This window comes from Cavia porcellus, unplaced genomic scaffold (assembly GCF_034190915.1).
Source record: "Cavia porcellus strain 051 isolate PalLab524CR breed Dunkin Hartley unplaced genomic scaffold, mCavPor4.1 scaffold_31, whole genome shotgun sequence".
In the NCBI taxonomy this organism is placed as follows: Eukaryota; Metazoa; Chordata; class Mammalia; order Rodentia; family Caviidae; genus Cavia; species Cavia porcellus.
In genome coordinates, this window is record NW_026947514.1 from 26,793,294 (window position 1) to 26,864,454 (window position 71,161).

Genomic DNA, 71,161 nt, shown 5'->3' on the forward strand with positions numbered 1-71,161 from the left:
GGCACATGCAGGCTCAAAGAAAACACCCCAAAGCTGCACTCACGGTGCAGACTGGACTGTTGCACCCAGCTGATCCCCAGGAGGGGAGGAGGAAGATGCCATTGCAGGAAGTCAAGAGCCTATCACTGATTCCAGGAGGCAGCCCAGCTGCACAGCCCAAGGAGGGGATGACTCTTGCCAGCCAAGAGGAGCCAGAGCCAGGTGTCAGTGGCAGTGTTGTAGGAGCGTTCCCCCAGCCACCTGAAGGCTCCTGGAGCCCACAGCTTCCTTCTCCCCCTGGGTGAAAATGCAGAAGGTTGGAAGGCAGCAGTGAGCTTACCAGGCCGTGCCCAAGGAAGGGCTCGGGGCAGACACTGCCTCCCACATGGGCAGGAAACTGAGGTGAGGCAGTGTATCAATGTATGCATCAGTGACCTATTTGGGATTTCTGTCTGTCCCAGCAGGCCTCTGTTGTGAGTAGGGAAGCAACTCTCAACACAAAGCCTCGCCACCAACTAGTTACCCAGCTCCAGTGATAAGAGAAAAAACACAGGATTACCAAGGTGTTTGGACTGGTGGCATGCATCCATAATCCCAGCACCCTGAGAGGCTGAGGCAGGAGGATTGCAAGTTCAAGCCCAGCCTGGGCAACTGAATGAGACTCTCTCAAAATAAAAAATGTAAAAAGGGTTAGAGATGTTCAGTGTGAAGGCCTTGGGTTCGATTTCCAGTACCACCAATAAATAAATATAAATAAAATAAAGGAGACAGGTGGGCACGGAGGGGTGTTGAGTTTGCTCTTAGCCCCCCACCCTGCCTTTTGGTACCAGAGATTGAACTCACCCCAGCTCAGCCCTTCTTCTTTTTTAGCCAGGTGACTGCTATAAGCTTCCGTTTGTAAGCCTTGGAGGAGCTAAAAACTCTCCCGCCTGGCTCACGACACTGCAGTGGCAAATCAGGACGCACGCAGCAGAGCCTTGGGAACTGTTGAGCACTGACTAAATGACAGCTGCTGTGCGAGAGGCACTGTGACATTCTTGCTTTATGGGGCAGATGTTTGGCCGTGAGGGTGGAAGTGCTCCTGGGCCAGGTACTGACTTGGTGGGAAACCCTGTTCCCTTATATCAGGGGGCAGAGTGGGACTCTAACCAACCTCCCCAGAAATTAAATCTGTGACCACAGTCTCACCTACCCAGCTTCCTGTTCTGAGCAGGTGAGACGAGCACAGGGATGCTCACAGTCAGCGGGCGACAGGAGGGGTCATAGGCCTCTACAGGCATGGTTCCAGTGCCAGCCTGTCCCTTGCAAACTGGGTGACCTCAGATAAGTCATTCACCCTCTCTGAGCCTCGGCAGTAAAAACTAGAGAAATAATGCCTACTCTGTGCTGTCAGGAGAAGTAAATGAGACTACAAGTACTTGTCACATGGTAAGTCTTCAGAAAATAGTGGCTACAAACTTAATCTCCAAGGCTTGTTCTAATTTTTTGCCTGTGAAATGGGTACCACTGCTCCTCCCTGGCAAGGCTGTCGTGACAATGAAATGAGACACTGCATGGAGAAGCACAAGGCAAAGTCACCATGGCAGCAAAGACCAAGGTCAGTCTCATTCTCCAGTGGACGTTCAGCTGTGCCGCACTCAGCAAACTCCTGGTAGCACTTGGCAAACAGCTTTGGAGCAAATGCATGAAACAAGTATTCTCAAATGGTAACTGCAGATCACTTTGATTTCTCTGGGCCTGTTTCCTCATCTGTGAGACAGGCCTAGCAACACACACCTGAAGGGTGGCTGTGGAATGAAGTGCCCAAAGCCGATGGTCCAAATGCTCTCTGACACTGGGCGTGTCTGTGGGATCCCTCCTCAGGCAGACACCACTCAAGGCAGCTGGGTAATAAGAGCAATGTTTACTGAGCGATACAGGACTGAGTACTAGGAAGGGTTTACAGGGATGGAAATACACCCCACCCGCCCCGGCTATCCCTGACACCCAGAGACTATGGTACTTAGGAGTTAACACAACAGCCGTAACTGGTGAATATCTGTCCGTAACAAACCATAGCATATTTATACTGTATCACATCAAGTGATTATAGAAATCCATATATATATTGCTTGTATAAAATCTTTTTTTTTTTGTAAAAAATATTAAAAAAAAAAAAAAAAGAAAGTATAAAAAACATGTGCAGTTGGAAGCCCTGCCAGGACAGCCAGTCTGTAAACATTCAGTGAGTGTGTGCTTTGGAAGGGCGCCCGCGCCTCAGTGCCCACAGCAACTCCAGCAGGGCTGGCGAGGGTGCACCCAGCTGCCATCTCCTTGGCAGGGGCGTCAGGACCCCACAATGGCCCCGTCCAGCTTTACGTCCGGTCAGGGCAGGGCTGGGGGCAGAAGGATTGCAGTTCACGCTGAGTTCCATCCTCAGCTGTGTTTTGGTTGCAACTCATGGCTTTTCCTGGCTGCTTGGCGGTCCCTTGGGTGAGAGCCCCGGCTGGAGGCTGGAGGTGCACTCCAGGCTGCCTGGCTGGGCATCTCTCTCTGCCCCTGCCTCCTCCAAACTGGGCTCCAGGCAGCACGGCCCCACCCATGGGTCAACTTTGGTCTCAGCACCCGGTCCCTCTGGGTTTCTCCAGCTGCTCTTCTCCTTGGGTGGCTGATCTGAGTTTCACAAAAAAGCCCGCTGGACGCCAGCTGTGCTGAGCCTCATTGTATAGTTTGTCATGTACCAAGGAAGGGCCCTCTGGGAGCCCGTCCTCCTCCCTCTCTGCCTCTCCTCCTCTTCCTTCTCCTCAGACTCCTACCAGCCCAAGTCACTTCTTCTCCAGCTGCTCTAGCAGAGGGTTGCCTTCAGACTCCGGGGTCTTGACGCTGTCGGTGCGGACGATGCAGGTGGGGCGGTGGCGGTTCAGCATGAGGATAAGCTGCTGCCGCTCCTGCTTCAGCTCCTCTATCTGCGTCTTCAGCTCAGCGTTCATGAGCTCCAGCCGCTCAGACTCCTGCACACAAACAGACGCACGCTGTGAGCAGGGGAGAGGATCTGCCAGCAGGATGCTCTGGGCTGGTGGCTGCACTGCTCACCTGTTTCTGGCTTCCAAGTTGCCAGCAGCAGTCAAGCTTCTCAGTTAGCTTTTTTTCTACAGACAGAGCTTATCCCACCTGAAACACCAGCCTTGGTCACAGTGGCCTCTTGGCTGTTGCTCAAATATGCCAAATACTTGCCTGTCTCAGGGATTTGCACAGGAGGGCAAAGAAAAGAGGCTGAGTGGATCTACTGCAGGTCCACAGAGGGTCCATGGAGGGGTCTGAGATGGCTAACAGGGGGCAGCACTTTGATGCAGTATAAGGTGAGGTGGGGGGGATTTTTGGTCTGTGGGATCAAGGAGTCTGGTGTGGTCATGTGGTTCCTTCTAGGATGTGTGTTTTCTGGTTATTGGTCTACAATTATTTAAACAGTGTCTTCTCTATCCCCTGAAAGCCAGAAGCTTAGTTCATAGAAAGGCATTCGACTGACAACCTGCTAATTCCAAAGTAAGGCACTCAGGAGACCTCAAGTGAGATTTCCAGGACGCTGACAACTCGTGAAGTGGCTCTGGGGAAGGGAGGAAGCTTGGTGATTGGATGGGGGTGATGGGAGCAGGTGAGGGCATTGGCAGTGCAAGACCTGAGGTGTCAAATAGTAAAAGAGAAAAGCATCTGAGAGATGTTCCCTGGATTGTGTCTAAAAGCTTTGACTCAAAGCTCTTCAGCCTGAGAGTTGACATTTATTCATGGGCCAGCAGAGTTTTAGGCCAGTGGCTCCCAACTGGGAGTGATTGTGTCACCCAGACTGCAGACATTTCCAGCTGTCAGCACGGGGGGAGGATGCTCCAGGCACAGGGTGGGCTGAAGGCAGGGATGCTGTGAATGTCACCATGCCCCATGTGTCACTCATGAGAACAAATGAGGCCAAAATGCCAGTGGTGCAGGGATTGTGTGACCCAGATCAGCCAAAGGGCGAGCTGTGGTGGCAATATGTGTGTGACAGCTGGACAGCCTAAAAGCCTATGAGCTTGCCCTCCACTCCCCACGGTGCCCTGGGGTTCTGGGAGCTCTGGGTAGAGCCCACACCTCCCTCAACAGCCAGACTGAGCTGGTTTGCGTGCATGTTTGCCTCTGAAGTGGCAGCGTGAGCTCTCGAGCTCAGAACTGCTGAGGGCGGCAGGCCTCGTGACCAGACACCCAGGGAAAACAGTTTGGAAAAAAGAAAACAATGCCCACAGGGGGAAACATTAAAAACCAGCTATGGTGGTTTTCAGTTCAACAGGGGAAGGCTGGCCTGGTACAGTTCTCAGAATTCCCCCAAAAAATCCACCTCAGAAGGCCAGGAGACCCCACAGTCCGCAGCAGTTTGGTGCCAATTCTGGCCACCTGCTCAGCGGGCCTGGCTTGCTAGTGACCTTGGGAATGTCTCACGAACTCTCTGACCATCCGGCTCCCTCCGGCCCACAGGGTTAGCTCCATCTTCAAGGTCACCAGAGCCTTTGTCTGCAGGGGCCATGGGACAATCCAATGACCGAGGAGTGTTTGCTGAGGGCCTGCTTGTACAGTGAGTGCTTGGGGACTCCACAGGCCACAAGGCCCCAGTGTGTCTCTTGTGGATCTTCTACCACCAGAGAAGGAAGAAACCCGTAAACAAGGCAGAGCTTCCTGGAGAACCATCAGCCATCCAGGGCCTGGGAGACCTTCAGAGAGGAGTAGGTGGGGGCTGACCTTGGTCTTCAAGGATGAGTTGATTCTGGTTGGTAGAAAAGGGTGGGGAGGAGCTTCGAGTAGGGAGTCCTGAGTGTGTGAGACCACAGACACAGGGAAGTATAGGGTGTGTGGGGAGGAAGTGTGGCTGAGAGCTGGACTAGAACCGAATTCCAGAATCGAGTTTCTTAACTTCTACGAGCCTCAGTTATCTTGTTTGTGGGGGAAAAAAAGGAGGTAACAATGGTAATTAGTTGAATTCACAGGAGAAAAGCACTTTGCAAACCAAAGAGTTAGAGAGGCATAAGGGAGTTTTACCTTAATCTCATGAGCTGGGGAATAATATGAGAAAGAGAAAAAAAAATGTCTAAAAGGACACTGGGGGCTTGGTGACTGCCTGGACTTGGAAAATGAAGGAGCCGGGGCAGTGGACTGACTGGAGCCTGAAGACAGCCTGAATGTACTGTCCTGCAAAGCAGTGGACAGCACATGGAAAGGGCGGGGGTTTTACGTGTAGCAAGTCTGAAGTTAAAACCAGAAATACAAGGGGAAGCACTAGACATGTAGAATTTGACAGCAGCACACACAGTCAGCTCAGCGGAGCTACCCCGCGGCCAACCAAGCCTGCACAGGGTCCCCAGCGTCACCCAAGACCAGTGAGGTGTGGGGCCACTTGCTTCACACACAGCTGTCATAGGGTCACAGTTGCCTATGCAGAACGTTAGAGAACATCGCGGTTTGCCCTGAATTCTTCCCGGCTGTCACACTGGAACTTCACACTCTTCACCTTTATTCCTTCTGTCTTCTAAGAGTTATTGGTCAGGCTGTGTATGTACTTATTGTGCAGCTATGAGTTAGGTTCAGGAGAATCATTTTCCAACCATGACTGTCGAGGTGGTTTGTGGTTTTCTAACAGTAATTACCTGATTTGTTCCCTGATGATCGAAGGCGGAAACGGGCTAGGATCCCCCACATGTTAGTTATGAAGTAAAGTGATTCTGTTTGCATTTTCTTTTTATTGTTTTGGCTTCTGGTAGATATTTATCGCTCTCAAAAAATCAAAACCATTTGGTGTTTTAGAATACACTTAGAGTAAGTGAAGCTTCTGCTTCGTACAGTGTTCAGCAAAGTCAGCTGACAAACTATCAGGTGAGAGGCTGAGCACCTTGGTTTTCATTCTGGCCATGAGACCTAGACCAAGCCATTCTCTGTCTCTGGGCCTCAGTTTCCTTTCAGAAAATACACTGATTGGTCCAGGATACTTAAGCACTGAGATTCTCTATCCTTATTTTGAAAAGAAGAACAAAAAAATTACACTAAGGCGCAAAAAATCAAGTTCCCCTAACTTTTTATAAGAGTTGGGGTACAGCCTGAGGTGACCTTCTGGGCCCCTGAGATATTTCTAGATGAACATCCTGGCTGTGCTGCCCAGGAGCCAAGTTGCTACTGTGAATAAATTTTCTAACTGCGCTGAGTCTGGCACCTGAATGGAGGGCGTTGGGTTCTCGGCCTGCTGCTTTGGCTGCTGTGTGATCTTGGGTAAATCTTTGATATCTCAGAGTCCTTGTCCATAGAGTGGAGCTCCCTGTCTCATCCCAGAGCCACTGTGACCATCCAGAAGAGCTTAGAATGCGATGGGAGCACGAGGTGACATGATCACTACCAAGCCCCAGAGAATCTATGTCCTGCACAGGGATGTGATGAGGGCCAGTGCTGCGGAAGGGAGAAGGCTTGGCTGGTCAGGCAAGTGTCCTCACTGAGAGGCAGAAAGTTCCTGGGCAGATCTGAGTACCCAGGGGTCACGGGTGGGAGGGCGACTTTCCATCTGTAATGCATACACATGCACATTCTCTTTCACTTGCGCACACACACACACAAACACACACACATATATAAGAGGTGTGACTCAAACACACGGTGAATGTTTACAATTTTAAAAAGTATTTCAGTAAGACACATTGCCACGAATCTCTCTTGCTTCAAACACACCTACGCTGTCATTCCCTCCGCTTTCGGTAGCAAGTCTAGAAATCCCCTTCTGTGTTATGGCTGTGCTATTGTGGCTGCCTGCTGATCTGAACTGATTCGAAATATTTATGTGTCTTGGTCATTTCAGCTCTGGGGAAGAGCTGGATGTTGCAGTGTCAGATGTGGCAGTAAGACCTGAGGACCCACCTCAATGTTTTTATAGTGTGCCTTTCCACTGGATGGCTCTCAGCAGCAAATTTACCATAGTATTTTATTATACTTTGTAAAAACACTCATGGAAGAGGACTTGCAGAACTGCTTCAGAGAGTGGCAAAATTGGCGGGATGAGTGTTCAAAACAAGGGAGAATAATTTGAGGGGTATCGATGGCAATGGGTATTTTACTTTTTTTGGGACCGGGGATTGAACTCACGATTGCACACTTGCAAGGCAGGTGCTTATGCCACTGAGCTAAATCCCCAGCTCCAGGCATTTTACTTTTAATAAACATTTTTAAATTTAAATATTCACCATATATTGTGAGCACTTCTTGCATATAGCCCTTTGTATCCTGAGCTGTGCAAATATTTTGTGTATACTAAAAACTAAATTACACTGGTCATAGTGTCTGTAATCCCAACTACTCAGGAGGCTGAGGCAAGAGGATCACTAGTTCAAGGTTAGTCTGAAACTTAGTAAGACTTTGTTTCAAAAATAAAAAGGGGAGGGGCTGGGGATTTAGCTCAGCAGCATTAGGGCCTGCCTTGCAAGCAGGCAGTTGTGAGTTCGATCCCTGGTACCGATAAAAACGAAAAAGACAAATAAATAAATAAATAAATAAATAAAAAATAAAAAGGGGGGCCGGGGATTTAGCTCAGTAGCATAAGTGCTTGCCTGGCAAGTGCAAGGTCATGAGTTTGATCCCTGGCACCAATAAATAAATAAATAAATAGGGCTGGGATGTAGCTCAGTGGTACAACATTTGCCTAGCATGTGTGAGGCCCTGGGTTCAATCACTAATACTAAAAAGGAAGGGAGGAAAAAGAAAAGGAACCCTGTGACAATGTGGCTCCTTCCTGAGTTCTTCATTGCCGCCCCCCTCGTCTTCCAACCGGCAGCCACACTGCCGTTCTGCACCCCATGTCCTCCATCTCATCACCGGCCGCTCCTCTTATGGCTGAGCTGAAGTGGTCTTTCTCAGCCCAGACTAGCACAGGGCCCCTCTACAGTTTCCATGAGGCACTCAGCACAAATTCCTGCTCCTCATTTGCCATCTGCCAGGCCCTGCCCACGTGGCCCGCCTGTCCACAATGCAGTGAGCACTCGCTGGCCACTCACTGGACGGAAAGATGGACCAGCAAATGGGCGAGTGAGTCTGCCCCTCCACGGGCAAGCAGTGTGACCTTGGGCAAGCACCTTGCGCTCTCTGAGCCACAGGTCAATCTCCAGAATGGGAAAGCTGATCCCTATCTCACTGGAGCATCATAAGGATTCAGTGGGACTTGTGAAAGGCCTGGCACACAGTAGCGCTCAGCAAGAATTGCTGGAATGAAGAACAGCGAGCTCATTCAGCACCAAGCATTTGTCACACTGGTGCGTTACTGGTGTGCAAGCGTCTCGGGCCCTCCTTGCTGCTCCCGGCTGCTGTCCTGGGAGGCAGGGATCCAGTGTGAAGTCTCCTGTGCCTCACTGTGTCCCCCAGGCCCGCCCACCGCAGGGACTTGATGATGGCAGAAATGAGGCATGTGACACTGCCTGTCTTGAAGGCTGTAGCTTAGAAACTTCTTGAAGCCTAGCAGCCCAGAGCTGTACACCATCTCTTCCAGGACTCCCAGCTCCAGGACTGGGAACAACCACTCCCTGCCCCAGATGCTTGCCACCTAGAGGTCCACACAGCCCCATGCTGCCCAGACTAGCACTCTACATGTTGCAAGCAGGAGAGTCTCCCAGACCCACGGTGCCAGAGAGGAGTAAGGAAAACCAGCCTCGTTTCTTCAGTTCCCACAAGCGGGCAAGGGCTACTCCTGCCCGTGCCCCTCCACCCTGCCCAGTGGACCTGGCCCAGCATTAAAATTTAGTACACGCATAAAAACTTACTGAATCAATAAATGAATGAGTGATTGAATCAACCAATGAATGAATGAATTAGAGCCAGCATAGAGGCACTGAGATGAGACTGGCTCTCGGTCTTACCAACTGACAGACCTGACCAAGTCACTTACCCTCACTATACCTTAGATTCTTCATCTCATAGAGCAAGTAACGAAGGTCCCTATCTCATATGGTTATTAAACCAACACAACGAGATCAGATAAACAGCATTTATCATAATGCCTAACTTCACAAATGTTGGCAAGTATGGTCAGTTATGGTGTCCTGGTAGAATAGGACCTGTTGTTATATATGGCTACTATTAGTGTTCAGTGATGAACCAATGATGGGACTCCAGGCTGGAGACCACTGGCCGGGACTCATCAGCTTTCTAGTCATGGTCTCCACTGCCACACACCATTTCTGAGATGCAAGAAAGTTCTAAGAGACAAGACTCAGGGAACAAATGAACAAGTACCCTGCTCAGCACATGCCAAATGGAAAGGGCAAATAGGGCCAGGGGAGAAGGGGCCTCAACCTGTGGCTGACTCCACAGGCAAAGCTGACCTCCAATCCCGGGGGCAACAGCAATGAGCTTATCTTGGGGTGGGGTGGGGCACCAGGGGGGACGCAGGGCCAAGTGAGCCATCTGTATCTAAGGGAGGGAGCTTTTCACTGGACAAAGTAGCAGTGTTATGTCCACTGCTCATTTGCATGTTACCACCTGGATTCATAAGCACTGCCCTGGACGGCTATAGTGACCACAGGGACAATATGGGTGGTGCCCATCCTTGTGCCAGTCCGATCAGCCCCCAGGGGCGCGCACCTGGCTTCTCCCACCTTTCCTTCAGGTGCCCAGTTCACCTGGGTTTAGGGAGGGGCTGCATGGGCACCATTCCAGAGCAGCTGGCAGTGTCTCCTGGTGCAAGGGCACCTGGGCCCACCCCGCCCGGCCCGTGGTCCTGCTCACCCGCTGCAGAAACTCCGTGCGTTCCTTCTTCTTGTTCCGGCACCGGGCCGCAGCCACTTTGTTCTTCTCTCGGCGCCTTTTCCTGCGCTCCTCTTCCTCATCTAGCTGCAAGGGGACAGAGCCAATGATTAGACACTGACGCAAGCACAGAAGGGCACCGGTTCCCCTGCCTCATCCGCATCTCAGCAGCCAGTGATGGCTCACAGTCGTCAGACTGCAGAGACGCTCTTCTGTGAGTGGGTGGGCATCGAGGGCAACAACCAGCATCCCACAAGGGCAGAGCTACCTGGTTCCGCCTCCGTGCAGGGAGCTGGGAACTTCCATTCCCGGGAGGTGGCAGGGACAGGGTGGCCTGTTCTCCTGCTCGGCTCAAGTCCTCTGGGCATGATTTTCTGGGCCAGCAGTTCCTAGGCACTTCCTTTAAAGATGCCTTGGGCACAGCCACAGGTTTCTCATTCTAGCTCCACCCCACACCCTTGGACTACTCCATCCTCTCCTCTTCCTTTCTGCTGGGAATTTAAACCCGCTGCTTGGGATCTACTTCCTCAGGCTGCCAACAATCTCCCGGCTACTCTGCCTGACTGTGATCCTTTTCCCTGTCTCTGCCTGTTCTTCCACCAAGATGCCAATTGTGACAGAGTTGGGAAACCTGGGGACACAGCTCAGGGGCCTCCTGAGTCTCCAGATATGCTCCTCCTGCAGCACATGTAGAACACTCACCATGTATGAATCATGCACAAAAGATGGGGAGGTGGAAATTCAGTGCCCGTCACCAGCCCTGCCTTGGAATCCAAGTGGCAGCTGTTAGTGTTTCATTAGTAGTAATAATAACAGCTGCCATTCACTGCCCACTTTGGCAAATGCATTAAACACATACCATTTAACCCTCACGATCAAGTCTTATGAGGAAGCGGCTATTATTATACATTATTATATATTATCCATTTTACATATAGTGAGTCTAAGGCCCAATAGCTCATTCTGTGTCCAAGGCCACACCACAAGGAAATGGTGAAGCCAGGATTTGAACTCTGGTTTCTCCAGCTTCAACCTCCTTCCCCTTGATCACTGGTTTCCAATGGCCTTAATCCATCAAGGTCACATTATTGTGGTGACACTTGCTGTCCGTTACCTACTAGGAAAATCTGGAGATTACATAGGGCCCACTGGGTTGGGGACAGCTCAGAGTCAGAGGTGACTAGAGAAGCTGGTGGATTGCCCTGGGCTTGCCAACTCTCACTTCAAGAGTGGAGCAGGGATGGGGGATGACTCTGGCAGCAAGGTCTCAACTCACAGGGCTTCAGGCCAGGAAAATAAGCAACCTCTCTCCATGTATTCCCAGCATGCTCTAGGAGCTCAGGACAGAGGCCTGGGCCGGAAAGCAGCACAGGGCAATGACACAAGCCTGACAGAGCAGCTTCTTCCTTCTCCACCACCTCTGGGCTCCTCCTGACCCCCAGAGGCTGCCACAGAGGCACCTCATCAACCCAGCCACACCCAAGCACCTCCCAGCTCCTTGGCCTCTTTTGGAACGGAACCAGAAGTGACAGCTCCTTTGGCTGACCCTCATCTGGGAAAATAGAAACCTGGCTGAAACTGATTCCGCCCAACCTCAGCCTCACCCCTCCTCGGGCCGAGGTCACGGTGACGCCAGGCAGGGGGAAGGAATGGAGGAAGTGGCTGGCAGCGCAATCTCCCCTTGGCCAAGAGGGTTTGCCCACAAACTGTCAAGTGATGGGTGCAGCCAGGCCCTGCTGGGCTCACAGGGTCTCAAGCCTCCCTCAGAGCAACCCCTGAGTCCCTCTGTCCCCTACCCCTGGCTCCACCCCAGCTCTGCACATGACCTGATTCTAGAGTCAAGAGCAAGTGGAAGTGGCTTTGGCAGCAGATGCAGAGATCAGTGCTGGAAGGAAGTCCACCAGGTCAATTGGGCCAGCTGGACACCCAGGCCAGGGGATGGGGCTGCTCCACCTGCCCCCTGCAGTCTGTCAGTTCCCTCCGAAGCCCTGGCCCCTCCCCAGCCAGCCCAGCGCTCTCAGACCCAGCTGAGAGGACCCTCCTGTCCCACTTGGTAAACTACTCCACCTTCAAGAGGAAACATCACCTCTTCTGGTAAGGCTCCTTTGACTCCCCAGATGAACCAGATGCTTTTCCTACAGCACCGTGAAAGTCTGTGGCATCTGACCACTATCTTTGGGCACCCTGTCTGCCCACCTATTCTGGAGGATGGGGACCTAAGCATGGTACTTAGTGGGAGCTTAATAAACCTTATTCTGATGAAAAAATGTAATAAAGAATTTCAGAGAAAGATGCTGTAGGCTTGGATTCTTTACCTGAAAGTTACTCACTGCCTGTGTATGCGTCTGTAACCTTCCCCATAGAGGCTCACAGGAGCCTTTTCTTCTAGAGATGGCCTCTTTGTGTCAGTAAAGCTCGGGGATTAGGTCCTGTCTTCCACAGACACACACGGGCTGAAGGTTGGGTCTAGATTCAGGGTCATAGGCCCTGGATGGCTGGGGCATATCACATAATCCAAGCAGGCCTGGAAAGAATCCAGGGTGTGCCCTTAAGCCTAAAGCCCCAGTTCCACAGGCATCACAGCTTCTCCATCCACCCCAGACCTGTCCTGCACCTGTGCCCATCTGGCCTGACAAGACACAGCCCCAAACTGCCCTTCGTCACACCTTCTCCAGCTTAAAACTGAGCCAAGTCTCCATGAAGCCTCGTACTGCTGGTTCGGAGCTGCCCAGAAGAAATGTGGAAAACAGCTGTGAAGGCCCAGCCAGAAGTAAGTCAGGAGTCCTCCCCCGCAACAGCGCTCGCGCCTGTGCCTGTGCAATCATACCCCCAACTGGAACTGCTTGGGGAACCTCTGCCCTCATCCAGACTCTGCTGGAGTCCCCAGGGTGCAGGCTGCAGCCTCCTCCCTCCTGAGGCTTCTGAATTCTCCAAGCCATTTGGTCAGAGTGGGTGAGAGACAGCAGAGCATCTGCACCACACAGTACAGAGACCTAAACTGGTACAGAGCCCCAAGTGGGAGATGACGCTGTTCCCTGCTGACATAGCAGGAGGAACCACTGTGTGAGGAGGAGGCCACCTGCCATTCAAGACATTTAAATGTGAGATGGGGGCTGGGGCAGAGGGAACATGCCTTTTACCGTTTCCAAGCAGCTCTGGCTCAAGGGCACATTGATCTGTGTGATGCTGCCGATGGGTGGCCCTGTGCCATACTTTGCACTAGGGATCTGCAACCAAGAAGTGTTGATCAACTCTCCTCATCAAGACTGTTCTCAGGCCCCAACCCCCAGCCACAGATGACTGAACAAGCTGAGCGGGGCTACAGTCACCCTCCTGGATTTTTTTTTTTTTTTTTTTTATCATGACAGGATCTTGCTATGTAGTACAGGCTGGCCTTGAACTTGCTTATGTAGCCCAGGCAGGCCTCGAACTCATAGTGCTCTTCTGGTCTCAGTCTCCTGAGTGCTAAGATTACAGGCATGCACTACAATGCCCGGCATAACTTCTGAAATTCGAAACTGGACTGAAAGGTGCTAAGTGCTAGCAGCCAGGTATGGTGGCGAATGCTGCCATCTCAGCACTGGGTGGGTGGGGAGAATGGGGAACATAGCCTAAGGCAGGAACATTGCAAGTCTGAGCCCGACTTGGGCAACTTAATGAGATGCTGCCTCAAATATATATATATAGATGGTGGGTGATATGTAGGGCTACCAACTTTATCCATGTGCCCAGAATTAGAAAGATGAGGCTGCAGAAGTATAGAGATGGTCAGAGACCAGACAAAAGCATTCAGGGAGACCAAGAGAGGAAGAAAGCCAGAGTGAGTGAGCAAGCTACACACCAAAGGGGGCCCTCCCCTCTCCTCTCTGGGGCTCCAGCAAGTGCAGGGTGGGGCACCAAAGAATAAGCACCTCCTTATTGTCATGCCTGACCCCTCATTTGCTCCCCTTGGCCCTGACCCTGGAAGACAAGAGCCTCAGGAAGAGACAGAGACACATGCAGAACACAGAGAGAGGTGAACATAGGCGCAGAGATGCTAAGGCAGAGAAGCAGAGCCACAGAGAGACAGCAGACATGGACAGAGGCCAGTGGCAGGCAGCTGCTGGTAGAAGGTGCACAAGGCCACCATATTGGCCTTCTTGATTGCACCACGGGTGAGCCCGAATATGCTTCCGGTGCTTGGGGTTTATTTTATTTTATTTCTGTATGTTTTATTTTATTTTTTGTTTTTTAAAAAAATCCATTTTATTTCAAGGATGAAAAGAAGGAGGAAAAGGAGAAGGAGGAGAAGAAGAAGAAACCACAACAAAATTTCAAAACACATCAATCAGGGGGCAACAATGGTATATACATTGTGCACTGTCATCCTGTGCTTGGGTTCATGCTAGATACTCCTAAATCTGTCCTGAAACTTCCTCCTTTGGCCTGCAAAGAGTTTCAGGTTTTTGTCACTTTCCATTAAAGGATGCTCAAGACACCATAGCTCCTACTTTGTGAAGCCAGGGGATGCCGGGTGATAATGGAAAAGTAGAGGGTACTCCCCGCTGATCCTACAGGACAAATCCTACAACACCAATGCATCTAGAACATTTCACCCACTGGGAAACTGCAAGAACCTGGGTGCATAAGGGTCCCTAAATACCAGCCATAAAAAGTAAACAACCCAGGAAGGAGGGAAGGGAAAATGAATACCCCCAAATCTCTCTCCTGCTGCTGGTGCCTCCCACTGGTCAAGTTTAACACAAAGCCAGAGTGCAAGGGATGTTGGGTAGTGCAGTCCACTTGAAAGGACACGCAGAAAGGTCCACGGGAATGGATCGGATGCATGGATGAAAACATTCAGTGCATGGCTCTATCTAGGTGATCCTTACAAGCTCCCTGTCAGGGCAGGCAGACAGGAAACAATGACACTAACAGCCAGTGTCCAAGGTCATCTCCACACACAGTTTGCCGCAGGCACTCACCAGATGAGCACCGTGGAGTACTTCAGCTCCTGGGTGGTCTGCAGAGAGCCCTGTTATCCCTATCTGAGCACTCGTGAGAAAGCAGACCCTGACCTTCCCTATCCCTAATGAAATCGAATCCCCATGCGGTATGATTCCCAGGCTGACCTGTGTGCATAAGGAACTCTGCTCTGGAGGCCAGTAAGGGGCTGCTAGAGTTCTCCATAAATACATTTCTCCTACAGGTATCCCCATTTGGTAAACACCACCACTACCATCATCTACATGGCTATTCAAACAAAAGAAACCCAGGAGTAATCCCTCCTTTCACACAGTCCATTTAGTGGCTTGGAGGATTCCACCTGCAAAACACATCTGCGAGCCGTCCACCCACACCATTTCAGCCCTGCTGTCTCCAGCCTGAGCCATGAGCATCGCACTGGCCCAAACGGCTCTCCCTTGGTAATGCAAATCAGCAACTCTGCTTAAAACCTCCCACAGCTCCTATCACATATGGAATAAACTCGAGGCTGCGTTGCACCCACGGGGATGAGGAGACCTGGCCCCACCTGCCCCTCTAACCATCTACTGCATGGATGGGGCTCTATCCCTCAGTTCCCACAGCAGGGCCTCTCTTCTCTTCCAGAAAACACCAAGCTCTTCCCTGTCTCTGGGCTTTGTATTTGCTGCCCTCTACGCTAGGACTTTCTGCTGAACTCTTTGCTGACCACCCCTGTCTAAAATAACCACATCTTCTCTGCCCTGTTAGCGTCTCCCTCTTTACTTCCTCGGGGTACTTCTCACTAATTGCACTTACATTCCCCACATGTGCATCTGCCTGCCACTCCTCGGTCTCCCTCTGAGAATGTCTATCTATTTATAGTTCAGCTATTTACATAAATACCTTAGTCTGCCTCCTTCGCTGCTATCCCCTAGCTGCTAACGCTGAGCATGGCACAGAATGCGTCTTTGATGAATATTTATTAATTAGATCATGGGTATTTCCTTCTCCATGTCAGTAAACAATCTAGGACAGCTCCATTGTCCTCCCCTACTTTTACAAATGAGGGAACTAAGGACATTTAGGCTGCCAGGTTGCTTTGTGACAGCTTAAGATCCCCAGTCAGGTTCTCTAGCCTCAGGAGCCGAGTGCTTTTGCTCTCTGAGAGGCAGGTAGACTACGTGTCTCTCCATACATGTAACAAGGTCTCCCTTTCCAGCTACATCCTCATGATAAGAGCATAAATCAACAGGAGATGATTCAACTTGACAGGCAATGATCAATTTTGCTTTTAACTATGAGTCTTTTAAATTAAAAAAAAATGTTACTGCACAAGGGACATGAATGCATGACATGTAAGCTAGCTGGTTAAAGGAAGGGGCTTAGCCACGTCCTTTCAGCCTAACGCCCACCCACGCTCATGTTTCTTGGGTGCTGTCTATGCAGCTTTGTCAGTGGCAACAGCAGCCCACATGTGACCCTAGATTCTTACATTTCATAAGCATTTTCAAAATTACAGCTTCTGGGACCCACCGACAGACCGAATGAGAAAGAGAAGTGACACATTCAACCCAAGGCCTTGGAAACAGAAAACAAAAGAAACCAAAAAACTTTACATGGATAAAACAATAAGAAAAAAGAACAATAAAGCAAGTAGCAAGAAAAAGCAGAGAAAAGCTCAACCTCACCCTAGAGTGGTGGAGGTATAAACGACTCCATGTCAAACTAAAATCTGGCTTGGATGGAGAGAACCAGCCTTGCCCGAGACTCAGGGCTCGAGGAGTCCCCCAAAAGCTTTGCTACAGACTGGCTATGTTCCTGGGAAAGTCCTGTGCTCTCTCTTCCTCACTGGCAAGCACAATGCATTGATCCTTGCTGGACAGGGTGGTAATCAGCCCAGAGCCAAAACAACAAAGGGTTCTGCAGCTGCCACCTCCCCTGCCCACCTTGCTGGGTGACAGGAAAGCAGTGCCAGGGCCCACAGCGGCACCTTCAGCCTCCCTCTTTGGTGGAGCTGGCACAAAAGGAGAGCTGGCGAGAGAAAAGGGCAGGGTGAGCCAGCCCTGCAGTCTCCAGATCCAGCCCTCGGCCTCCAGCCACCAGCCAGGCCCATGAGAGCCCTTCCCACATCCCTATGGAGGAGCCACATTCCAGCACCAGGGACCCATGAGCACCCTGGGAAGTAAACACCCGAATGCCAAACATACCAGACATTCCCCCACAGAAGCAGGCTGCATGGAGCCAGGGGCTGTGGTCCCAACCCACTCCCTCCTCACACCATCCGCAAAGCAGGACAGTCCAGGGTCCAGTCCTCAGCCAGGCCACAGCTGCCAGCCTGGGTCCGCAGCCCCCTCCGCCTGCAGTAGGGCAGGATGAAAGATGAAGAAACCCCAAGGGCCTGAGTCCAACACCCTTGATGTTGACCCCTTGCAGCCTGCAGGGGCCAGGCATTCCCTGCTAGCACCTCCCTTGGGACTGAGCTGTTAGAAACTGTGTTGGTCTCTCCCATCTCCTCTAGCCAGGCCTTCTTCCTCAAAGGGCCCAAGTCTGGACCTCAAGTTTTTCAGTAAACAGTGGGCAGGGCTTACAGAGAATATTTAAGACAAATGCTCAGTTTACTGGGTTGTGAACTCAAGTCACCTCCAGAGGCCAAGCAAGAAACTGTTAGTGAAGGAAGAGTCTGGGATGGGCCTGTGCCCACTGACTCCCAAGGCAGGGACACCCCAACAAGCAGGTTAAGTACTGCCAAGTCTTCCAAAGCTAGCCAGAAACATGAGTTGTTAGAGTAAAATCTCCCAATGTTTAATGTCAGCAATGAATTTTATTTCAAAATGAACGCTGTGAGCTGAAGAAAACACATCAAAGGCTTGTACCTGCTAAGTTCTGACCTTTGGCACACAATGGCCCCAACGGGGCTGTCATCGGAGGCATGGGTTCTTGTCATTTCCATGTCCCCGTCTGGGACCTCAGGCCCTTCAGTTCACCCCTCCAGGCCTGTGGCTCATCTTTAATGAACACACTAGCTCCCACTTCTCTCTGGCCCCCAAGCCCTGCTGCATAGCGGGCCCGAGGAGCCTCAGTTTACAACTGAGAAGCATCACCCTCCCATTCTCCCAGGCCGCCTTGTGTAGGGCTAGGGGGACTGAAGCCTTCCAAGGTCGCCACTAGACTCTCTCTCTCTCTCTTTTTTTTTCCTTATGGTACCAGGGACCTAACTCAAAACCTTGCACTTACCAGGCAGGCACTTATACCACTGAACTAAATCCCTGGCCTTCAGTCGCTGGATTCTTACTTGCTGGACCCTCTAGGGGAAGACCACTTCACAGTGGGGACCAGAAGTAGCCTGTGAGTTTCTGTATTCAGAGTCTCAGTGCCAGAAAGGAGCTCTTAGCAAGCTCATAGCTCCATCCTGAGATGAGGAAACTGAGGCCTAAGGCAGGAAAAAGCTTGCTGTGACAGGTACACTTGAGAACAGTGACTGGGTCCCCAGGGACAAAGTCAAAGGACGCTACTCAGTGCACCCTTCTGGGCCTCCTGGCCGTGCTGACTCTGCATCATCTTGCCCCTGAATTCTCTCTGCCCTGATCAATGACATTGAACTTGTCTGCCTGGGACTTTGCACATGTACGGTCTCTGGCTTGAGACCTCCTTCCCCTTCCAGGTGAGCCTCCAGCCTATCCTCAGCCGGCTGCTTTTTCCCTCGGTGTACACCCTCTGGATCATCGCTCCAACGGCTCCTGCGGCTTCACAACTTCCTATACACGAAAGCCAATCAATCTTCCTTTCCAGACCCAAACATCCACTGCCAGTAGACAGTGAGTGGGAACGCCCCTCAGTCCCTCAAGGTCCTCGCCCTCTGCTGATTTCTTGATCTCTTCTCTCCATTCAGTTGGTACCGCTGCCCACCCCTTCCCAGGAGCTCCCCTGAGGACAGGCCTCACCTTTCCTCTTTCCCATTCATTTTCTCCAATTGCAAACATATAGGCCATCTGATTGCACCCTTCAAATCATCCTCAGATTGCTCCCCACTGTCCATCCCCATTGTTACTTCCCAGGTCCCTTTCCTCTCCTGGACCACCGTATGTGCCTGGAAGTCCTGCGTGACCATCCTCTAGCCTCACCAGAGCTTAACTTAGGTGCAAATATGACCTTTCGTGGTCAGATGTGATAAATTCTAAGTTCCTTAGCCTAAGGATAAACGTTAGGCTCTTCAGTATATTAAATAAGGTTCCCTGTGGCTTGACCCAACCTGCTGTGGGCATACCTGCAGTCCGTACCACCTCTCTACTTTGTGCTCCTGAAACACCAAGCTGCTACCTACCTCAAGCTTCCCTGCCCCTGTGTGCCTTTACCTTGCTGTCCTCATGGTTTGCTTCTCTTGTCTCCTGGACACTCAGTTGAAGCATCACCTCCCACAGGAAGTCCTCCCTGATCTCATGCCCTCCTGAAGCTGTCCCTCCACTCAGCGCTCCCACACAATGCTAAACTTATCCTAACCCCTATCGTTCTGTCTTCTGTCTTCAGTTTCCATCTCCTCCAGTCACCTGGGCATCCCCTGGGGATCACGCCTGCATCCTGCTGACTTTGCATGCTCAGTACTTTGCAGAGCTCACGGCGATAGCACTCTCTAAATGTCCAGTAAGGGAGGGAAGGAGGGAGATCTGACCCTGGAGCCAGTGACCAGGACTTCTGACTCCCAGCCCCACTGCTCTCTCTGCTTCTCTCCAGCTGCCTTCCAGTGCCAGGATATAACCAAACTCTCACACTGGAGCTGTGTTTGCTCAGAGCAGCTCAGCCAACCACCAGGTGAGAGCTCTGTGCTAGCGCTGGCAGGGAAATGGCTCTACCTGTCAAAATGATTCACTGGGCTCTCACACTGGGCTCAGGTGCTGGTGGTTGAGGCTGCTGTGTTCTCTGCATCTGCAGGAAATGGTGGGGAGGTTCCAGAAGGGAGAAGACCCAGAGGTCATGCATCTCTGTCACTGGGCCAGGAGCTGCAATTCAGACACAGGAAGGAGTCTGCCCAGGCTCTGGGCTGCACAGTGGCAGGACCAGACAGGCCACCGCTTTTTGGGAAGTGGCAGGGCTGCCCTCTGCATGAACGGATAGTCTGAGATGACAGCATGAGCTCTGTCGGCATTAGGGCCCACCACGGACAAGGAGCCCACTGCTCTACCACCCATGTCTCTGCAGCAAGTGGCATTTCCCTGACCTTGGCCCTCTTGAACCCCCTCCCATGTACAGGAAAAACCTTCTTTTAGCTTTAAAGAACCTACAGACAGTAGGCTGCAGAGGCATGGGCTGGTTTCAAAAACAGAATGGGGAAGGGCTTTTCTCTCAGAAAGCCATGGAGAATGGCCCATTTCTACTGCTAAGAAAAGACAGCATTGTGTTTGGAACAAAGCCTGCTAGAGCCAACTGGGCAGGGTGACACCCATTTGTGGACAGTCCTGCTAGGGAGAGCAAACACTGTTGTTACAAAATTGAGAAAGAGTCCAGAAGACAGAGGAAAAATCACATTGGCACAGGCACAGATTCTAACATTGCAGAGAAAAAGAGACGGTGAACACTGAGAACTCCTTTTTCTGGAGGACAGCTATTTGGAGGATGATGACTTCTGTTGAAACATGTCTATTTCCAGCACATTTCATATTTATGATTTTGTGAGGTCTGGTTTCCCACTAGGCAATCAATCTACTTTCTTGCCCCACTGATAATCACTTCAAAAGACGAGGACAGGAGAGAATTAGTGGCCCCACAAGACTCTCGCTAGGTAAGAAGCAGAATGTATCTGGCAGGCAAAACCTCATTTTCTTCTCAGAGAGTTAATAATCCAGTCGAAACTAATTCTTTAACAACTACAGCAAATAGTGTGACCTGCCTGGATTACATACTGGGCTAAAAATGGAGAGACGAGCTCTTGCAAAATGACTCTATGTACAATTACATGAAAATACAGTTGCTGCACAGAATACTCATGAATGGGGCTGTTGTGAGAGCCCTGAGTTGGCTAACGGAGAAAGACCATTTCAAGTGGCATACTCTTAAATCCTTCGGAAGTCATTTGTTTTTCATCGTGAAGGTGAAAAACAAGGTCCTTGCTTAATTATTCTCCACCAAGGCGGTTCTGTTGAATCTGTATGCAGGGTGTGCAGCTAAAACACGGATTTCAGCCAATTTCATTTAATCATGAGGCATGAATAACAGACAAATCACCCAGCAGAAAGGCAGCTTCTACACGGAGGGTACCAAACGCCAGCTAATATAAATCTCGCTGATGTGGCAGAGCCAAGCTGGGATGCCTGGCCTGGAAGACGAAAGGGTGATTTCACCATGAGTGATCCATGTAAGGATTCAGATGCAATCAAAGTTCAGAGAGGTGGTAAAGAAGGGCTTGGCCACCCCAGGACAGGCAAGGTAGGGTAGAGCTCCCTCTCCTACAGGCACAGGCCAGAGCAGCTGAGAACTCGGGGTCATGAACAGCAAACGTGGGTTCCTACAGAATCAGGACAACTAATCTGACTCACTCCCCTAAAACAATAAAGGAGCCAGCCATAGACACGATAGGCAGTTTAATTAATTTGGAAATCCCTTAGGGTGTGGTCACTGGCAAAGGCAAGGCGAGGCTTTTCAGACCTGGAAATAATCACTTTGGAATCACTAACGTGTTCACTGACTCAGAGAGCAACTCATGCCTTGCAAAGATTCAGGTCCCAGGAGCATTAAGGAATTCTCAGGGGCAGAACTAGAGATAGGTTTGAAGGACAGTGTGGCTGTAGGGCCTTGTGGCCATTCTCATAGGTCCTTTGCCAGTCAGAGCTGGAGGCACAGTCATGTCACCCAAGCATTTAGAGAGCACCCAAATCCCCTGGAGGACATATTGTAGCATGGGTTTTTGGGCTCTGTGGTCAGCTTCAGTCTAAGACTAGGGATCCTATACCCTACATCAGGAGGTGAGATCCAGGACTCTGCACCCCTAACAAGCTCCCAGTTCGTGTCAGTATCTGTTGGCCCCACTTTGAGAAACACTAATATACCAGTGGATTTCAGATTGGGGTGTGTGTGTGTATGTTACTGGGATTCAACCCAGGTCCTTCTCACTGAGTGATATCTTGATTCTTATTTAGAGACCAGGGTCTCATTAATTTGCTAAGTGGTCCAGGAGCAAAATCCTCTTGTTTAAATAACACCACAAAATACTAACTTCATATAAAGATAGAATTTTATTCAAGGGTTTATAATTGCATTATAGACTTATAGCCATTTGGCAAGAACCATAAGATGTGTTTTGATTAATATCAAACTTTTAACTTACAGGTTAAGTGGAACATTTGCAGGTTTCTGATAACCTCAGCACCCAAACTATTCTTGTCTGGTTTTTCTCAGACAGGAAAAATCAGCAGTTTGTTATAAATGGTAGCTAGGCAGGCGGTTAGGTAGAAAGATGGAGGTAGGCAGGGGGATTAGGGTAATGCTTTATCAGCTTTGCTTGCATAATACTCATCAGCTAAGGACAAGTAACAGGAAGGGCTCTGCTCTGAAATCTATACAAAACGGAGCAACCTGGCACCAGCTGTCACCTCGATGGTGCTCTCCAAGGTGACACATTTCATAAATAATAGGTATGTGCATTTATGTGGATCTTGTTTTCTTTTAAAAGAATAGATAAAATGAAGCCTTAAAAATGTGGTCCTGGAGCCAAACATGGTGATGCACGTCTGCAATCCTAGCAACACGGAAGGCTGAAGCAGAAGGACTTCCACAAAATAGAGGCCAGCCTGGGCTACACAGTGAATTCAAGGCCAGGCTGAACTGCACAGTGAAACCCTATGTCAACATCAAAAAACCTTGGCAAATGACTTAATCTAGCTGTTAGAATAGATCAGAGAAGATGACATCTGGAAAAGAGTTTCATAAGCTGCGAAATGCATTGTCTGGGTTAGTCATGCAGATGCTGCATCCCTTAAAGTCCTGGGCTGGTCCGGGTAGAACCCCTACCAGCCTGCACAGACCCATTGAGTCAGAAGGCTCCCCAGGGGTCCTGACAAATGGCAGCCAGTTAGGAACACTGTTTCCCTGCAGCCCTACACCAAGGGCTGTCGGAGCCCACCCCTTGCCTCTGGATGCTACTAGTAGCAAAAAGGAAAGGCCAGAGAATGAGTCTAGCCAGACCCTGGCTTTCCACTGCTGCTGGTCCAAGAGCGGAATTAACAATCACAGCTCCTGACCCTGGAGCGCCTCCATACACTGGGTGATCTGCTCCATTATCCCTTCTAATCTTTCCCATTTCCCTGCGGCAGAGGTTACGCCTCCCCATCTTAAAAAGTTTTATTGAAATAAAACTCACACGCATCCTACAATTTGCCCAGTGAAATAGACAATTCAACAGCTTTCAGTATATCCACAGAGTTGTGCAATTCCCACCAGAATCAAGCACTTTTATCACCTCCCAAAGAAACCCAAAAGCCGCAGCCACCACTCTCATTCTTCCCATCTCCCAGTCTTGAGCCAGCAGAGGACCAGTTCCACTTCCTACGTCTGTAGATGTGCTTTCCTGGGTACTTTATGTATATGGAGTCATGTACCGTGTGTCCTCTGTGAGTGGCTTCTTTTACTCATGACACTGTTTTCAAGTTTCCAGACTGTAGCATGTATCAGTATTCTTTTTAGGGACCAGTTATATTCCATTATGAATATATCACATGTTTTTTAGCCATTGAGGCGCAGCTCAGATATTTCCACTTTGGCACTATCATGAATATCGCTGCTATAAACGTTCACATACATATTTTTGTGTGAGCATATTTTCCTTCCTACTGGGTGTGTGTGTGTGTGTGTGTGTGTGTGTGTGTGTAATTGCTGGCTCATACGGTGACTCTATCTTTAGCCTTTTGAGCAACAGCCAGACCATTTCCCAAAGTGGCTGCACCACATAATGGTCTCACTAATAGTTCATGACTGCAAAAGCCCCATCCTCACAAAACTTGCTTTATCTCTTTTAGGGTTACAGTCACAGAGTGGTATGAAGTGCTGTCTCACTGTGGCTCTGGTTTGCACTTCCTTGAGGGCCAATGTAACTGATCGTTGTGTTAGTTCATCATTTATGTATTTTCTTTGAACAAATGTACACTAAGATGTTTTGCCTAGCTCCCAACTAAGTTATCTTTTCATTATTCAGCTGTAATAGTTTTATATATTCTAGATACAAGTTCCTTATTAGATCTATGATTTGCAAAGATTTTCTCTCTCTGTGGACTTTTTTTCACATTTTGTGTCCTCTGGTATGCAAAATTGTCCAATTTTGATGATGTTTAATTTATAGGTTTTTTTAGTTGCTTGTGTTTTGGTGTGTTGGGGGATCACATCAACAAAACCATTGTCTAAGCCAAGATCATAAAGATTTACAGCTGTTTTCTTTTGAATTTTACCATTTTAGCTACTAAGTTTAAGTTTTTTATTTTTTTTGTACCAGGAAAGGTTTTCACCCATGCTGACTGCTCACCTCATCTCTCCTGACATTACCTGGAAGAGCAGGCCTGCTCTGGACTGACCAGGAGGGGTCTGGGGTGGGAAGTGGGGTCCCATTTCATGGAGCCCTTCACCCACCCCAGCTCCCAAGCTGGATGACTTGACATCTAGTAGCCAAGTGTGAAGCACAATTTAGTTTTTATTCTCTTATCTCAGGTTTGAGAGCCAACTATCCAACCTTCTTCTTCTTTACTGCTGACCAGGCAGTTTTCCCACAGAAGTAACAAATCCTCCAAATCCTCACATCTATTTAACAGTGCTTTTATTTTCTTCTTCATTTTCACAAGGGAGGATATGAAAGCTCAAACATCTAGTGATCTGCTCAGAGCCAAACTATTCCAATGCAATGCCCTGCTTTGAAATGGCATTGCTTCTCAAGAGCCCAACATCTTTATTTGTTGGCAGGGGAGGCAGGGAGAAGGGCTACAGAGACGAAGAGCAAGGAACTTGTCATCCAGCGAATGCATAAGCGCTGTGCTTAGGAAAAGAGGCCTCAAAGCAAAAGAACAGGGCCCAGCATGTGATAGGAAATGCACAATCTTGAAGCACGGCTACCCCAGAGGAGCCGCGGAACTCCATGCCCAGCACCTTCACAACCTGCCTGAGTCTATCCGAATTTCTTTCTAGGTCTTTCTCCTGCAATCTTGGGTCAGTTGCTTTGTGCCTTTTAGGCATAGTAGAGGGGAGGGAGATTTGAGAAGCTTCACATTATTCAGCAAGGTAGGTCTCACCTTGGAGAGGGCTCAGTTTCCCAACTATGAGTCCACATTGCCAGTGGACCTGGGGACACCAAAAGATGACCAACATTGAGTGAAGCGGCCACTTCACAGGGCTGCTAAAAAAAATAACTAGTGGGCCAGGGATTTATCTCAATGGCGTAAGCACTTGCCTGGCAAGCACGAGGTTATGAGTTTGATCCCCGGTACCAAACAAACAAACAAACAAAAAACTAGTGGTTGATAGGTATCCAGTAATGACGTTAACACCACAGGAACCAAACAAGGGGTCATACAAAGCAGTTAAGGGACATGAGAAGGCTGAAGAGCCTTCTTCTCATAGCAGGTGAAGACAGCAGGAACTCCAGCTGTCTCTAAAGTGCACAGACTACCAGAAACAGGCAGATCAGCTTGCTTTCCTGAATTCCAGGCCACAGGCTCAAAATGCCCCAACACCAGTGCTGTCCGACTAGATGGTTCGCTACATATGTACCAGTTTCTATAACAGTAGCTGACAGGGATGATGCGCTACACACAAAATCATCTTTACACACCTTCGTGATGCAACTTTATGAGCTTTAGTTGCCTTCTTCTATAAATGAGGGTACTGATGCTCTGAAGAATCAGCTGACTTATGAACAGTCATGTCAGGCATGTGAGACAGAGCCAAACTTTAACCCAGGTGCTTCAGTTCAAACCCAGACCCAAGAAGCAGGCCCTCTGGTTGGGATGGAATGGTGCCATGCTCCCATGACAAGCGGGCACCTCTAAACACAAGTTGCCCAGCACTGCCAGGCATGGGGGACCCTCCAGGAAATGGAAGCCCAAGGCGCAAGTACCCAAATCAATGATAAAAATTCAGATAATGGTCACATTTGAAAAGTGGATCACAATTTATGTTATGTGTGTGTCTTATCCCAAGTATCAGTGAAACTTTTACCTGCATTAATTCATTCTTCATCACAGCAACTCTGAGAGGTAGGTATTATTATTATCCCCATCTTAACACAGAATGTCTAAGGAAAAGCAATAGGATCTTTCAAAAGTGACTTGGGCTAAGAGTGCACTATCCAGCTAGATTTCGAATGTCATCTCTCCAGGAGTTTATGCTAGGACAAGAGCAATTATGACCAACCCTAAATAAAAGCTCTAGAACTCTCCTGAACACTGGATGTGATATCAAAGAAGAGAGTATCAAAAGGGCCAATGTCAAACACACTCACTCTGGCTAATCAGTATCAATCATTCTTCCTCGAATGGAATTGTTTACCTACAGGAAAGCCAATACTTTTAGAAACATGCTAACAAAGACGATGGAAGCAAAGTAAGAATTCAGGACTTCAAAGATGAGGTTGGAGATTCTATTCCAAGAAAGAACGCATTGGATCTTTCTGCCAACCAAGTAAGACAAAAAAATATATCAGAGCCACGGGAAAGAAGGCCAATGCTATTCCAAAGAACCACAAATTAAAAACCAATTATGCAAAGCTTGCTAAAGAAATGCCCGTGGGCTGCCTTTAAGCTTCAAGTCACTAAAAACACAAGCAAGCATAGGCCAATGTTTACATCTGATTTGGGCAACTTTTTATACTTAGGCTAAAATGTGGATGAACATTTTAGACTCTTTTATGAACAAACTTTGGGGAGATCACCTAGCTCAGAGTAAGCCACTCTCTGGGTCCTCCCTATGACCCATAGTGTCCAATTCACTATCCACTGAAGACTCTTAAAATCATCTAAAAGGTCCTGGATAAGTTGGGAAGTCACTTCTCAACAGCATCTTACTAATTTTGAGCCTGTTAAGCAAATATCCAGATTCCCTAAACAGTACCTGTAAAGATTTCAATGGTAGGACTGGGGATTTAGCTCAGTGGCATAAGCACCTGCCTGGCAAGTGTGAGGTTGTGAGTTCAATCCCCGGTACCAAAAAAAATTAAAAAATAAAAAAAATAAAGAATTTGATGGTAGTGATCTGGAGTAGAGTCTGAAAATCTAAATTTTTAAGAAGTTTCCCAAGCTAGTTGGATGATCAGCCAAGTTTGGAAATGGCTAGTTAGATCTTAAAGTGTTTCCTTGTTTTTCTGCCCAAAGACATTTAAATGCAGAAACAGAAAAATTAGTGAATAGGAACAAGGTAAGAATCAGAAAGCAGCAGCAAGAGACAGAAAGTTTAAGTGACTTGCCATGTTGTCAGCCAACAATGTCCAGACCGACAAACACGCATTAAACATACAAACCATGGGGGGAGCTTCCAGGCCGACGGAAATGAAAAGAAATGTAGAATGTAGACTCTTGCCCTTGTTTTTAGTTTCTGAGCCTGCAACACAATCCCCAAAATAGGCTGGTGACAGACAGCACGAAGGGCACCAGGACAACAGGGAGCAGCAGGGACTGTGGTGAACGGGGGACTGCATGGGACACACAGGGCACACGCACTCAGCTCCAGCCTCCTGCTGCCTACCAGGGTGTGGACCTGCAGTGGCTGGAGGGTCTGGCATCTCCAAAGAAGCGGCAGAGACTGTATTTCCCAGCTTTTAAACATAGCAACTCATTCAGCTAAGGAAAAAAAGAAAAGAAGGAAAAAGGGAAGGAGAGAAGTACAGAAGGAAGGAAGTGAAAGGAAAGAAATGAAATAGAGGGGAGGGGAGAGAAGGGGAGGGGAGGGGAGGGGAGGGGAGGGGAGGGGAGGGGAGGGGAGGGGAGGGGAGGGGAGGGGAGCCAAATAAGATTGATATGCAGGCTGATGCCTGGCCCTGGAATGACACCACATCTTTCTTGAAAGGTCACCCAGGCAGTCTCCTGAGCACTTGGGAGTGGCACAGAGGGCAACGATCCTGTCACCAGGCTCAGTGAACACTTGGTATCCAGCTGAGTGTACAAGGGTGGGGCGGCTGGCCTCCCTCCCCTCCCAGAAGAAATGCATTCCAGGTTCTGAGGCAGGGTATGGTCACAGGGCCACTGCAGTAGCTTCAGCAGATGATGTGGACAGGGCCAAGTCCTCAGGCCAGCAGAGAAGGAAGGTTGAGCAGTCTAGATGACAAGGGTTACAGGACAATGAAAGAGGAAAGGTCTGGAGAAAGCCAGGGAGCAAAGCTGTCTTAGAAAGGAATACCGGACAGGAAAAAAGAGAAAGAGGCCAGAAAGAGTACGGCAGCACAATTCATAAGAGCTAAGTCTCAGTACTGGTCCACCAACAGATAAGCGGATAAAGAAAATGTGGTCTCTATAAACCATGGAGTACTACTCTGCCATAAAGAAAAAAATTAATGTACTGTGCCCCGAAATCATAATGTTAGGTGAGATAAATCAGACATACAAGCTTAAATATCGCATGGTTTCTCTTATACAAAAAACTCAAAATATTATAAAAAACAAAATAAAAAATAGGCAACAGAGAAAAGGGAAACAGATCTTTTACAAAAGGGAAGGGGACCAAGAGAGGGAGGAAGAGGGGAGGGAGGATCAAGATAAGGATGGAAGAAAAGAATTGAGAGGCGTTAGGTACACGCACCGACTCCCCGTGAGGAATGCAGCCATTATGTACTACAGACATGTCTGACAAAAAAACAACACGGAAAAAAAGCAGTAAAAGCCCTTTAACCCAAGATGTCCCCAGAAGCCCTGGCCAGCTGTCAGAGGAGCAGCCTGCCACTGTCCATCCTATTGGGCTGCTTAGTTTTGCTTCACAGGACTGACCACCAGCCGATCTTTTATATTACACATTAATTGGTTCTTTTTAGCTGCTCTCACAGCAATATACAGTTTCAAGAGAGGGAGGATTTGACCGGCTTTGTTTGCAAATCAGGCTAGTGCTTGTCCCACAGTGCCCAGTATATGGACTGCAGGCGAGCAGTTGGTATTGAACTGGTTCAGCATTATATGTCAACAGGATAGAGAATAACATCAACCCAAAGCACTTCCTGACCCACAGACTTCTTGCTTCTCTCAGTTGCTTGGATTTTCTTTTGCTGGAGTGCTGCATGCATTTGGAAATGACACAGGCGAGGCATAGCTTTGACGAGCAGACAGCCCAGTCAAGAGCTGCCTGGACTTCGGTGTGGCCCGTGCCCTCTTGGAGCCTAGGGGACAACCAGACTGCAGAACTGCAGAGCTGCCACCAACTGGGCTGTCACCAAAGTGATCAAGTGCTCTGTGGCCAGGTTCACTGGGCCTCCCCAGCCCCAAAGAGCTCTCATCGGTGGCCTGGAAGGGCCAGAGTGAACACGGAGACAGCGCTGAGACTGCAAAAGCTTTTGCACTCAATTCAGACTGCCTGGGCTCCTCTCTTGCCGTTGTGGACCTCGACTGTAATGGGACATAAAAGCACTGACAGTAACGTCACAGGGTTCTTGTGTGACATAAGTGTCTAGTACCATGCCTGCCTGGTACAAGCTCAGGACAAGGATGATATGGTTGGGACAGCAACAGAATTGCCATCATCATCCAGGGCCCAGCAGCCCCACAGCACGACCCGAGTCACTTAATCTCCTTGCTGGACCTTAAATTTCTCTCCTCTAATACGGGGATAACCTGGCCACCAGAACGGAGTAAAGAATAAATGAGACCCTGCATGTCCAGCACTCGGCACAGGCCTGTGCTTCATCCGTGTGAGCCGGTGCCTCATTACTATTCAAGAAACTTTCACTAGTCTAAAATGCCAATGTGAAAATCTGCCATATGCAAATAGGTCTCAGAACACAGCCTCAACAGCTGCAAGGTTCTGCCCCCACTCGCTCTGGGTTTTCCTTGCTCCCAGGATGAGCCCCACCTCCAAGGTGGGACTAGCACAAGCTGGGAGATGGATTCTCAGCACAGGGCCTGCTGCCTTCCCCCATGAGGCATGAGCTCTGCAGATCCAAGTGTCGCAGTGCCCCCGCAACACTGACGGCGAGCAAGAGGACATGCAAATATGCCCTAAAAACAGCTTGTTATTTTTGGGGGCTGGATGGTACCCTTTTGAGGGTGCTGGTGAGGACAGCATGTCACTGTCAGGTACAGGGCATTTGCCATCAGTTTGGGGGTGGCTGTGAAATGTAAAAATACCCCACCTGAATAAAGGCCATTTCCAAAAAAAGGGGGAGGCTCTCCCAGAGCCTTTTTTGGGGGGGAGGTGGCAACTCAGTTCTCCAAGCAAGTGCCAGCTGGGCCAAACCATGCCCAAGGCACCTGGCTTCATCAAGCCACTCATAGTGCTGGGCCCAGGGACACTGCTCAGCTATAGGTCCACAATGACAATTTTACTGTGGAATGATCCAGAAACAGAGACTCTGGGGCCACGGGGCTGGGTAGGAAACTAGCAGCAGGCCAAAGACAAGGGCCTTCCATCAGAAAAACGGGACACTAAGCCAGGAAAGGCTATTAACAGTACAGCAGTGATTGACAAAGTCAGTTTGGAAAAATCTAATCACTGTCTACTCCTTGTAATCAACAATCTTTAGAAGGCGCCTGCTGTGTAACTAATGAAGGTGCCTCAAGCACAGAAGGCCACAGGAAGGATCAGGAACTGGAGGTAGATGAAGGGAGCCAGCAGTAACAAATGCAAAACCTACAGCATAATCAGGACCAAGTTACAGGGACGTAGAGGGGCCAGTGACAAAATGGAGAAAGGAAAAAGTGAGGTGGCACTTCATTTAGTACAGTAGTTGCAATGACTGAGCAGGACAGTGTGACCAGATTTTCCCATTTTTTAATTGCAATGTTTAAGTGAAATGTTGGTTCGAGTTGCTTTTTAAATACTACACAGGCCAAACAAAACATATCTCAGAGCCAGATCCAGCCCACAAACGGCCAGCTTGCCACTTGTGGCCAGGCCCCCAGAATCCCTTCCTTGCAGTTTTCATGGTGCTTAGGGGAGAGAGGAGCTCAGGCATAGTTGCATAATATCCACAGCCCCTCCCCAGACACAGTTCCGCACTCAGGAGCGCCTCTCTCCTGACCCCAGAGCCTCCACACTCCATCCTGAGGGAGGAACCAGGCCCATCTTTGCCTGGGAACACTCTCCCTGGACAGAGCCCTGCACACCTGACACTCAGAGATATCCCACGCCCTGCCCACCTCCTCTCCCTGGCTCCTTCTGTCTGGTGGCTACTCTGCCAGGCCCCCACAGAAATGGCTCTTCTGGGGCACTCGCTGGGGAAAACACTCGAGCAAATCACAAGTTTGGGCTGGCATGCACTGCACTGATGCTGAGCCATGCTGGGGACTTCTGCTTCTCACCAGTCCCTTGGGAAAAGCTGCCCTTCGGCATGTAAGGCTTGTGAGAGCTGCAGGTGCAAGGGCCTGGGGTGGGGGAGGTGCTCCGTGTCTGGGTCTTTTGCCACCCCTATCTCAGGCAGGTGATGCTGGGGACTGAGGCCATGCCTTGCTCTGGCAGCTGCTAGATAAGTGAGGCCATATCACCTGGCTTCCAAGTTCCCTTGTTCCAGCCCCAATCTGGGGCCAACAGAGATGAAGGCAATGATGTGACAAGCAATGATAAATTTTAGAGATAACTCAATGTTAGCATTCTCCTCTACACTTTTCCAAACATGCACACATTATCTCTGCCCATGCAGCACCCCAGAGAGATCGCCAAGATGTCATTATTCATTTGCATCGTCACATTTCCCTTGCCCCTCAAAGCAGCCTCCTGACCTAGCCTTGAATGTGTCCATGAATCCCCAGGGCAGTTGGTTAAAATGCAGATTCCAACTGCAGGGGCCTCAAACTCCCCCCACCCCCAACCCCATTTACACTACTGGTCTTCATGGCACATTATGAGCAGCAAGGCCAGAGTTCCACAGCATGTCACATTTAGGGCCAGGCCTAAGTCTCTCGAGTGACAGGACACACTCACCTCACTTTTCACGGGTTGGGGCCTCTTGCCCAGTTTCACCTCCAGGAAGTGCAAGGGTGCAATCATGGCCCCAATGTTGCGAATGTCGGCGTATTTCAGCTCCTCTGCAGTTAGAGCTGAGCTGGGGAGTCCTGTGAGAGGGCCGAGCCCTGGCAGAGAGCCTGCGGTCACAGAAGGGTCTGGGATCTGCCCAGGCATCATAGCAAGAGGAGCAACAAGCCAGCCTGGAGTGGGCAAAAGAAAGCAGTACAGGACGATCAGCTCTGAGGCCAGGAGCTCCACACCCTGCTGTCCCTTCCTTCATCAATGTTCCCGAGTCCCTTCCCTCCCAGGCACTCTTCCTGCCCTTAGGTCCTTTCTGTTACCGAAGAAAATCAACTGACTGACACCCATCCCTGGCGCTGCTGGGATTTGTCCTCTCCCAAGGCAAGGCTTAACCCAATCAATGGCAAAATTTATTCAGCATTTTCTCCTTAATGATCCTTCTACCTGCCCCATTAGCCTGGCCCAGAGCCCCTTGCACAGAAGAAGGCGGGACACAGGAGATAACTCATTCAAGGCTACACTCAGTTAAAGCTGGGGTGGGGATGGCTGGGGTTTAAATGGCACCGCACTGCCTCTGAAGAGACTGACTCTAGCAGTGAGATCTCAAGCACCTTGTTACCTCTTTAAAAGGGAGCTATTTTTGGTCTGGCATGGTGCCTCCCCTCAAATCACACATCCTATTCTGCATACTTGTTAAGAACCCTTGAATACAAGATAAAGCAAATCCAAGTTAAAGGTATGAGGATGAGCCTGCGTGAGTGAGGCGGGTCTGTAGGGAAGTCAGGCAAAGAGATGGAATTAATTAGCACGTGCTTTCCCAGCGGAACCCAGTACCAGAAAATTCCTCCACGGTCTCTCCATTCTCACAGCAAACACGTACTCTAGCTCTGCCAGACCCGAGGGGTTTACCAGGGAAGACAGATGCCCAGCACTTAAGAAGGGCATAAAGGAGACAGATCAGCACCATGGGAATTCTTATTTCTTTCCTCCCTTTGCTGGGGGAAACACATGGGTAAGAGCTGGTCATTGTTTTCAAGGCACAGAGGACAGTGAAGAAACTTGTCTGCCAATAAATCGTAGGCCCTTAAAGGGCTCCTACCCTTCCACCCATCCATTCCTCCCTCCACTTGCTGATGAGCTCCTGCAAGCCGGCAGGGTCTGGGCACAGGGAGAGCAGGCGTGAAGGGATTAAAGTAGCCTTGTTAGGAGTATTCTAGCGCAACGATACTCAAACACTGCAATACTGCAAAGGATGCCATCCCTCCCTCTTCCTGTCAGCATAGGGCCATACAAAATCCTGGAGCTCCCCAGAGGAAACCTTTCACCTGTCCTTCCACCTCGATCTGTTACCTTCCTTGGAGAAAGGTGCACTTGGTAAACAGGAGAGATGTGATATCCGCCAGGCCATGGTGTCCTCACATGGGAGTGACTCCAGTGGGTGACTCCCCACCCACTCCCCTCCTTGAGATCCTCAGGTTTAGAATTCAGAAAGGGACTCAACAGAGAGCCCATGGTGGCCAGCAGTGCAGCCACGTTCTCCCTCTATCTCTATTTTATTTTCAAGGGTGGCACCTGGCTCCCTAGACAAATCTGAGGCCTGATTCTTTATCAGCTGTGCACTTTGTGGGGGGGTCAGGTGAGTGATTTGCATCCTCAAGCCACAAAGGCTTCTACTAAATGGCATTTTGTTTAAAGAGCGGTGCCTGTGAATGGATAGTGTGCCTGCCACCAGTTCCTGGCACATACACAGCCTCTGCCCAGCCTCTGACCATCCCTCCCTCAGCTTGTAGCCCCTGCCTCTGGCCCACATGGCAGTTATTTCCCCCAGACTCTTTCATCTGTGCTCCATCTACTCTATCTCTGCTCCCTTCAGCACCGCCCTCTGCACCCCAGATCCTTTCTGCCCCTCCTTAGCACTCAGAGTTCCCTCGGAAGAGGACCTAGGACTCATTCATGTTGAGCGATCATCTCAGAGCTGGGGGAGGCCCTGTGCTCATGTAAACCACATCCTCATTTTGCATGTGAGGAAGATGAAGCTCAGACACATTAAATGACATGCCCAAGGTCACACAACCATAGAAGGTCAGAACCAAGGCTAGATTCCTGGCACTTGGATTTTAGCACCTGCCCCCTTTTTTTGGTTTCCTCTCCTGGAGTCCAAGAAGTGTGGATCCCTGCAGCAAAAAGAAGGACCCTTCATACATGAGCCCAGAGTACAGGATCACTTTCATCAAAGAGGACCTTCTCTAGAGATTCAGGCTCAGGAAGTTCCCTGAATAACCCCATGGCAGCCTGAGTGGGGCTCAGACAGAAGCAGCACCTGACACTTCTTTACCAGGGGTCTTTAACAGGCTGTGGTCTTCCAGCACTGAGGTTAGCAAGGGAACCACTCCTCAATGCTGGGCCTGCAACACAGAGCTGTGCCTGCCACACCAGGAGATGGCTTCAGGGTGGGCTGTCCACCTCCCTGACTCTCCTCCTGGGAGGACAGGTAAAGAGCCACTCTAGTGCAGCAAAGCTGTGCCTGGGCCCAGCCATGCCACCCCTAGGCAAGCAGAGAGGTAATTTCAGGGAGCAGATGGTAAGCAGGTTGGTTGATGTTTGGGTGACCCCAGTGCCCAGCTTCATGTCTGGCACAGGAGGAACAATGAAGATATACTTGTTGCAATGAACGAATGAATGAACAAATAACAAATTCCTGGCAGACCGAAATTCAGCAAGCGGGTTAGGATCTGCCTCTGGAAGCTCAGAAGCTAATTATCAGGCCACAATCTCACCTCCAGGTTCTTCCCACAGTAAACCCAGGAGAAATACCGCAGAGGTTCCCATACGTTTCCCCATCTAAGCCAACCCTGGAGATGGAAGCCAGATCCCACTCTGTTCCAGGAACGATAGCCTACTTGCAGCTTCTGTTTATCTTCATGCAGATGGTATAAATGAGGCACGAACAAATGCTCTCAAAATATAAGGAATTTGCTGCTACCAGGGACCCCTCCCCAGGGATAGTTACCCCTGGGAGTAGTGATTTTCCCCCAAGAACCTATCCTGATGGGAAACTTCACCCAAGGGGACCAGGCACCAGGCTCTCCTTCGTAAAAGCAAACATCTTCCTGTCTTTCTCTCCCCTGCAAGGGAGCCCCTAACTGCTCGGATACAAACCACAAAGTCCTTTACACATGCCATGCCTTGGAGACAACCGCAGGACTGACATTCACCAGTGAGAAGTCATCCCAGCTGTCTCTGGGGGAAGGGAGAAGGTGGAGGAGCAGAGCGGCTGCCTTCTAATTGGATCCTCATTAACTGCAAAGAGCTGGCTGGTCATCGAAGGCTGAACGGCAACTTCAGTGATTTGAAAAATAGAACAATTTCAGACGATTTAAGGCTCTGTAAAAGTGGGGCTCAGTGGTAGCAAGGAGCCAGTAACAGCCAAAAGGAACTTACCCACTTCAAGGAAGACATAGGAAAGATGACAAGAGGTGAAATCATCTCCCAGACTGGATGTTCCATACGGAAACAATTTAGTGGGTAAAGAAGAACTACGTACTAAACACTTTAGGAGAGGAACCCAGAGATTTTTTCCCTTCAGGGTCCAGGAGGTCTAACAGGCAGATAAACACCCACCACGTCTGCGTGTGTAATGGATGCATACAGAGAATCACTCTGCATAGGCAAGATTAAGAAATGAGGCTCGTGCCTCAAAATCTAGGCCCAGGATCCAAAGACTCTGGCAATTTGGGACACTGACCAGGATACATGGGAAGCTAGCCAGTGAAGAAAAGCTAGGGAATACAAGTCCAAGACAGGTTCTGACAAGCCAGGCACAAATAAGACAAAAAAAAAATTGAGGTCAGAGTGGACCCCAAGCTGTAGCTAAGCCCAAGATTAAGAGTGAGTTGATGCAGCTCCCTAAAATCCAGCTTGCGGCAAAAACCGGGACCAGATGGATTCAAGTGGAAAGAACTTGAGGGAAAGATCTGCTATCTGTACCACCCTGCTCTGACTTTCACGGGGACTGGTAAGGACACAGTTGGTGCTGCATTGTAGAGGCAGGAAAAAAAAGCCACAAAGCATTTCAAGTCCAAAAATATCTACTGGAAGATATTAACATGAAGAGATTTTCGACCCAAAGAATAAAAGATGTAACTGATTCCACTGGTTCTCTTATTTTCTTCTCTGGTTTACTGTATGCAAAGCCAAGCCTTTTTTTTTTTTAAATAGAAAAGTCTGCAGGCGGTGTTTGCTTGGAGGGGTCACACTTGCACAGGGCTGTTCTTACTAAAAGGACTCAAGTATCAGCCTCTTCATCGAGAGGAACAAAACTAGCTCTAAAAAAAAAAAGGAGATGCCACGCATAGTGGCTTATACCTGTAATCCCAGCACTTGGGAGGCTGAGGCGGGAGGATCATTGTGAGTTCGAGACCAGCCTGGGCTACAAAGTGAGCTCAAGGCCAGCCTGAACTCCCTACTGAGACCCTGTCTCAAACACACACACACACACACACACACACACACACACACACACACACGAAAAGAAAGAAAAAGAAAACCTTACAAGCTATATCATGAACTTTCTGTCCATAGATTTTAAGGGAGACTACACACCCCACCCCATCAGGTAGCAGCTGTCCTGGACTGACCTAAGAAATGAGAATGAGGTGCATAAGGCTACAGAGGCCTCTGGCTTGAGGCTGGGTTAGGATGAGGTGCTGGAAAGTGATGCGGGTCATGAAGTGAACACATGCTCAAGGGCAAGACATCTGAGCAAGAATAGGGTTAGGAGGCAAGCACAGGGAGCCAACAGTGGAGGATTTGCAAGAGTGGTGAGCAGCAGGTCTGGAAGCTGGAAAAGGTCCTCTTCAGAGGGCTGTCCCCAAGATCTGTAAGCAGGGGAGAGGAAGCTTTCAAGACAGATGCTCTGAGTATAAATTCCCACTCTCCCTTACCACCTGTGTGACCTTGGGCAAGTTCCCTAACCTCTCTGTGCCTTATTTTCCTCAACTATAAAATGAGAATAATGTCATTTGCCCCGTAAGGTTGCCAAGAGGGTTAAGTTAGTTAATATTTGGAAAGTACCTGGATCAGCGCCTGCACACAATGAGTATAAAGTCAGTGTTACCACAGGACCTTTCTTCCTGCAGGGCCATTAATACTAGATGACTCCTCCAATTCTCTTCTGGATTGTTCCAACTTAACAATGGTTTCCTTCTCTTCCCGCCATGAGGATGATTCTCCCCAGAGGAGTCTGTTCTCCCACTTCAGCCCTAGACCCCAGAAGGCAGCTTCTAAGGCACAAAGCACACAGGTAGGGAAGGAGGGTGCAGAGGACACCCAGTACCTGCATTCTGCTTTGATTTCCCCTAAAGTTCCTCCAGCCCACAGGCCAGAACACAGCTGCATAGCTCACTGGTCAGAGTGCACCACCATCAGCCTGGGGTTCCAGACTTGCCTCAGAAGCACGAGGCCAGCATCTTTTACGTCTGTCAGTCACTGTCCCTGTGCTGCCTTGAAGGGGCCACTCCTCAGGCAAACACAGAGGGGTCACTGGGGTCCTGGAGAAGCCACTATGTGCTGGTAGCCAGGATTCCTGCACAGCTGTCCCAGCCGCAGAAGGCCCAGGAACATTCCTCCAGGAGACACCTACTGTTTCCTGGCAATCCAGGAAATGCTTCCAACAAGGCCCTTTCTATAAACTCAGCTTGGTACTCTGCCCAATGTAGGTGCTCAATAAACGACCTGAATTCATTTCTCCCAGGAATCCATGTTCTGAGACACAAGAAGAAGCTGGGAAGGGAAGGTACTGCCATCAGGCAAGCTTGCTCTCTTCTTTTCCTGTCTCAGTCCCGTGCTGGCCTTTGTTGACAGGAGCTAAGAGCACAACATCGGACTTGGACACACACATGTATGATGACCACACTGGTCCTTTTAAAAAACTGCCAACAGCTAGATAAAGCGTTGGAAATGGAGCTCAAAATTGACTTGAACTTATGGTTTGCAGCAAGAGAATAAACTTCCAAAAAAAATTCAAAATGGTGGGCTCTGGCCAGGCCTCCCACAGTCAGCAATAAGTGTAACGAAACAGGCTAAAAATTCCAAGCCTGGGTCACTAAGGCATTTGTCTCTGCTGAGTTTCGAGAGGCCAAACCACACACACACACATACACATGAGTGCACACACACAAGCATGCACACACACACATACACACAGAGGCACACGGAGCTTGGCAGCCCCCAAGTTCCAGAGCTGGTAACACAAGCCACGGAACTGACTGCCAAGACAAGCAACAGAATGAGCCAGGCCTAGTTTCATTGGCCACCATACACTGCATATGGCCCGGGACGCAGCCAAAACAGTGTTCTCACCCTCCTCAAAGGCATAGGAGACCCTCTGTTTTCAAACACACCTCCACAGAGCCCTAATTAAAGGAAAATGGAAAAATAATGTGCCTGCTGCTCTCCCCCTGCCCATGTAGGTATGTGCACACACGCACCCGTGCACACGCACTCTGCTTTTCTCTTCTTCCCATTTTTGGTTTCAAGCACAATTCATTCTCATGGAAAAAAGCAAACTGCATTCTGCAGCAGAAAAGCAGAAAGAATGTAGCTTGCCCTCAGCCCTGGCTCTGACTGCTTAAGTTGAGCTGGGGCTGAATGAATACGGAGCAGGCCAGCCTAGAGCCTGTGCTGGCCCCTTCCTTTCCAGACTGGAGCTGGAAAGTGAGATGGTCAAGTGGGGGCCGCGGGCGGGGGTGCACGCTACAACACCAATAGCCCCACACGAGCAAGGCCCAGAGAGCCTGGGGAGGATTCTGCAGGCTGGAAAAGATGCCACACATCCTGCAAACAGGTGGGAGACCCAGGGAGACAGGAGGAGCAGTCCCTGTTGGCTGCCAAAGCTGGCAGTGAGGAGTGGGAGACTCTTATCCAAAGCTTTCCTAGGGGACGTCCTCACCACCATGTCCAGATCTCCTTGGAAGTGGTGGCAAGCAATCTAGGAGAAAAAAACGGAGATCCTGTCACCAGGCCTGCCAGCAGCCCTTCCACTCACACAGCACCCAGCTCTTCAGGAAGATTCTGGAGCTGCCTGCTCCTCTGAATCAAAGCCAAATTAGAAAGGGAACAGAGGAGCCTTTGAGAAATCCATCCTCTCTGCTCCAAGCAAGGCAAAACCTCAGCCACCCAGAAGCATGAGAATAGATCTTGCTTCTCTTCCCTGGATGTCAAGTTTCTATAAAATCAAAGCTGTGCTCACACCCGATACCTGGTTAAACTCTCCCCTAGAAACCTGCAAGGGAAGATAAGCCTTCCATCCAGGCTGCAGCCAGATTTGCTGGAAAGGGTGAGAGCAGTGGGAGGCGTTTTTAAAATCCTCTGGGAAGGGAGGCTGGGGGGAAGGGAGAGGATCGCAGTTCTTGCAAGCTTCAAAGGACAAGCAGGTACCCAGATACAGTCTAGTCCTGCAGTTTCTCATACTCCTCAAGCTAAGGCCCTGGAAATGACGGCCAGGAGTCAGCTCCAGAGTGCCAGTTCCCCTGAGACACAGACCTTAGTTTCCTGGTTGTCACCTGGGAAGGAGGTATGCTGGGGAAGGGTCAAGCAATCATGCAACTGCAGCTGACCCAAGGGTTCTGTTGATTTCCCCTTCCACCAGCCCCTCCGGTTTCTAGCCCCATGGATGGCCCACTCATCCTTGCAAAAGAGCTAAGGCGTCCTGGACTTCCAAGCAGCTCCGGGGACCCAGGCAAACCCTGGCTCTGCTGCCCTGGGGTCCAAGAGGAAGGTCCAGCCTCCTCTGAGGACAGGAGCAGAAAGGAGCCTTCTAAACTGGGTCGCTTGCCTAAAGAAGTCAGCCTTCTTTATGTAACCTGACGTGACAGACAGGGGAGCCCAAAGGGCACCCAGGCCACCTCAAGATCCCCTGCCAAGTCAGAATCCTGGGGCAACGGCCTTGAGAGAAGCCCTCTTTGCAGCTCGCTAGAAACCCCAGCCTTTCTCCACACCTCCTGCAAGTCCTCCGGGAGCGCGCTTCCTCCCCGCGAGGGAGGTGGCGGCAGGGACAAGACTTGCCAGTGGGTCCTTGTCATGCTCCTTTGACCCCCTCAGTACCCAGGCCTTTCACCCTCCAACCCACTCCCACGGCCCAGCTCCCGGGATAGTTCTCCCAGCTCGCTCCCTTCCCCGGCACCTCCCTGCAGGCGCACTGGGGAGGAGAGGCGGAGGGGGAAGGAGGGAGCGAGCGCCCCGGACGCCCGAGGAACAGACGGAGCCTCCCGTCCTGGGCCAGGAAGCCACCCGCTCGGGGGCCGGGGGCTGCAGGAGCCGCCCGGCGCCGCGGGGCACGGAGTCCGCGCAGGGCTGGCCGCCCAGGTACCCCGCACGCCCCTCCCGGCGCCCCGCGCGCCCTGGCACCCACCGTGCAGAAGCCGCGCGCGGAGGCGGCGCGCCCGGGATCCGGGCCCGGCTGCAGGCGCCGTGCCCGCCGCGTGCCGCTGCCGCCCGGTGCCCAGGCCCGTCCCGGCCCGGGAGCCGCCGCGGCGCCAGCCCCGCCGCCCGTGCAGCGGCCGCCGAGCGTCCCTCCCGCAGGCTGTGGCGGGCGGCAGGACGGGTTGCATCAGCCCCGGCTATATAGCGGCCCCTGGGCGGCGGGAGGGGTCGGGAATGCGGAACCGGCGGGGCTGCCAGCTCCAGACGTCAGCGGGGACGGAGAGGAAGGGAAGGAGGGGACAGGGGAGGAGGGGGTGTGCAGCCGCGCTGCACACCACTGACCTTCGCCGCCCCCGCCGCCTCCGGCGCGCTCCTCCCGCCGCCGCGCGCGCTCCTCGGTCCGCAGGGCCGGCCGGGGCCCCGGCGCGCCTGCCCGGGCTCCACAGCGGCCTCCGGCGCCGCCACCGCGCGGCTCAGGAGCGCGCGAGGAAGCAGGACGCGGCGAGCGGTTATGTAAGAGCATCCCCCGCGCTCCGCGGTCCGGAGACAGGCGCGCGGGGTAGGTGGCCGGGCGATCAATTAGGAAGCCCTTGGGGCAGCAGCGCTTGTGTTGAACCATCTTCCTTGTCCTGAGTGCTTTGCCCCCAACCCAGGCAGAGAGAGAGGATTTCAGCACGGTTGCATCCGTGGATCTTGGAGGAGGTGACCTCCCAAGCCTGCAAAGGATGAGCAGAGGATTAAGGCACGCAGGGACATCACAGCCCCCCTTCTCCAGGGCTGCCGCCTGGGGCCACCCCTTTCTCTGTGGCTGGCCCAGGTTCACCCAGAGCTCCTTGCCTTCCTCGAGCAGACAGGCTTTTCCTGTCCACTGACAGACCCCTGAAGAGCTTCCTCCCCAGTAAGACTGCCCTGGCCAGCTCCACTGCCCCCTCCCACCCTCCTAGACAGGGACATGGAAGAGGAGACTCCAGGGGGCATGTGACAGCCACAGTGCCCCCCATTTTGCAAAGGCTAGGACACAGAGTCCTCAGGCACAAACGTGGCACCTGACTCCGTGGCACTGTCTTCCTGCCTCCTGCCACCCCGCATGCCCAATCTGCCTCTGCCTACCAGATAGGAACGATGATACTGCTCCTCAGCGACCTTTAGCCTCCTTCTCAGAGTGAGAGCAGGTCATCACCCAGCGGAAAGGAAGTGAAAGAAAAAGTTCACACTTCCTTGGAGCGCAGATCGCTCAGAGTGAAAGAGACAAGACACCCCGCAGATTGGAGCACATGCGCCAAGCCAAGCCTCACCTCTCCTGAATTCGTAGCTCCTTGTTCCCCCAACACTGAAATCTTTTATTTTATGCAAGGACAGACCCTGTGTTTTGATGCCATTGCCTGTCCATTCTCACCATCACCTTCAGCATCCTCCCTCACAACACTGGTGTAAGAGAGAAGAAAGTAAGGCCATAAAAACACATGCACGGGTAACGCAGTTGTAACGTGATCATCTTGTGGAAGAACACCACTCCCAGCCCCTGAAAAGGCCAACTGTACCTTTACTACAGCACAAAAATCAAAGCCAGGTTCTATGAAACTGCCTTGTGATGTTTCTCCCACGAGACCAGGCTCTGGACATTTATAGGGATGAAAACACTGAAGGAGGGCAATATTACTTTATGCTGGGACTTTGAAGAAATGAAACTGACCTACGTGCAGGGACTAATAATTAACGCGTGTGGTTAGAGCCGGTCCTCTTCAGGGCCTGATCTGGGCCTTGGCTAGGCCCCTGGGAGTCCTACTGGGACTTTGCTATCCCCCAAATTAAATAGGCTTACGTGAATGGCACCAAGGGGTGACTGGAGGTCTTTAGCCCCTTTTACCATCCTATCCTTTAGGTCTCCTGTTACTTGATATGGATGTTTTTCAATTTCATAGGGGATGTTCTGCAAACACAGCACAAGACCTTCCTCCCAGCCACATCGCCCCCTCCTAGACCCTTCTGCAGTCCCTGCCTCTGAGACTGGCTGGAGGGACAAGCCATACATTGACTTCTCTGTGTAGACATGGCCAGTTTTTCTCCACAATTGCCAGATACAACTGCATCCACCTCTGGTTTTTAAAGACGACAGTGGCCTGGCCTAAGTCAATTTGACTTTAGGGTTCCTGTCTCTTGCAACCAAAAAAAGTCCTGATTAAGATACTTGGCTAGTGGGTTGACTCAGATGTTGCCATGTCTCCCATGTGAACCTAGTGAAGCTAGGAATTTTGTGGATCTACTAGGAAGAAAAGCAGCCAGAAGCTGAAGCAGAAATGTCCACAAGCTTCCACAGGAATGGGACCTGCTGAGAGGGAAGTTAGTGAGTGGAGCTGTTGGAGGGCAGGTGGATGGAGTGCTGGGGGTGTGGTCTAGAATCCAGCCATGCCACCCATCATCCCTAACTCTAGAAGTTTTGGTTAAATCATCAGTAAATTACACCTTACTTGAGGCAGTTTGAATTTAGTATTCCTTTTGCTTGCTACTAGTAAAGTCCTCATCAATAACTGGGTTTTGTATTTGTCTTATTTTTACCATTTTGGTTTAAAATTTAATGGGTATCAATCAGTGAATCCCAAGCTCTTTGCAAAGAGCAAAAAGTGAAATGATGAAGTAAAATAATAAATTCCCCAGAACTAAAGGAACTATCAATACCAAGGAGGAAGTGATAGTTATGAGTAATCAACAATCCACTAGTGTTTATACTATTTTTTATTGAAAATCTGTTGTGTGCCTGTCAGTGGCACAGAGTTTGAGACTCAGGTCTTCACCCGAGTCTATTAGGAAAGATAACTTAAAATGAGTGAGCAGAAAGAATAACAGTCCCTCAGAACTAATTGACACAGTCTATTAATAGTGTAGAAATCCAGATAGATTAATGATTCATTCTTTATTCAAACTGTATAGATCAAAATTACCAACTGCAGATACTTCTCCATTTACAGTGAGTTATAGACTAATAAGCTTGTCCTGAAGTGAAAATACCATTAACTCAAAATGCATTTAGTACACCTGACCTACTAAACACAACTTAACCGAGCTACTATAAATGTACTCAGAACACTTACAATAGCCTACAGTTGGGCAGTCATAGGATACAAAGCCTTTTTTATAATAAAGTATTAAATATGTCAAATTGTAAGTAATTTACTGAATACTGTACTGAAAGCAAAAAATAGAATGGTCATATGGGTATGCTTTCATGCCATCATGAAACTGAAAAAGCGTAAGTTAAGCCCTGAGTCAGAGATCGTTTGTAGTAGCTGGAAAGTAGAATTTGACTTCGCTAGCTCAACCTCAAATTCTTTGTTTTCTTCAGTATATCAAAGATTTAATGGATGCACAAAACATCTGTACTTCTAACTTTTCCTGAAAAAAAGCAAAGTCTAGCAACTTGGGCATCTGTAATAAATGATAAATTTTTCTTCAAAATTCAGTGACTTAACACAAGAAACGTTACTTCTTACCCATATAAGATCTAGTGAATCCAGTGATTTTCCAGCACAGCAGTTCTCTAGGTGATGGATCAGTGCTGTACCTCCATGTCACAAATGCATTCATTGGGGGGCATGTACCTCCTTATGGCAATGGTAGGCCGGAACCCCTTGAGATGGGACCTAAAGCCTTCATTTGAAAGTTTCCACCCATCCTATTTCATCCATTTATACAGTCTGCCTCTTGCCTGGCCCCTGGGAGCGATTGATTTTTGCAAGTTCTGGTATATACAAAGCCAATCTTAGTAATAGTCTTTCAAGTATCCCTGACAATCTAGGAGTTATCACTATGCTTTTTCAAGAATGTATGTTTTATCTGCATAAAAAAACAAAAACATATTCCATAGGGAGTTTTTCAGATAAAAGGCAGGATGGTATCATGAAATCAAACAAGAAGTTGAGACTAGCTGTTATATATTCTGCAATTGAGAGGCATATCATTCCTCCCACTGTTTCTTTGATCAAACACTTGCCATGAGAGACTAGGAGGAAAAGGGGCCTCCCATATGCTTTTCTAGGGTGGGAGAAATTACATGTTGGGGGGGGTAAATTTTAAAAATTCACAGAAGTGAATATATATACAAGTAGATGCATACTTATACTATATATTCAAGGATTTGAGAAAAATTGTGAGTTGGTAAAGGAAGGGCTTTTCTTCTCACCAACGAGGAATTTTATAAAACCTGCCTAAAGGTTTAAGAGTAAGCCAGTGCCTATAGAAATGCAGCCATCACTGGGAAAAGTCTAGCAATTTATCTTTACTCTCCTGACACATTCAGGCTTTGAAGGGTGAAGAGACAGTAACTTCCCTGGTTAAAATGCTGGGACTGGTGGAGTTCTGGAGAGGTGGAATATGTCAGATTCATGTAACACTCATGCAGACATAAATAGGGTTTTTCTAGGTGACTGGATCTAGGGTGTGTGATGCTGGGATCACAGCATGGTGTGATGCTCGGATACACACTGCTCCACCCTGGTTGTTAGTGCTGTGCACCATAAGGTGTGTTAGCCTGGACAGGATATAAGGGACAGAAAAAGGGTCACTGCGTTTCACTTGCTTGCTGCTTTGCATTCTGCCTTCTGACTGCCATGAACTGTTTCTTCTCTACAGTGCCCCACTGCCATGGCACCTGTCTTGGAACCAGCCAACGACGGACTGAAACCTCTACAAACTGTGAGTCAAATAAGCGTTTCCTCATTCAACTTTGATTGTCAGGTGAAGTAACTAAGACACCTTCTCTGACCCCTCCCTGTGACCCTGAAGGGGTGTTCATACTGGTGCCTCATCATCCTTGAGTTGGCCAATAAGAGTAGTCGCAAAGCCACAGTGATTGGTTCAGAGGTGGGCATGTGACCCAGAAAGTGCCAATCAGAGTCTTCCTCGAATTTTTTTATGTGAATGCTGAGGATGAGATAAGTCATTCACTTTTGGGGGGACGGGGAGACCAGGGATTAAACTCATGACCTCGCGCTTGCCAAGCGAGGCGCTTATGCCGCGGAGCTAAATCCCTGACCCCGAAAGTCATTCACTTTAAAACATCAATATAAAGATGTCATTTGTAACTACCAGTGGCCATTTTTCCTATCATGTGCCAAGAGTCTGACTAAAAAAGAACCAGGACACTAGAGATAAATAGCCATGAGTCCATCTTTTGAGTCCTTGACTTTAACATGCTGAAGCAGTCTTTGGGTGAGTAAACACATGCCCTTTCTCTTTCATGCCTAGATATTTTGAGCTGGGTTTTCTAACACTTGCCATCGAAAGAATGCTGAGGAACACAATAAATAAATGATCCAAAGTCAAGCTTATAAAGGAATGCTGAACTTACACCGGAGAATTGTATCTGTTTCTATTCTTGCCTCATCCATCAAATCCTTCTCTTCCTCTGAAAGCCTAAAGACAGAACTGCTCACAGCTCGGGGCTCAGTTAGTTATTTAAGTAACTTAAATGGCTAATCTCACTTTAATGTTTGCTCTGAACCTGCCCCACCCTTATTGAGGCAGCAAAGCTAAAAGGAGACACTCTCCTCAGCCCTAAGGAATAGCAGCAGAGAGGCCCAGAAATATGAACGATATTCACAAAAATGGGGAAATGAGGACTGGAGCCATCAAGGGAAACCTTCGTGCATCCTGCTCCCAGAATCTTCTGTTTCAAAATGTTTCCTGAAACCACAGAGGGAGGATGAAAGATCCACATTGGGACTGTCACTGTGTGAGGTGCCCTTATATACGTGGTCTCTGAAGTTGATGACAGGATTATAGAATTACTAAACTCCTTTAGAATGATGTTTTAGTTATATGAAATTTCAAATCATTTTGAACTTTTAATTAATTTCAATTAACAAATAAGTGATGAGTTAATGAATAAAGGAAAAAAGAAGCTGGTCTAAGACACAATCTTAGGAGATGCTAATAGTTAATAAACTGGGAAAGTAACAAGAAGCAAACAAGTTAGGAGACAGATGACTCCTTGGTGAAAGGGTTTTGGCGCAGATAGGACACTGTAGCCAGGAAAGCCACAACAGGAAGCAGGAAGCCCCATCTCACCGCCCCTAGGAAGTTACCTGTGACGCCATCTTCCCGCCCCTAGAAATTTACATATGGCGCCAAACCTAGGACCAATGGGCTACCTGTGTATCCCTAATGCCCGCCTTAGGTTCCACCCCAAACCGAGGCTATTTACAGGCCCCCACGCCACGTGTCCGCCGGAGAGAGATAGCTGGACCAGCGGTGGGGGTGCCGGTCATCTCTCTCTGTGTTCTCAGAATGAAGGCCGCTTTTTATTTTATATTTCTCATCTTTTGTTAATATTTTTCATCTTTTGGAAATAACCCTAGCACTTGGAAAATCAGAGAGAGAAAGGCAGAGTCACAGACTATCCAGGCTCCTCAGAGCTCCTTTGCCATTATTATTGTCAAAATATGTAGCCTGAAGTGTAACACAGAAAGAAGACCTGAAATGAGGTTGTTGTATTTGTTTAGGTCTGGCAGAAACATTATAATCTTACAGATGAATCATTTAAGAGGCCTCAAGATATTTTTGAAAGAGGTAGTTTAATCTGAAAATGTAGCCAGATACTGTGCTGCATGCTCTCTGGGAAGCTGAGACAGGAGGATGGCAAGTTTTAGGTCATCCTGGACAACTCAGCGATGTAGCAAGACCCTGTCTCAAAAGGACTGGAGGACTGGGGCTATAGCCCAGTGCAAAAGCCATGGGTTCAATCCCTCAGGTCTGGAAAGAAGAAAAGAATGGAAGGAAGGAAGAGTGGACAATCAGGCATACAACAATATTTCCACCTAGCACCCACAATGCTGTGTGAAGGGTGATGAACCCTTCCTCATTTTTTTTTCTTTCTTCTTAATCTTTGTGAACCCACTCTCGGAAGTGCTGCTATAGATTGATCAGGCTCCTCCAAAAGAAGTTTGGGCTTTAGTTTCCTCATCTGTTAAATGGGGACATGCTAATTAAATAAGATACCTACAAAACACCATATCAATACCTATCACATGCTATGGGCACAGTACATCTGGCTCTATTCTCAAGTACCATCATTGTTAGAACCATCAAAAATAGGTTTCAGCCAACTCAAATCCCATTGCTATGACCTTCTCAAATCTGTCAAGCCAATGATGATTTCTCCTTCTAACATCCTTCTTTCCTCCTAACATCTAACCATTTACCATTTTAAATTCTGCTCCTTACTTCGTTATGTGCATTGTCAGTGGAATATGCTTGAAGTTACTTAGAGGTAGGAACAATATCTTAGCATTTAAAAATTCTTGTAACACCTACCATGTGCTGAGCTTATGGCTGGCACTCAGTAGACCTTTAAATAAATGATAGGCAGGGACCATGAAATAGTTACTTGTTTCCTTGCTAATGTTGAAAGCAATCTGGGCTCTTGGCAATAAAACAATATTCATTGAACAGATGCTGAGCAGAGATGTAATTATCAGTCCTACCTTGTACTGCACTAGCTGGTAGGATATTAAAGTGAGGAAGGGGCCATATTTTACAGACCAGGAAATTAAAGCCCACGTCGATGACACAGATCTAGCTGTATGAAAATTATGATGGGAATAATTCTCAGAATTCTTTCTGCTATGTTTTAAAACAACCACCAATAAAAAGTTATTTCAGCAAATGTTTATTAAAGGGGGGGAAGTCCCCTAGGTTTCTTTTTTTTTTTTTTTGGCCAGAGATGGCGTTTCCTCTGACACTCAGCAGCCTTGGTGGCTTGGTGGGGGGGGGGGCGGGGGCTGTGACTGGGCCCCTTGTATGGGCCGGGTAGAGGCGGCATGCAGGCTGCTTCTAGGAAGCCTCCTCGGCTCCAGGCAGTGGAGCCAGATTTGACGCCTGCTCTTCCCAGCACTCAGCCCTCAGTCAACCAGACGGGGCCTTCCAGAGAGTGCTGCTCCCCCACTCAGTCCCTGCGCCAGGGAGCCTGGACTGATCCCACACAAAACTCAGCCCTAGAGACCAAAAAAGCAAATGGTTCTCATCCTCATGGCCCAGGGAATCTGCTGTCCTCAGAAAATGAGGATAAAACATTTGTGACTAAGCAAACATGTAAGTGGCTATGCCTGTGGGCTGGCCTCAGGGACGGCGCAGGGAGGGAAGGCTTGGGACAAGGGCCTCTTTGGTAGGTCTAGCTGAGCTCACAAGCTCCCTTTCAGCGTCCAAACCCACAATTCCTCTCCCCTCCCGCCTCCCACTGCTGGTGTTTCTCTATCTCTTAAATACACCTCCCTAATCCTCTCCTTCCTCCTTTTTAAAGCCTGCTTTTCCTTTCGAATACTTCCTCAAATGCCAACTGGTTATTTTCAAACTCCTTCAAGATCTTTCCCCAAGAGTTTGGACTGAAAACATATTTCAGACCACAAGCTCCAACTTTTTTTTAAAATTCCTTCATTCAGTCTTCATTCATTATATAAATATTTGATTATCTATATGTGCAGGGCTGTTATCATCATAAAATGATGAACAACACAAGCCCAGGTCTTGAACTAGGTGAATGAACAATTAGTCAATTAACTAAATAATTGCACACATAAAAAGGAGAATTAAAATGTGTTACAAGACAGGTGAAAAACCATTGAACCAACCTTCCTCTGTGTATTGAAGCTCTTATCCAAATCAGCTTGGTATACCAAGGCTATTCTGCTTATGGGCATGAGGTCAGGCACCCTTTAAAAAGCCTCTCTAGAGCCTCTTTTTAGGGTAGAAGAGCTTCCTTTCACCTTTCTTTCCTCTCATGGGTCACAGTTTCCATGCTACTGAGCATTGCTGCAGACTTCACTGCCCCGCCATGATCCTCTCAGACCCATCTTGGGGTCTCAGATTGTCATCACTGGTCATATATGCAGTTTTCAGCTAATGACCACAACTTTAAAGACTAATGAATGCATTGTGGGAAGCGACAGAGCACAGTGGTAACAAGTGTGGACTCTGCGACCAGACTACCTCCTTATCTTGTCTTAGCAAGTTACTTAACTTCTCTATGTTCAATTTTATCATCATTTAAAGGGTGTGTGCATGATACTATCCAAGCCATAAACAAATCATAAAGATTTTTTAAATTTATTTTTGAGATAATAAAGCCAAATGGAATAAAACTAATCAAAACAAAATGGTGAAAGCAATACAGGACTTCAAAACAAGATAATAGGAAATCAACAATGGTTGCCAGAATGCCTCTTGTTATCTTGATAATAGCTACCGTCCACTTGGAATGATGCTTACTACATTGTACAGGTTTGGAGAGGCAGGTCCTGGATGGAGTATTTGGACTTTCCCCCAGCAAAGCATGTCTTTTTTGCCTCCTGGAACCCCTGTGGCTTACCTGAGAGGAAAGGCTTGAAGTTTTTTAAAGGAACAAGCTGCTAGCAGTTGTAGAGATAGCCTAGAAGCTAGATAGACCAAGGCATCGAAGCCAACCAGCCACACTATGTGCTGCTCTTAATTCTCTGACACTGGAAGCATCTCAACTGCTCACTGCTCCAGTCATGAGAAGGGAGCTTGGTCACGGGCCAAGATCACCTCTCTTGACTTCTTAGGTCACTGTAGACAATGATCATTACTAGGCTTCAATTCCATTCTTTAATGACAGAGGATAATATTCTGTGGAATCACAGAATTTGAACTCAGCATTGTTATAGACCTATAAGTTAGGTAGAAATATTACAGGCAGACAGATAGGCCCTTGAAGGAGCCAGTGCCAAAGCCTGGCTGTCTTGTAACTTTGGGGGAAGACAGGAATCTCTGCTGAGGGCCAGACCTCAAGACAAACAATGAAAGGAATACACCCATATAATTCCCCTAAGGATGAACACCATTGATTGATAGCTAAATAGTATCAATCACCTTGGGAAAGCCAGAAAGAGCCCCTGACCCACCCCCTCCAGAAAGAGTGCCCACTTGCTCTGTTACTCTCTTCCTCATTTGATCTTGATTTAATCAATTTTACCTGCTCCTAATCTTACTGGTTGACCATAGTTTTGTCCCTCCTCATGCCCACATTGTGATTTTCCATTTTTCCCCACCTGGACCCGCCTTACCTCATGATTTTGCTCTATAAAATCTAGAAAAGCAAGAGTCTGCAACTCACTCAGGACCCCGTCTGTCTCTCTCTGACAGAAGCTTTCTTTCCCCAATAAATAGATTCTACTCTTAATCTCCATCGTTCCTAAAATTCATTCTTCAATTTTATTTATTTTTATTTTAAAGAGAATAAGACAAAACATAACAGAACAGAACAAAGCAGATCACAACAGAACAATGTAAACAACACAGGAGTTCAAAACAGGACATTAGGAAATCAACAGTGACTACCATAATGTCTTTTGTTTTCTTTGAAATAACTGTCCATACTATCAGATGTATTGACATCAAATAATAGAAAACAGACTAGAACCAATCAAAACAAAGAAAGCACTATAGGACTTCAAAACAAGATGATAGGAAATTAGCAATGGCTACCATAACGTCATATTTTCTTCAAAATAGCTGTTCATATTATCACACTTAATAAAATTGATTTTTGTAAACTCTTTAGGAGAAATTCTAGTCATGTATAACCCTATACATGTACCTCTATCTTTTCTGTATGAGAGGAAAAACAAAACAAAACAATACAAGAAAAACAAGGAACTAAGACAAATAAATCACAATAACAGAAAACCCAAACAATAACAATATAGGCTTTCAAAACAAGTGATAGGAACATAACAAAGATTGTTATTTTGCATAGTTATCTTCAGAAGAGTTGCTCAGAATATCAGATATAGACATGCAAAATTCATCTCCTATGAATATTAACTATTTTGTTCCAAGAACTAATAGTAGTACAATCATCTTAGCTATCTAAAGTGTGTACAAATTTATATCTTTTTCCTTTTCCTTGACTTATTTTTCCCCTTTGAGCAGTTTCTTACCCTTTCACAATATTTATTGAAGATTTTATATCTTATTTACTCTTTCATTGTCTTACACCAGGGAGAAAATACAGAATTTATGCATGTGAGTGATTTATTTCACTTATGAGTATGGTCTCAAGTCACATCCATTTATCTATAAAAGCCTCAATGTGATCATTCTTTATAGCTGAGTAATACTCCATTGTATAAAAATACCACATCTTTTTTATCCATTCCTCAGTTAATGGGAATCATTCTTTAATTTTAAAGAACACGAACTTGTACCAGACATCTAGCAGGTTGAGAATTTCTTTCCCCTATATCAGCATGACCTTAGGACTTTCACATTATATCCTCTTAATTTCCATTAAAGAAAACTGAGACTCAAATAAATCATGTGACATGGGCAGTCTAGGGTAGTAGAAACAGTGTCAGATGTAAATCCCAGGCTCACAGCTCATCTCTCCTCTGAGGCTCATTTCCCTCTTGCCAAGTGAAGGTAGTAATTAGGGACTAAATGTAGGTCAGCAGGGACTAAATGGGCCCACATAAAGGTGTCCTGAACCCAGGGCCTGCACACAAGGCCAGCTGGTACTCAGTAGGATATCGTCCAGTCTCATGTGACTGCTGGATAATCCCTTTCTGACCTTTTTCTCAAAGTTGCTATGAAAAGTAAGACGAGAAATAGAGGAGAGACTGAAGATATAAATACCAGGTAGTTGTTCTGTGGGGCTGACAGTAACCACCCAATTAAGATCTACTAAGCCCGTTTGAGAAGCTGGCTAAGTACTAGGAACCAAAGGCTTGATATCTTGGAGTTCCCATTTGGGCCTGGACCTCTCCAAGAAGAAAGAACTCTTCCAAACCACTGTGCTTGGCAAGCCTGGGCTCCAGGACGAAGGTTTCATCTCCATCACTCTCGCTCCCTGTCTTGAACTAAAACATGAAGCAAAGTTCATGTGTGACCTGAGGCTTGGCTCTCAGCTTTCTCCAAGAGCAACTGGGAACTGGAGTCCACAATGTTACTGCTGAGGGCTGCTAGCGGGTATTGAGCTGGGACAGCTGCACCCTCTCCCTAGGGAGAGTTGTGCTGCCTCAGATCTGCAGCCAAGCGCCATCGGACACCTGATCCAGCCATGGAGCCATCCAGAGATGAGTCAAGGCCTACAGGGCCAGAGTGGAAGGCAGGCAGCCAGGTGCTCTTTAGCAGACAGCCTTGAGGAGGAAGGTAGGAATCAAAACCAAATGAGGTAGATGAAAATTCAAAGCTCTGGTCACTGGTGGGAGAAGACACTTTCTCCCTTACTCAGGCTTGTTTTGTTTTGTCTGTTTTTGTGTCTTGAAACAGGGTCTTGCTATGTACAGTCTAGCCCTGAACTTGGTATGTTGCCCACATTTGCCTTGAACTTGCAATCTCACCTCGGTTTCCCCGGTGCTAGAATTAAAGGGATATGCCACCACATTCAGCCTGTTTTTAACAGTTTTTAAGATGGGAAAACCTCTTCTGTAGACTTCTCTTCAATTCTCATTTGCTAAAAGTGAGTCACATGCCCATCTGTAGGCTAATCCCTGGTCGGGGGTTAGAATGATCCTGATTGATTTTGCCTCAGTTTCCTAGAGGAGGCTGAGTCTCCGAACTCAGAGAAGGGAGGCTCTGTGTGGGGAAGAGGAAAGAGAAGTTGGACCATTAGCCACACAACCAATGATCCCTGCTCCAGAGACCTGTTCACATCCAGCAAGAAGAGAGCATGTCAAAACTTACAATAGATCCAACACAGCCTTGAAGCCAACCAGCTGGGTCCCAGTTGCGCCTCTTACCAGTTAAAAACTCAGTCTTGAAGAGCCATGGAGTCATCTAACAGGACCTCTGTGAGCCTCAAAAGAAGTAATTTGATGTTTATGCAAGACTTTCACAGACTAACCTCGGCCCTGTGGGATATCCTCTGTGACAGTGCTCAAGTGTGGTTGCTGGGGTCAGAAGATAAGACTGTCCTAAGGCTGGATGCTGACCTTGGTCTGATCTAGCACAGCACTTTCTTCCCTAGGGCAGCATTGGAATCAGAACAGTGCTTGACAGGCTAAGGAAAGAATGAGGACTGGGCCAGCTTCCAGGTCCCTAGGGCAACTGAGACATGCGGTGTATCACTGTTTGTCCTCCCACAGCCATTGCATCGGCCCTGTAAAGAGCGTTTTCTCTGGGCCTTAGAGCATGTGTGAATTTAAAGCTCTAATTCAGGAAAAGATCCTCTGCCCAGGCACAGATTAGGGAGAATTCATCATGTCAGACATCTGACTGTCTGCCCTGCATGCACGCACTTGCCATGGCCAGAAGCTAGTGACAGCTAATCCATTAGAATCAGCTCTTTAACAGGTTCACATTTTAAGTAGCAGCTAATATTGACTGAGCCTTTACTAGATGCCAAACTCTGCACTAAATGTTTTAGATTTGTGAATTCACTTAATCCTTACAGAAACCTATAAAGCAGGTATTATTGTCCCCATTTTACAGCTAAAGAAACCAAGGCATAAAATAGCTTGCTGACAGCCACAACTGGTTAGGTAACAGACCCCGGACCACCCACAGAAGCTATTTCCAAAGCCCACTGTACTATACAGTGGTTTTTTGGTGTGCTTTATTTGTTTGGTTTGTTTTGAGACGGGATCTCAGCATGTAGTGCAGGTGGGCCTTGAACTTGTCATGTGGGACTGAATTTATGATGATCCTCTTGCTTCAGCCTCCTGGTTGCTGGGATTACAGGCATGTGCCACCGTGCTGACATTTTGTTTTGTTTTGTTCCTGTTTTCAATAGTTTGTGAGGGGAGATAGTACTGGGGAATCGCAATGAGATACATCCCTAGCCTTTTTTTATTTTTCATTTTGAGACAATCTCACAAACATGACTAAATTGCCCAAGTCAGGCTTGAATTTGTAATTTTTTTCCACCTCTGCCTTCCAGAGTACTAGGATTACAAGCCTGTCTTACTACCCCAAGCTTAGACTGTAATTTTTAGAAAAATTAAAGTTACAGAAAAACTGAGTGGAAGGTTTCCCATATGCTCCTACCTTCCTACTGTCAACAGCCCCCAGCACAGTGGCCCACGATTATAAAACATGAAACTACCCAGACACATCGTTATCACTCAAAACCTCATTTCCGTTAGGGTTTACTTTTGATGTGATTTCCTGCAGGTTCGGACAAGTGTACAATCACAAGTATCCATCTTTGTAGCACCAAACAGAATAGAATCATTGCTCTAAAATAAATCCTCTGTTCTTTTCTAATGTGCCCCCTTTTCTCCTAATCTCTGACAGCCATTGATGCTTTTACTGTCTAATTTTGGTTTTTCTAGGATGTCACGTAGTTGAAATCACACAGTATGTAATTTTCTCAGGTTGGCATCTGCCTCTTCTCAATAGGCATCGAAGAGTCTTCTGTGTCTCTTCATGGCTTGAGGGTGTTTCTTTTTTTTAATTCCTAAATAAAAGTCCATTGTCTGAATGTACCACAACTTATTTATTTACTTACCTATGCAAAGACACCTCAGTTGCTTGTGAATTTTGACAATTATCAATAAAACTGCTGTAACATCTGTGCTTTAGTTACTTTTCTTATTGCTAGACAAAATACTCGACACCCAGAGTTAAAGGAAGAAAGGTTTAATTGGCTCACAGTCTGTAGAGGTTTCAGTCCATAGTTGGCTGGCTCCAAGGCAGGGAAGCATGGCAGAGGGGCATCACAGAGGAGAAACAGTTCATGGGGGGCAGAAGGCAGGGAAACAGCCAAGCCGTGAAGCAGTAAGCAATGACAGCAGCTTTCTTTCTGCCCATTTTTTTCTATCGCTAAGGGCAGAGAGCACTCACAGTGGGGGAAGGCCTTCCCCTTATCCACACCCAGAATTGTGCCAAACCAATCAGTGGAGTAATTTAGTAATCACCCTTGATGCTCTGACAACACTGAATGGTGTACTACTGGCCCTCTGTGTATCTTTCTTGGTGCAGTTGTCTGTTTAAGACTTTTGCCCATTTTAAAATCAGGTTATTTGCTTTCTTGTTGAGTTTTACAGCACAGCATTTAAGGGTACACTTACTGATTCAGGGAGTGCTGGGGATGGAAGAGCCTCAGGAATCATCCAGTCCATCCCTCTCATTTTACATATGTGAAAACCAGAGCCCAACACTCAGGTACGAAGTGAAACCAAAGCCCATGCATGCACCCCTCACCACAGTGCATGTGATCAGGCCATTTCCCTTGAGAGTCGCCGGCTCATAATGACAGGAGTCACTGCTGACCACCCGTCCTGCCCCTACACAGTGCCTGGCACATGCTCCATGCATGTCTGTGGGAGAGGAAGAGATGAGCTTTCCTGGCATCTATGCATCTTTCCAAAGAGCAGTCCCTCTGCTCTGTAAAGAGAGAGAGAGGAGAGAAAATTCACACCCCAGATATCCCATGATGTAATGGGGGAGCAGAGGCCAGGCCAGACTCAGTCTTGGCTGTGCTCAGCACCAGCCATGGGTTTGTTAAAACCTGGGTAGCAGAGTCCCGTCCCCAGACTAGGGAGTTGTATGCCATTCTTTTGCTTGCTAACTTCCAGGTCCTGAATTAAGTGCTTTATGTACTTATTTAATCCTTTCTCTCTCTCTCTCTCTCTCTCTCTCTCTCTCTTTTTTTTTTTTTTTTTGTCTTTTTCATTTTTTATCGGTACCAGGGATCGAACTCACGACTGCCTGCTTGCAAGGCAGGTGCTTATGCCGCTGAGCTAAACCTCCAGCCTTTCTCACTCTCTTCTATGATGTAGGTCTCGGTATTCTCACTCTACATTGAGGAAACTAGAATTGAGAAAAGTTATGGAACTCAAAGATCTTCGCACAACTGGTACGTGCTGGAGCTGAAGTGTGACCAAGACAGTCTGACCGCTTTCTGAGTCGCTGACCGGCCTTCATCCCACATATGAGTGTGCAGGTGCATACACACATGTTCTTTCCGTGTAACTCTCTGTGAACTCTATGTTTTAAGCCCCAGGAAGCTGAACAGCAGAAAGTGCCAGACCCCAGAAGGCTGCCACAGGAAAGTCCATTGGTGACCACAGGGGCAGACCCTGAGAGCTCTCCATGAGGTCAGCATCACGGCCCATCACCTCTACCGTGGACCAGAGATTGGAGACACGAGAACCCTCATTTCTATTGGCACACACTTGGGGAGAGATCTCACTCTTGTTTTAAATATTTCAGTGAATTTGTAATTGATATGTAACATACAAACAAAAAAGTGAACAACTTGATGAATTCTCACAAACTGAACACCCCTGCTGTCTTGGTCCCTGTGGGCTGCCATAACAGAAGAGCATACCAAAGCAAAATTCTATTTCCTGCAGTGCTGGAGGCTAGAAATTCCAAAGTGTAGGTGCCAGCAGATCCGGAGTCTAGCAAGGGTCCACTCCGGGACACCGTCTATGAACACAGAAGAAGGAACAAAGACGTTGTATCTCTCTTTAGGAGCATTCATGAGGAATCCTCCCTCCCGACCTGTCAACTCCCAAAGGACCCCTGCTTATGCCATCACAGTCCAGTTAGGATTTCAACCCAAGATTTAGGGGGGGCAGGAGCGTTGCCTATGACACCTGGTAACCAGCTCCACTATTTGGTAGCAACCTTATCCCTGGATTCATCATCTTTAGGCATCTGCGGTTATCTTTTTGTTTGTTTGTTTTTGGTACCAGGAATCAAACTCAGGACCTTGCACTTGCCAGTGCACTTGCTGTGCCACTGAGCTAAATCCCCGGCCCATCTGCAGTTATCTTAGCAAAAGTCACTGAGGACTTTAGGCATTTCTGAAATTGAATTTTATATCACAGATAAACATCCTTTTACAAAGAGGATATTTTAAAAACAAAAGAAAAGCAAACAGCATCACAACAAAAAGCAACAGAGCACTGCAAGTCTAACGAGGACTTCGAATCACTCTGTTGCTATTTTAAATAAAATGTGGGGTTTAGGAAGCACATTGGTATTTATTCCAGATCATTATATCACAGAGGGGAGGCTCTTCACATTCAGACATGTTGTTTTTTTTCCCCAGGGCAGTCAGTGTAAAAGTGACAGCCAAGAGGAGGGGCCCTCTGTCCTGGGCCACCTTCGTGTGTCCCACTGTGTAGCTCACACTTGGCATCGTGCATGGGTAGCTCTGCTCACAGGGGTCAGACAGACAGGCCAGTTAAGGCTCAGCATCAGACAAGCTGGGCTTCACTCAGCTTCTACAATAGCCCACCTCAGTGACCATGAGCAAGCCACCCCACTTCCTGAGGCATCAGTGTGTAAAGGGAGTCGGGGCGATGCGATTGCAGTGCGGGAAATGGGGTGTGGAACGTGCTTAAAGTCACTACCATAATTCCTGCGCCTGGTTCTAGAAAGAGGCAGAGAAAGAGAGCAATCTTCACATCCCACACCAAGGCAGGATGGGAAGGAGAGAGGTAAGGGGAATTGTATCATCCTGCAGACAGGGGATATTTATCACCTCCCTGCTGTGGAAATGTCCAGGGGCAGGTTGATTCCTGCAGGTCAGCAATGAGATGTCTGCGCCAAGCCAGGAATAAAAGTATTGATTCTTGAATTCTGAAAGCTCAAGCTGACAAAGTCAGCAATGTGACAGTCCCTTCATCTGGAGGGTCTCTTGATCCAGCATAAATGAACACTGTCAACTAGGAAGTTATCGGCGGCCTGTCTTAGAAACGCCCAGATCCACGTGAGATTGGCTCAAAGAGAGGTTGTCATGGCAACCAGGAGGTTGGTGGTTGAAAGAATTTGAAGAAATGCACCCCCTGAATTCAGAACTATCTTGTAAGGAGCCTGGCTCCCTGTGCCTAAATATTGGGGTCCTGAGGGCAGGAAAGGGCATAGCCCTGCCCATCCCTCCACTTCACACAGCACGTGGAGCTCACAGCTTCCCAGAAGGCTTATTACACTATGCCGGAGTGGGGAGAAGGCAGTCTCAGGATAATTACCATCCCAAAATAGCTCTCTGGAAATTATCAGCCGCAGAGCCCTGGAAATCAGGCAGGAAGCTAACTTTGGGCTCCTCAAAGCCAACAGACAAAACGGATCCTGGACAAATTGACCACTTTCATTCTGTCCCTCCGGAGCCCAGTCCTCCTTGGGATGTCTCCATGATAGCACTATTCCACTAACAACTCATATCCTGGTGTCATAAGGTAAAGGTGTTAGGATTATACTTCCCAGGGACTTTTCATTCCAATGAAGACTCTTGAAAGTCAAAATACATTCAGCCTCCTTTACTTAAGGAATAAATCTTCTAATAGGGAGACTCCTGGGACCTCTAAGTGTGAGGATGAGTTAAGAAGCAAGAGGAAGGGAATTAAGGGAAGATATAAGAAATCCTCTTACCAAGAAGGCTATAGTTCAGCTTTAAAGTCCAGCAGGTCTGGGGTTGGGTGGTCCTGTGTGATTTTGATAGGAGTCTCATATCTAAAGCTGAAAGAGATTGCCTAACTCACGCAACTGTCAGCACAAAGCTTGGCATAAGGTCTCAAGGCTTCAAGTAGGACCAGTTAGGAAGACCATGGTTCATGTCCAGCCAAGGACCAAAAATGGATCTAACAGTCTGGCGTGGGTGGGGCAACTCATCTCTAGCTTCAGGCATTAGATGCTGATGGAGAGGGAGGCTGGGAGGAGCCCACTAACAGCCAACACTCAGTGTGAATATGCTTCCAAGCTGTTTCTCCCAGAGGTGACACAGAAATCTTGAAAGCGCTGGACTCTGGGAGAAGGGAAGAGAGATGGAAGCAGGAGGACCCTGTGCTGGTCACTGCCTGGTTCAAGGACTCCCAAGACATGAGCACTACAGAGGGAAAGAGAAGGCACCGGACAAAGAACCTGTGTTCTCCACAGGATGCCCTTAGGCCTGGGGTGGTGGCACCCTCAGCGTGCAAAGCTGTGAACTGCTGTTCTAACTAACCAAAGTGGTTGGCTTGTATGAGGCTAGTGTAGCTGCTAGCCACAGAGTGTGAGCTAGAAGAAGCATCCCAGTCCATCTGGTGGAAGTCAAGATTTGAGACCATCCCCTGGACATCCCCCACCAAATAAAGCCTCAGCTTTGCTCAGAGGCCTACTACCCTTCCTTCTCTTCTGGGCAGCACTGTGCAGAGCAGAAATACCAGGTCTATCCCAGCTGGCAACTTCCGGTCAGGTGATCAGAGCCATCCATCCAGGCTACAGCCTTATCTGTTCTATACAGCAGCAGGGTATTTCTATTTACAGGATTGTGAGGTTAAGTGTGTCATGCCTATGAAGCAGTCAGAACAGGTACCTGGGATCCCTAGACTCCCAATAAATGACTCTTGTTTGACAAGTCAAATAGGTTTTATCCTCTGTTTTCTTGTCTCTCCCTATGCCCCTGTTGACATCCCAAGAGGGATGTTAGCAGGCGTGTTTGTCAGCCGCAGATAACAGAAAACCCACCCAGCAGCGCCTAATTAGGTGCTCGTGCTCCTCAAACACCGACAAGCCTGGAGGCAAACAGCTGCTGGCTCTGCCATAGCTGCTGCTGTGACTGCTGCTGCTCCACATCTCACAGCTCAAACCAGACAAAGAGAAAAGACAATGCCTTTTACAAAATAGTTTTTAAAAATTTAGTTGCCTTTATTTAAAAAAAAAAGCAAAAAGCAAAATATTTCCCCCAGCAGATTTTTACTGGCACTGTGTCACATGGTCACTTCTAGCTCCCAGGGAAACTGAGAAATCAAACTCCTCTATTTTCCAGGCTGAAGAGCAGAGACAGGTCAGAAAGAAAGCAACTTGGAAAGCGTGGCTAAGGAAACCACCACACAGGTCCGCCGTGCTGGGCACTGGGTGAAATAGTGTTTCGTGTATTTATGCAGCAAGCTTTTATTGAGCACCAGCTGCATGCTGCAGAACATTGAGTAGATCAGCTTTGGCACTCTGAGGTGGTGAGTGGTAGACCTGTTGCTAGGGGAAGGGCTGGGAGGATGCTGGCAACGGCTGGAGTAAGCAGGAGTCTGGAGAGAGGTGGGTAGACTGTCCATGCCAGACAACAGGAAAGGCATGTGCAAAACCCAGCAGAGGGCGATCAGGGAAGGCATCCTGGGAGCTGAACAAGTCCCCTCCGAAGTCTGCAAGAAGACAACATTGACACCTGGACACACAAGACAGGTGTGATGGTGCAGGCCTGTAATTCCTGCACTTGGGAAACTGAGGCAGGAGAATAGTTGTGAGTTTGAGGCCAGCCTGGGCTACGAAGTGAGCTCAATGCCAGCCTGAACTGCGTGCTGAGACCCTGTCTCAAAAAGACAAACAACAAACAAACAAAATTGGACACACATAATGAGGTATGAGTACGTTTGGTTGACAGGACCATTAAACCATTCTCTGCGGGTCGCTTCCCATGGGGGAGCCCCAGTCTTGCACATCTTTGAACACGGAGACTGTGAGAAGCAGACAGGCCTGCATGGCAGGGCAGTGGCCCTGTGGACACTCCCAGCCACTAGTGTAGCGAGGGGGACCCAGCCTTTGGGGTCTCTGCCTCCCCATCACTGTCCATCTCTTTGGTTCACTCTCACCCCTCCCATCTAACGTCTTTGCCTCTTCTTCTCCTCCCTGCTCTGGGAGAACTTTTCTTACCTTCCCCCACCCTGACATTTGGCAATTTCTGGATGCTCCATGTACCAGAGTTCCCGCCTCACAGTTCTTACCACGCTGGCCATGTTGCATCTGTTTATGTAGAGTGTTTTAAAAAGTCAGTAATTCCTGGTAGACTGTGAATCTATGAGGGCAGGGTCTGAGGTCACTTGTACGCACTGTCATATCTCCTGTATTTGCTTTTGCCTGGCACACAGTGGGAGCTCAAGACATGTCAAAAGCTGGGCTATGCCAAATTGGCAATATTTGATCACCAGTGCCCTGTACAAGTGGTAATTTCATATTCTTCCTAATTTCTCTTGGCTGAATGATCTTTTCCCTGGGCACTGTCCACTGCCTGGAGCACTCACCTTGGGACTATCAGAAAGGGCGGGGATTTTTGGTTGTTGTTTTGTTTTTTCTTTTTTTACAGCAGGCTTGGTGGTGCATGCCTGTAATCCCAGTATCTGGAAGGCTTAGGCAGGAAGATCAAAAGTTTAAGGTCATTCTGGGCAATTTAGAGATTTAGTGAGAACTCCTCTCAAAAAAACAAAAATCCAAAGGGCTAGGGAAGTAGCTCATGCGAAGGCCCTGGGCTTAATCCCCAATACCACAAAAAAGCAGTTTTCCCTAAAACTGTACAGAGCTGAGAATCTGACCCCTGGCCCAGGTCTAGACTTCAGCAGAGTTCCTCATGTTGTAGTGGGCATCCGGAGCCTGGGCACCTTGCTAATGTGCGGATTTTGAGTCAGCAGGTGGGGTAGGACCTGAGATTCTGCGTTTCTAACCAGACACAAGGGGTTAGTCAGAGAGCAAGGGTGCAGGGGATAGAGCTAGCTGCTGAGGATCCTTGGTGTCACACCAGGCCCCCTCTTGTCTTTTTTTCTTTCTTTCTTTCTTTCTTTCTGACAAGATCTCACTGTATAGTGCAGGCTCCCCTTGAACTTGCTCGTGCAGCCCAAGCTGGCCTCAAACTCACGGCACTCCTCCTGCCTCGATCTCCTGAGTGCTGGGATTACAGGTGTGCACCACCGCACCCAGCTGTCCCTCTTGTTTCTTTCAAGACTCAAAAAATCACTTGACTCTTGGTTATTACCACAGAGAAAAAGTTGAGATGCTGTCATGAACTGAGCCCTCTGAGTTCAGAAACGTTTTCTGTAGTTGGTGGAAAGAACCCTAATGTTAAAGTTCCCATCTTGCCTTCTTAAGCAGGGTACATCCAACAAAATTTGCCTCTTTCTCCTTCAGTCTTTTAAAAAGTATTGGTGAAATACAGAATATATGTAAAGAAAGCATATGTATATAGTTTACAGAATGTAAATAAACGTAACAGATTCATAACTTAGATAAGGAAAAAAATCACAACAATACTTTTAAGTCTCTTCTTTCCCCAAACTATATGTTAATCACATCTTTGTTTTATATAAATGGAATCCTATTTATGCAGTTAATCTTGTGTTTAGTTCCTTTTGATGAACATTGTGTCTTTTTTTTTTAATATTTTTTTTTAATTTTATTTAAGGAGAAAAGAAAAAAAAAGCAGGGAAAGGGTACAAGTTATACAGATTTACAGAAAAAAAATGAACAGTAGGAAATCACTAGTTAATGGATTACATATTGTCATCTTAGAAATAATTGTTCAAGTCACAAAATTAAAGCTTGTAAAGTGGACATTCTATCAATGATACTGCAAACAGTTCTGTTCATTGATCCAGTAAAACCCTGTGATATCATTTTCTATCTTATACACTTAAATATACATGCAGTTATATAGTTTGGAGCACTTTCTTTTCCTCTCTTTTGTACCATGACTATTACACATTTTGGGTTTCATTGCTCCCATGGTTCTTATTACTTTTTTGGAAGAGAGTAAAACCAAATGTGACATAACAGAACAGAATCGGTCAAGTCAAAAGGGTGGATATAATAGATAATGTAAAAACATAATACAAGGTGATCAACAATGGTTACCATAATGCCTCCCGCTATCTCTAATAGAATTGCCTATATCATTAGTTATAATACAGTTGAACAGAACAGTAAAGAATAAAACCAACAAAACCAAAACATTGGAGACATTGTAGGTCTTCAAAAGTAGATAAAAGTCAACAAGAATGGGCGTCATAATGAATCTCATTATCTTCACAGCTGATGCCTAAACTTTCGAACCTGATACTATCCAGCAAAACAGAATAGGGGAACATCAGTTAAAAACCAGATGGTGAGAGTAATACAGGGCTTTAAATCAAGGTAATGAAAAGTCAAAGTGGGTTACTATAATATATCCTGCTATTTTTTTCCTTTAATTAAAAGGATAAAGATAAAAAAGTAAATAATGGAGTGGAGATTGAGATAAAAGAGGGCATAACAACAAAACAGCGCAGATCAAAACATAACCATTTAAGCAGAATAGTATTTCACCACCAGATAATCCTAACCTAAAAGTAGTTACCATATTGTCTCTTTGAAATCCTTGAGTACAACTTCGTATACTGTAGCATTAAGTATATCAAAACAATGTAAAACCATTCAAGAGAATGACAGCATTACAGAGTATTTAGAATCGACTAACAGAAAATGAACAATGGTTTCTGTATAATCTCCTTGTCTTTAAAAGGTTTTTGCTTATACTATCGTACATAATAAAATCCAATAAGATACAGCCTATTTAGACCATTGGAGACAGAAGGACAAAAGCTAGGTGAGACTTCAAAACAAGATGATACTAAATCAGTATTACCTATTAAGATGTCATTTTCTCCAAAATAGCTGTTCCTATCATCCAATCTTCTCTGTCTCATTTCTGTTGAGCTCTTTTTCCGTCAGTAGCTGTCAGTTTGTCTTCTTCATTTTGTTCTCTGCTCCATTCGTTGTGGCCTCCCCACCACTATTTCTGGGTTCTTTGTATTTTTCTTTTTTTAGAATATCCTGCAATACTTTCTGTAGGGTTGAATTGGTGGTTGCAAATTCCCCCAGTTCCTCTTTATCCTGGAAGCACCTTGTTTTTCCATCAATTTCCAGGGACAGTTGTGCAGGATATCTCAATCTTGGCTGGAGATTATTATCTTTCGAAGCTTGAATTATTTCCCCCCATGCTCTTCGTGATTTGATGATTTGTGCAGAGAAATCTGCTGTAATTCTGATGGGTGTTCCCTTGTAAGTGGTCTGTTTCTTGTCTCTTACAGCTTTTAATATTCTGTTCTTGTGTTGAATTTCTGGAATTTTTATTATTATATGCCTGGGTGTTGCTCTGTTTGGGTTGTAGGTAGCTGGGGTCCTGTATGCCTCATACATCTGAGTATCTTTACCTTTTGCTAAATTAGGAAAATTCTCCTGGATTATTTCTGTGAGTAGCTTTTGTAGTTCACTTGTTTGTGTCCCTACTTCTTCTTTTATGTTCTTAATCCTTAAGTTATGGATCCTCTTATCATCTTCTTGTCTTTGTATTATTGCTGTTTGTTTCTTTGTTATTTTTAAGAAGTTTTTCATTTCATTCTCCCATATTACAAGTCTGCCCTCCAGTTCAGATAGTCTGTCCTTAGTTTCTTTCAAGCTGTTATGCCAGTCTTCTATAGACTTCTTAGTATCTTGGTAGTCCCTTTGAACCTGCTTCACGTATTCTATGCTTTCTCTGTTTTCTCCATCAAACAATTCTCCCCTTTTTTTCTGTTCTTCCATTCCACCACCTGTTTTTTCTTGGGTGGTACTTAGCATTTCTCTAACTATTCTGCATACTTCTAGCTTCAGGTCGTTGATAACTTCATTCCTGAATTGGTCTATGAGGCTCTCTATATGGTGCCGTATGTGTATTGGTGCGGTGTCTGCTATTGCCTGTTTCTCAGAATTGGGGGCCGAGGAGCCTTTCTTGTTGCTGCCTCTTCCCATGCTGCCTCTTCTTCTCTGTTCCTTATATATGCAAGCTTATATAAGAGGCCCAGCTTCTCTCCCAGTCAGCCACAGCCTGATCGAATTGCGCCAGTTAGGTGTTCCCGCTCACCGCTGCGCACCAGGGAGTTACGGACCAGGCAGCCTACGCGTCTCCCCTCCCGGCCACCGTCAGGCTCTGGGATATGGGTTAGGCCAGCCTACCAGGTCCGCCGGCAGCGTCACGCAGGCCAGGCGCTTTTCACCAATCCCGCCCGAGAGGGGGATGTGTGGCTGGAGTCGCCACCGCGCCCTGCTCCCGCAAGACTGCTGGGGCCCAGAAAGTCCTCCGCTGGAGTCAAACTGTGGTAGAGTGTCAGTTTCTCTCACTCACCTCACCACAAGTCAGTGCACGCCTCCCTGCCGTTCGCAGATTGCAGTTCTCAGAGCTTCTGCGCGTCTCTCTCCTTGCCGAGCCACTGTAGAGGCAGCCAGCTGCCGCGCGGCGGGAAACCCAAATCGCGGCTTACAATGGCGCGGGGTCCAGCCTCCACACCGAGTCTTTTCTGTTCCTGTTTTAGCACCAGGAATGCATTCCAAGTTGGTTTCTCTCAACCCAGTTCGTTCCTGAGTCAGCAGAGCATATCTCCACCTGCTTATGTCTCCTTAGTCTGCACCATTCCTGGCTTCTGAGCCGAGTCTTTCAGAGAGCCTCCGGTAGTTGCTGTTATCTGTCCGCCATGTTCTCCCGGAAGTCCGAACATTGTGTCTTTAGATTCATCCCTGGAAGCACATGTGGCTTTTGTACCTTTGTTTTCAGTGCTGTGTAATATTCCATTGCACACAATAACACACATTCATTCATTCACTGGGAGGTGGATATGTGAGGGATATCTGAGTACTACTCTTAGTGGCTCCATGAATTTTCTTGTTTACAGTAATTATGACCATAACAAGAGTTTATGTCTGCACACAAGTGTGGAACTCCTGGTGAAGGATCCTTTGTGCTCAACTCTGAAAGCTGCCATTAAACCAGTTTCCCAAGTGCAACAGAAGAGCCCCTATTGCTACATAAGTTGTCCAGCATGGGGCACTGAACTGGTGATTGATTTTTTCCTAACTGTATTGGCCACTTTCCCATCACTAGAACACAGCACCCAACACTCACAACTTAAAGAAGGCAAGGTTTATTTTGGCTTATGGTTTCAGTGGGTTCAGTCTATGATTGGCTGGCTTCAAGGCAGAAATTGCATTGTAGAAGGATCTGGAAGAGAAAAACCGCTCACAGCATGGTGACCAGACAGCAGAGATCTAAGGGAAGAACAGGGACAAGAAGGTACCTGTTGTGGATTAAGAACTGGTGGTCAACTTAACGCGAGCTGGATTACATCAGCATGGCATTGAGCGAAGATGCTCCACCTGAGGAAAGTTGCCAGGATAAATAGATGGAGAAGGAGAAGGAGGTTGTTGAGGGTTGAGGCGTTAAGGTGTTGTAGCATTGTGGGTTCTCCTACATGTTGCTGTTTGAGCCGTTAGATTCTCCTGGAGAAGCTTTGGTCCTCACATCGAGCATTGCTTCCTGGCTCTGGAGGGGAAGATGTGTGCTGCTCGGTCTCTAGGATGGGCTCATCACGCTGGCTTCCTGGCAGGTACTCGACTGTGCTTGTTGTAGGAGGAGCTCGGGGCCTCTGTGTCGCTGAGGACCGCTGTGGTGCCTTTCAGGACAGCCCTGGTCTTTGTTGTGAGTGTGACTTCTCGGCTCCAGCATAGAACCCTCATCCCACTAGACAGCTCCTTCACCCTGCTGGCATAGACTTTCTGGCTTCCACCGCTGACCCTTGGGTCTTCCCGGCACAGATCCGTAAATGAGACTGGCGTGAGTCCTTCTTGTGGGCTCTGGACCTCCAGTTTGACTCGTGGGAGGCACTGTCCTGAGCTCTGGGTTTTTATCTGGACTCATGTGGGACATTGCTGTGGGATTTAGGCTCTTGACTAAATAATCTATGTCTTTGGTGTTATGGATAAATTTCCTGCATTTTCCTGTGTCAACTCCTGTGACCATTATAAAAATAATATCATAAACTCCATGTCTTGATTCTAATTGTCCTCTGTGTACAACCGCTGACTACAACAGAACCCTTCCAGGTGACACTCCCAGGGACCAGCTTCTTCTGCCCAAGCCCCATTTCCAAGCGGCACAGTAAACTATGAACTCAAGAGTGGGTTAACCCACTGAAGAGTAAGTCAGTACCCTCAGAATCCAATCACCTTTCACAAGCCCCATCTCTGAGCATGAGAGTTTGAGGGAACATTCTAGGTCTAAGCCATAGCATGATGCCAGCAGTTTTCTTGAACACCCACTCTCCCAGGCTGGACTGACTGGTCTTCTGGGTTCTAGCAGAGTTCACACCACAGCAGCACTGCCCTCTTCCCTTCAGAGGTGACCCCTGGAGTCTGTCCCAGAATGGGAAGTCCTCAGTCTGCGTGCTCCATGGAACATAGGTTGACACCGAGGCCAAGTGACTCCAATAGAGGTCGGAATGACCAGCTCGTGGGTAAGTATATAAACTCTAGGTGGTGAATTCTCTAACACTGATTTTGGCTATGCAAAATCTTTTTCATGTTTTGTTTTCTCTGAGGATGTCATTTCTTTGTGTGTTTTTTTTTGGGGGGGGGGTGTCCCTTTTCTAGTTCCTGATGGTTTTCCGAATAGCTATGGTTGCTGTATAAAGGACCTCAGGATACATAAAATGCTGCTGTCCTCTGAACATACATCAAACTGAGTTTCAGCGTAATTAGATTTGTGTTTAATTCTGGTTGCTGCTAGCCCCCCTGAACAGGGTGGCTTCTGCTAGCAGATGGCACATATCCCTATGATAAGAGGCACCAAATATTCTGAAGAACCCAACTCTGCCCCTGCCAGAAACATCTTTAGAGACAGGGTGTTAGAAAATTCTGACTTTTAAATGGAATTCGTGCCTCACATTGAGTTTTAGTTAACAGATTAGTCAGTGGATGACTTTGATGGCAGAGCCAGCCATCTTGAGGAACTATTAAAAGGATTTCTTTTTTGGAGACAGGGTCTCACTCTGTAGTGCAGGCTGACCTTGAACTTATTATGTAGCCCAGGCTAGCCTCGAATTTGAGACAATCTTCCTGCCTCAGCCTCCCGAGTGCTGGAATTACAAGCATGTGTCACCACACCTGGCTCTAAAAGGCATTTTTGACAGTGATTAAGATTGTGCACTACTGACCTATCCTGGAAGATAAGCAGAAAAGAAATGTACTAATAGGTGGCCCAGAATCATCAGGTAATAGAGAGGACAAGGTTGAGACAATGCAGCAAAAATAGTGACAAAACTTGTCCAGTGAGGCCTCACTGCTGCCACCAAGCACTGAGAAATTCACCTTGCTTCACCCATGCCCCCACCACTGGACACCAAATGCCAAAGAGCCTGCTTTGCAGGAGTCTGGTCACATGCCCTACCTATCTTCAACAACTCTTAGAGATGGACTAAATACCTTTTGCATAAAAGAATGTGTGTGAGTCTTTGTGGGGGCAGGGACAGAATGTTGTGGTTTGTGTCTGAATGTCCCCCCAGTGCCTCATGTGGTCATGGCGGGGCAGGCTGTTTGGAGGCAGCTGAATCTAGAGTTTGTGATTGGCTTATTGTCTAGTGCCGGGATTAGAGGTGTGAGTGTTACACCCACCCTAGGACAGGTAGCCCACATACAATATAAGGGAGGCAAATAGGCTTGTTCCTCTCTTTTACTCTTGTTGCTTTTGCTATCTTTCACCATCCATGAGTGGTTGCCCCTCTCCCGTGCCACCCTGCCTTGTCAGCTGATTATAGATTGTTATGGTTTATGTTTGGATGGCCCCCAAGCCTCATGAAGTCTTGGAAGCAGCTGTGTCTGATGTTTATGATTGGTTCATCATCTAGTGCTGGGATGTGAGTGCTGCACCCACCCAGGGGTGGGGAGACAGCATACAGTATAAGGAGGGAAGGAGGCATGCTTTCCTCTCGTGTTTCTATTGCTGCTTGTGGCCACTATGAATCGTTGCCCCTCAGCCTTGCCATCATGTCTTGGAGCCAGCTGATTATGGACTGAAACCTCCAAAGATTGTAAACTAAATAAACTTTCCTTCCTTCATTTTAGGCATCAGATATTTTGTCTCAACAAGGAAAGAAAAATAACCAACTCATGGACTGAAACCTCCACAAACTGAGCTAAATAAACCTTTCTTTCCTAAAGAGAGAAGGAGAAAGAGAGGCAGAGGGGAGAAGCAGGAAGACACATACGCTATTCAGGCTTGGGTGGGTTCTACTCTATGTGATAGAAAACTCAAATTACTTATGGTATAAACAAAATAGAAATTTACTTTTCTTTGTGCAAAAAGAAAAAAAATAAAGGCCAACTGTGCAAGGCTTCTCTGAAACTCTCAACTCGCCTTTGCATGCTTCCTTGTAGAACAACACAGCTGCTTGGGTGTCTGCCATCAAGTCCATATTCCAGCCATCAAGAATGAAAAACGGGCAAGATGATGACTCTTCCCTGTACAACCACTTCCTGGAAATTGCACATGTATCTCAATCATTGACAGTTGGTCATTTGGCCACAGCTAGCAGAAAAGGGTCTGGAAAATATAGTCTTTGACTTGGGTAGTCAATACCTAATTGGAAGTTCTCTTACTAAAGAAGAAAGAGAGAGCACGCATCAGGGGTGGTTCCTGGTGATATCTGTCACTGAAAGTTCTTAACATCTTTGTCTTTGGTACTAGGATGTAAGCTCATTTCCCCACCATATCTCAGGAATGCATGTGTGTCCAGGGTGGGATGCTCTCCAGGCAGGAATAAGGATTTGGAAGCTAGATGTTGTGGTTTGAATCTTCAGTGTTCTCCCAAATCCTGTATGCTAAAGACTCAGTTACCACCCTGTAGTGCTACTGATAAGGAAAGGAAATTTTAGGATGTGACGCCCTGAGGAAAGAAGTTGGGTTACTGGGGGCGTGGCCTTCAAGGGGATCCTGGGATCCGTTCCTTCTCTTTCTTTGCTTCCCGGCCACCATGAGGTGAGCAGCTTGCTCCACCACAACTCTCCACCATACTGTTTTGCCTGCCACAGGCCCAAAATGGACAGCACCAATGGACTGTAGACTAAAATCATGAGCCAAAATAGACCTCTACTCCTTATAAGATGATGTTTCTCAGATATTTATCATGATGATAGAAAGTTAACATTCTAGACAGTCAAAAGAGATTGAGAAAGAACACTAGATTGCCTCTCTGTCATTTCTTCTGCTCTAACTACACCTGTGAAAAGCTTTCACTGACCCCCAGAGCTAACTAATCCTAGAATATTTTTATCCACCTACTTTCATAAACGGTCCTCCATGATCTTCTGGGAGGCAAAAGCGAACCTGGCATTTCTTGAATGCTCAGGTGATGGTGCAAGGAGAGACAGCTCTAGCTCAGGGCCTAGTTCCCCCGGGTCCCTCCTTCAGCCAGAGGCCTTCCCACATGCATGCGCCAGGCACCAGCCTACAGTTCTGTGTACTATCCACCACCACACAGGCGACGTTGGGAGGGGTCCTGAGAAGAAGCCACAGGAGCCCTGGAAACAAGCTTGGCCCATGAGGACAGAGACCACGGGGTCCTGGGCCCCAGGAGGACAGTCTGGAATGGTGGGTGTGGGTCTGGGCCTTGCTTGGGCGTCTCCCTTGCCTGTGTCTCAGGTCTTTGGCTGGGTCACATTGTCCCACTGGCTGAGCAGACTTGTCCATAAAGTGAGTTGGAAATAAGTGGAAGCTATTTTGAGTTTTACTGATTGAATCTGGGAGCTATCCTCAGGATTCCGGTGACAGGGGAGAGATTGCTTTAGCCATGACTCTGGACCGGGGGAGGATTCAGCCTTAAGTGCATTTCTCATCACCCCCGGTAACAAACCCAAACCAAAACTGAAAACCAAAATAGAATGATCCGAAACAGAAACCCCTCTTGCTTCCCTGCCGCACTCAGCTGTTCGTTCCTCTCCAGGATTCCTCCGTCCCAATGCCTCCAATCAGGCTCCCTGGCCACTCTGTGTCTCCACTCGCTCCTCCTCCCTGCCCCTCCTTCCCTGGCTGGAGTCTCAATCCCTGCCATGGTGACAAGAAAACAACCTAATGCTGGGGCATATGAGAGCTAAAGAGCAGAGTCCTGAGAATCGCAGGCTAGCAGGGACCCAGGAATTTCCATGACGAAACAGACCAGAGGGAAACCTTGGCGTCTTGGAGTGGTGACGAGGAAAACCTCAGGGTTGGAGAAGGACGGGGCCTCCCATTGTCCAGAGGAGGCTGCTAGTAAAGAATAAGGAGGGTGCGTTCTCGAGCTGTAAAAGGCTAACAATTCCCACCAATGCCAACTGGTCACGGAGCATCGCCGAATACCCTTGGCATCTCTTGGGACAAAGTAGGAAGGGAGGTGGGCCGCTGGGG

At 47.9% G+C, this 71,161-nt stretch overlaps 1 protein-coding gene and 1 long non-coding RNA gene across 5 annotated transcripts; one reads left to right on the forward strand and one right to left on the reverse strand.

Annotated features, from left to right (window-relative positions):
• Positions 1 to 1,863: 1,863 nt before the first annotated feature.
• Positions 1,864 to 40,911, reverse strand: Jdp2 (Jun dimerization protein 2). Of its 2 annotated transcripts, none has more exons than XM_063241201.1 (4): positions 40,579 to 40,911; positions 31,771 to 31,994; positions 9,730 to 9,834; positions 1,864 to 2,969 (listed from the first exon to the last, which is right to left on the reverse strand). In XM_063241201.1, the coding sequence occupies exons 1-4, from the start codon at positions 40,853 to 40,855 to the stop codon at positions 2,784 to 2,786; spliced, it is 792 nt and encodes a 263-aa protein (XP_063097271.1). In that variant the 5' UTR covers positions 40,856 to 40,911; the 3' UTR covers positions 1,864 to 2,783. The 2 variants fall into 2 exon arrangements, with proteins under 2 accessions (XP_063097271.1, XP_063097272.1); XM_063241202.1 differs by lacking the exon at positions 40,579 to 40,911 and adding an exon at positions 40,226 to 40,438.
• LOC134474215 (uncharacterized) lies at positions 39,857 to 59,539 on the forward strand. Of its 3 annotated transcripts, none has more exons than XR_010044903.1 (3): positions 39,857 to 40,179; positions 44,863 to 44,925; positions 55,878 to 59,539. It is a non-coding gene; the product is annotated as an uncharacterized LOC134474215 (long non-coding RNA). The 3 variants fall into 3 exon arrangements; XR_010044902.1 differs by lacking the exon at positions 55,878 to 59,539 and adding an exon at positions 55,225 to 55,472; XR_010044901.1 differs by lacking the exon at positions 55,878 to 59,539 and adding an exon at positions 45,478 to 47,907.
• Positions 59,540 to 71,161: the final 11,622 nt, after the last annotated feature.

Bases quoted from the DNA above. Each gene is read 5' to 3' on its own strand.
- Jdp2 (XM_063241201.1), bottom strand. From the start codon at position 40,855: ATGGTTCAACACAAGCGCTGCTGCCCCAAGGGCTTCCTAATTGATCGC. The intron at 31,995-40,578 runs GTCAGTGGTGTG...TGCCCACTCCAG, and splicing joins AGGCGGCGGGGGCGGCGAAG to GCTGGCTTGTTGCTCCTCTT. The intron at 2,970-9,729 runs GTGAGCAGGACC...GTTTGTGTGCAG, and splicing joins GCACGGAGTTTCTGCAGCGG to GAGTCTGAGCGGCTGGAGCT.